This window comes from Thalia democratica, chromosome 4, assembly GCF_965202585.1.
Source record: "Thalia democratica chromosome 4, ktThaDemo2.hap1.1, whole genome shotgun sequence".
NCBI lineage: Eukaryota > Metazoa > Chordata > Thaliacea > Salpida > Salpidae > Thalia > Thalia democratica.
The window spans coordinates 8,015,881-8,087,969 of record NC_139168.1 but is presented as its reverse complement, the minus strand read 5'-3'; the positions used below and the strand labels follow the sequence as shown (position 1 = coordinate 8,087,969).

The 72,089-nt window shown below is 25.7% G+C and overlaps 1 protein-coding gene and 1 pseudogene across 1 annotated transcript; one reads left to right on the top strand and one right to left on the bottom strand.

The window, feature by feature from the left end:
* Positions 1-37,531: 37,531 nt before the first annotated feature.
* LOC145835163 (uncharacterized) lies at positions 37,532-42,704 on the top strand. Its single transcript, XM_082942716.1, has 5 exons — positions 37,532-37,583; positions 38,643-38,719; positions 41,290-41,435; positions 42,009-42,141; positions 42,596-42,704. Exons 1-5 carry the CDS (start codon positions 37,532-37,534, stop codon positions 42,677-42,679), a joined length of 492 nt encoding a protein of 163 aa, XP_082798842.1. The 3' UTR covers positions 42,680-42,704.
* A 27,978-nt stretch (positions 42,705-70,682) lies between these two features.
* Positions 70,683-71,975, bottom strand: LOC145833821 (vacuolar protein sorting-associated protein 4B pseudogene; annotated as a pseudogene).
* Between the last annotated feature and the right edge of the window lie 114 nt (positions 71,976-72,089).

The window sequence follows — 72,089 nt, the reverse complement described above, 5'->3', positions numbered from 1 at the left end:
TTCTGCTAACAGCTACATAACAACACACTGACTACTACATAAATCTAAGTTTTTAAACTTTGATCAGGTGTTACATCAGTGATTTTAACTGCATTGATTTACTGTTGCATCAGTTATTTTAAGCCTAATTACTCGTAATTACAGCAAGCTCTAAATATTCTCTTAAGTTTAGAGAGTTCAAAAATGATTAATTTAAGTAACTACTGCAGTTCATTACAGCTTCAATTAAACTTTTTTTTTTCTCTAGCTAACAGGCTTTCCGAAAAGTACACGAAAATAAGATAAATTAAAAAAATAGTTTAATAATTAATTATATCTAATTAAATAAACAAATATGTAAATTCCTCCAATCTTGGACATATATTACTCACTTTAAATTGATACACTATCTATAAATTCTAATTGCACGCTGAAAAATGTTTTTTTTTTTTACATTTCCGTAGTAAATAAGCCAGATTGTTATATTCTCCAAAATTAGTTCACTAGCGAAAATAAAAAACTGTTGTGATAAACTAAAAGTATGATAAAAAAGTCAGAGCGGTTATGCAAAAAGCTGAGATTGATTGACTACTTAAATTTAGTTACGGGGTAAAAAAAAAGTTTATATCAGTTTCTATATTGTGTACAAAACTCTGTTTTTGGAAAGCGTTTACAGACTTATAAATTTAGAATTATCAGCGTTGCCGAAAAGAACTAATAAAAACTTAGAACTAGTCTTTTACCGCAAAAACTTCCCGGGAATTTTGGAAATTAAAAAAAATGAATTTTGAGAATAAATTACGGAAAAATCTTAAGAAAAAATTTAATTTTAAACAACTTTTACGTATAAAATGCCGATTCGAAACCAAATTCTATTGTACAAATTAAGTCTTTTTTTTCCAAATTTTGTTTTGTTATAAACTTAGTTAAAGAAGCGATCAGATATCTTTTTAATATTGTTAAATGTTTTACTTCCGTTTTTTACCTTGAACTCTAATTTTAAACAAAATTAGACCCTAAAACGTGTAAATTGAGAAAAACCTGGAAGAAATTTTTAAAACATGGAAGAAATTTGCGAAAACCTTTTAGAAACCCTACAACAAGTTAAAGCGGGGTAAATAAATATGATTAATTAGTGTTTTTACGAGTATTTGGTTTATGAAGTCGATTATGACGTCAATATGTTCTAAATATTAATGAGGAGGTGTTTAAATTGTATGTACGAAATATTAAAAGGATATTTAAGGAGTAAACAGAGTAGTGAATGGGTCTTTCCGATAATTCGGTGTTTTTACGAGTATTTGGTTTTACAGTCGATTATGACGTCAATAATCGTCATTTTTTCTTGATATGTTCTACTTCTTAAAGATGAGATGTTCTAAATTGTATTTACAAAATATTAAAAGGATATTTAAAGAGTAAACGGAGTAATGGGAGGGTCTTTCCGATAATTCGTTGTTTTTACGAGTATTAGTTTATATATTCGATTATGACGTCAATAGTCGTCACTTTTTCTCGATATGTTCTACATCTTAAAGAGGAGATGTTCTTAATTGTATGTACAAAATATTAAAAGGATATTTAAAGATTTAAGTGAGTAATGGGAGGGTCATTCCGATAATTCGTTGTTTTTACGAGTATTAGTTTATACAGTCGATTATGACGTCAATAGTCGTCATTTTTTCTCGATATGTTCTACATCTTAAAGAGGAGATGTTTTAAATTGTATATACGAAATATAAAAAGGATATTTAAAGATTTAAGTGAGTAATGGGAGGGTCTTTCCGATAATTCGTTGTTTTTACGAGTATTAGTTTATACAGTCGATTATGACGTCAATAGTCGTCATTTTTTCTCGATATGTTCTACATCTTAAAGAGGAGATGTTTTAAATTGTATATACGAAATATTATAAGGATATTCAAAGTTTAAAGTGAGTAATGGAGGGGTAAGTCGAATATAGAACTTGTATTCGAATGTGTGTCCAACTTGAGTAACGTGACTTTTAAAAAAATTTAATTTCCAAAAATATTCTTTTAAACTTATAAAAATAATAAACAATACTATAACAAAAAATACTTATAAAATAATCTTTTAAACTAAAAAGAATAATTAATTACAATATAACAAAAAATAATAATAACACTGTATAAAATAAAATGGTCGTTTTAATGCTGGACAAAATCTGACCGGACAAAAATTTTCAGCTTGATATTCGACTAAAATTACAAACTTGCTAAAACTTGAACTGGACAATTTCTAACTTAGTAAAATCTGACTTTAAAAAAAATTTAATTTCCAAAAATATTCTTTTTAACTTATAAAAATAATTAATAATATTATAACAAAAAATACTTATAAAATAGTCTTTTAAACTAAAAAAAATAATTAACAACATTATAACAAAAAATAATAATAACACTGTATAAAATAAATAATAACTAATACTATAAAAAAAAATTGTTAACACTATATAAATATACAAATTAATATTTGTACACAATTAAAAGTTATAAAATATAATGAGTAAAAAATAAATTTCTCGAAAAAAAACATAAAATCAATTGTGAAAAAAATATCAAAAACTAGAAAAAATAAAACAAAATATAAAAAAAAATAACAAAAATAAATTATTAGATACAGAGTGATATAAAAGTTTGTCACCATTCTCTTTTGAGTTTAGGTTATAGACCTCTTATTATTAAACTATAATTTATTTACTATTTCTTCGAAATAAAAACTTAAATCAAAAACTTTAGATATTAAGAACTTGTTTTAGTTATGTTTAAATTAAACAAAGTTTAAATAATTAAAACGCCTGTTTTTACTTTTAAAACTAACAATTTTAGTTGTTGTATCAAAATTTTTACGATCTTCTAAACTTACCTTAAAAAAAACGTACATTCGCCTTTACAAACTATATGACATTACAAAAAACATTTTAACACAAAATGTTGTTGACAAAATTTGTTGAAAACTTGTAAAATTGTTGTTAAATGCATAGTCTAGTACAGTGGTCGGCACGCTATTTCGAATCCGTGAACCCTAAATCACAAAATTAAAATTCTGTGCACCCCAGTTTGCATTCTTTAGCGCCGCTAGTGTTTAAGAAAATGTAAACACTTTTAATCGTTTGTTTTTACTAATAATTCGGTAACACCCTGTTTATTTTTACACGCTAACTTTAAATTTACCAGTTTAGCCTATCCATTTCAATAAACTTTTAATATAGTAGTCTAATATTTACAACAACCAGAGTTTTGGTATTTAAAATTTAACAAGTAAGTTTGACACTGTTACATGTTAACCACTTTTTGATTCAGAAAACAAGCCTGAGTGACTAAAGACTAGACTTAGTACACAAGCTAATCTTAAAGAGTGGTTATATAAGCAAAAAAATAATTCAAATTACAATGAAAATTAGACATTTATAGATCTTGAATTATTTAAATATTAATAATTAATTACAAATTAAAGAATTTTAAGTAAAGCAACAGTTGAAGGTTTTTCAAAAATATCAGAGATATCAAAATAAACCCAAGATTTTTAATAAATTTATAACTACTCCTAGTTAAGCTGAGTTTTTGTAAATATATTAAAACTAGCCTCAGTTGGTTTTTCGTGATTTAAAAAAGACTCAATTATTCTTAGAGAGCTAAGTATGTGACAGCCCTGATATTATTGACCCTTCATATACTTTAATTTCATTGTAAATAAAACATAATTAATTTTTTTTGGCCTTAATAATTTTTTGTCAAATATCAGTTGATTAAGCTGATTAATATAATGATTTTTAAATGTATCAAAACGCTTTTAAACAATAAGAGTTAATAAAATTAAACATTTATAGAATACTAACCGTTTTATTTGTTTTAAGAATCTATAAGATTTGCTCACTTCGGTTTATCTTTGGGCGGCTAAGGGTGGAAGAATTTTTAAATAAGGTAACAGAATAGAACTAGGAGAGTACAAAAATGGTCGTTTTATTAACAAAAAAAAGGTCAATTAGATATCAAAGTTGAATATTTCTTAAATGTAAGATTAAAAGAAAGATTAAAAAATAAAAAACTTTAATTTAGTTTCTGCACAAAAAAAAAATTCATGTATCCCAAAATTAGTTTCATGCACCCCAAAAGTCTCGTGCACCCTAAAAGAAATTTCATGTACACTAGTGTGCACCAGTGTACACCGTGCCGACCACTGGTCTAGTAATTAATTTTTTTTTTATGTTTTAACTACTGTATTAAAAGTTTTACGATCTTCTTAACTTCACCTCTAAAAAACACCTACTTTAGGTTTTTTCGAATATAAGCCATCACTAAAAGCATATTTAACCAGAAAAATCTTTACAAAAATCGTTCAAATTTTGCACAAATTAATTTAAAGATATATTCTAGTATATAAATGTTTTTTTTTTATCAATGTAGTGATAATTTTACCATCGTCTAAACTTAATCTTCAAGAAAACACCTTTACTACTTTATAAACACCTACATTTGCTTTTTTAAACTATATGCCTTAACTAAAAACATTTTAACACAAAAAGTTGTTTACAAAATTGGTTGAAAATTTGTAAAATTGTTTTTAAATGCATAGTCTAGTAGTTAATTTTTTTTTTAGTGTTTTAACTTACGTATTAAAAGTTTTACGATCTTCTGAACTTCACCTCTAAAGAACACCTACTTTTGTTTTTTTCGAATATAAGCCACCACTAAAAGCATTTTTAACCACTAAAATCTTTACAAAAATAGTTCAACTATCAAACAAATTAATTTAAAGGAATATTCTAGTATATAAGTTATTTTTGTTGTTTTTATCAATGTAGTAAAAATTTTACCATCATTTAAACTTAATCTTCAAAAAAACACCATAACTTTTTTGTAAACACCGTCATTTGCTTTTTTAAACTATATGCCTTTACAAAAAAACATTTTAACACAAAAGTTTGTTTACAAAATTCGTTGAAACTTTGTACACTTGTTGTTAAATGCATAGTCTAGTATATAATGTGTTTAAAGATGCTGTTAGTTTCACCGTTAGTACGGCTACTCGACCAGTACTCCACGTTGAGGCCAGTATCTTGTACTGGGTTAATTTTTTTATAGTGGTTTATCACTTATAATTATATAAGTCCTATATTCCACATGGATTTTCTTTAACTGCATAATTTACATTCATAATCCCTACTTGGTTCAAGGGAGATATGAATATTGTTTAAGCAAGGAAGATAAAAGTATCGACCGCATTTTTCACAACCACACCATTCGATATTTGCAGTAGTATTTACTGACTTAATAATATCATATTGGTCTGAGCCACACTAGAAACAAAATTTTGACAACTTGTTCTCTATATCATATGGTCCTCCATGTCTTAATATATCTTCAGCCAACAATAACTTGAACTTATTGTAATCTTAAACTGTAGTGAACTCTTCGTTTTTTTTTGTGAAGTAGTCTAAAGCATATTTAATTACGTTCAATGATGACTCTTCATCGTCTCCAAGGCTTAAATACTTGTATTGTTTTTCTCTTATGTGATGTCTTTTTGATTTACAAATTCTATTTATTTTTTTTTTCAAATTTTATTTTCTGCGTCATTTCGTCCTCTTCATTGTCCTTTTAATGTCCATTCATTTTTAAGTTTGTTCACAATAAAAACAAAATAAAATACATAATGGAAATATCTGTTATAAAAACTAAGTATAAATTATTTGCAAAACAGTACACCTAAATTTCCAAAATATCTATTTTTAGTTCATCAATTTTAATTACTTTTATAAAATAAAAAGCACACTCATCTAGCTAATTTGTTAAAAATTAATTACACAAATAACATACTAAAACTTAAATTTACTTTACTTTACCAGTGATTCTAAATATAAAAAAATTATTGTCTAAAATGAAAAAAAAATTTTCACGAAATCCTATCTGTCTTTTCACATTTTAAAGCCTAAGAAGTAAATATTAAATATGTTTTTAAAAACGTTTTCTAATGAGTGGCGTAAGAGCAAAATAGTTTAATTACATCTCTAAGCAAAAAAAAATCGACTTAACAACGTGTTGTTCGGCAGACCAAGTTTACATTTCGGGGACCGCAGTTGGTCTGAAATAAGTTGCTCTGAGGCTACTAATGACCTGGGCTCCTACGAAGCTGACAAAGCAGAGGCATTTTCTAAAGTAACTGGTGACTGGCCATTTTTGAGTAACTTAGTATTTTTCTAATTTTCTTTATTTAAATATATATATTTATATAATTTAGATTTATTAAAAAATACAAAAAAATATACAATCACTCAATATTAGTTAGTATTTTTATGTAACATATATTGTTTGTCTATTACTATAGTTTGTTGTTTCAATTATAATTTCCCTGACGAAAATTAATAAAATATTTTGGAAAAAAAAAAAGAATTAAAGTCAAATTAATTATGCAGAATATGATTATGAATAAGCCTGATGTTTAAAAATAACGCTAAAAATGTTTTGTACTAGGACCTGGTGCACTAAAAAGTCTTTTAATTATTGAGACACTAATTACTTAATGTTAAATTGTGTTTTTTATGACACTTAAAATGTTTAACTTTTTAAATCAATTTTTACAAAAAAAGAGCAAATAAAAGAGGTAGCAAGCCCGTAACACATCATCAGATCTGTGTGATACTGGCTGACTACCTGTTAATTTATTACCCAAACCTTGCTTATATACGCGTCGGTTGAGGTGTATGGGAGAATTTGTGGGTAAATGGGTTTATAGTTGCTTTTTTTAATTCGAGAGAAGAGAAACAAAGCAAATAGAGAGAGTCATTCCTAGTGATAAATAAACTATAATTAATACATATTTTAGACTAATAGGAACATTGAAAAAATACGAGATTTAGTTTGAAATAAAAGTAGTGACTTACTTTTAATTTGGATGTGATATTTTTCCAAATTTACTTTAAAAATCCCCTAAATCTTGCTGACTGAGCAAATATGCAATATAGTTTTTTTCACTGAGGTAAAATCATTCAACTGTATAAATTGATGCTAACAGCTAAACAGTCTTTTATAACATAAAATTTTTTGAGTGTAACAATAAAATAATTCTCAAAATATTTGAATTTTTAAACAGTACTAATGGTGACACAGTAAAAATCAAATAAATAAATAAAATTGATGTTAGCCTAATCTAAGAATGTGATAATAATATGTAAATTATAGTAATTTAGTTCCATTTGTTTTTTAAAGTATTCACTATTTATATAAGATATTTAATTACTATATATCTTTTTTTTTAAATCTTAAAATATATACCATATGATTTTTTATTGGAAAAATTTTAACTATTTATAGTGATAAATTAAAATAGTTTTATTTGTACTCTAACCTGCCAAAGTTTCAATTTTGTTTTTATTCAAAAAAATTAAAATTGTGAACGGTCACAACTAAGGCATGAATTAGTGTGGAGAAACACTTTTTGGTCTTCGAGCTGCACACTATTTACTTGTAACTAATGCTTTGAGCTAACTTAAAAGTAACAATGAAAGAATAAAAACAAAAACTTAAAACGTATTTATATATACATTAAACTATTTCCTATGTTTTTTTATTTTTTAAGTTTAAAAACAGTAGGCACTCTTTTTTGATCTATTACTGCCAATATTGACCATGGAAACCATAGTCTACCATGGGCTTCACACTGTATCTTCCCCTAGATTTTGATTTTTATGATCATGTACATTCACATTTTTCTTGTTGCCCTCTGTACAATAGCAACCACAAAAATGCAACAAATAGTCTTAAAATTGTATGAGCATCATGTAAAACATGTAAACTGACTTATAATTAACACTTAAATTTTAATTTAACACCTAGTATTAAATTTTCTTCACAAAGTTGATTGACCCCTCCCTATAATAGCCTTAGTAACAGTTTGTTTTACTTTCTTTGCTCATACTATTTAAATTTTTACTTATAAAATCATTTGAAGTATATTGCTATAAAAAAGATGGAGGAGATTGAATTTTAGTGAATTTTAAAAATTCAGATTTTTTTTTACATACTCTCTCCCTTTAGTATTTTACAATAAATTATAAATAAATAAAATTAAAAAGAAAATTTAATAATCCACAATAAATATGTACTTTATCAAACCTTTCTAAAACCCAGTAGCCACATTGTTTTTGTTTTTAGTACAAAACTATATATTTTATTAGGATAAGTCAAACAAAAGTGGAAGAATTTAAACATTATAATTAGTATTATAAAAATTTCAGTTAGTAAATTTCAATTAGCCCTGCCTTATATCAGCAGAGCTAATGTGATTCCTCTACTGATTTATCTAAAAACAGTTTTTGAAGAAATAAAATCTTGGACTTAAAACTTTTTGAGTCCATGGGGAGTACTATTTTTTTTTTGAATCTGGAACCACTCATATGCTTTTTAAACCCTTTATCAATTTTTTTTAATTAGATTCAAATATATTTATGAAAGCTAAAATAATATACCATAAGATAATTTTCAAAGAATAAAAGTTGCTAATTAACTTTTGTTTAAAAAGATTCATAGAAAATATGGAAGAACAATTTTTCATTTGTGATTTCCTCTAAAAGAAAAAAAAATGCTGAAATTCTATCTTCTTCTTAGTTTTCTAATAAATTGACATCGTATTTTCAGGAAGTGATTTATGCATTAGTAGAAAAGACCCTATTTTAACAGTTTGAAAAAAATATTAGCTTTTGACTAAACTATTTATTACTAACCAATATATTGATTTTTTGATGACCACACGGAATCTGATTTTTTTATAAAACATAACAGTGACTCTTCTTTGAAAGTTTTAAATATATACTATAAGATAATATTTATTAAAAACACTATAGTTATTAAATTTTAAATTTTATTTTCTCTATTAGAATTATACAAATCATAAAATTTTTAGGACCTAGTCAGATCTCAATTTACGAAAAACATCTGGATCCGGATCTGGCTGGGTCTTAATTTAGAAAATATCCGTATCAGATCTTAGATCACTAGGTAACTAAGGCTGCTGATAGTTTTAATAACTTTGTTTTATATCTAAAACAATGCTTGAACAACCAGTATTCTGTTTTATTACAGATATGTTTATTTATAAAGCTAAAAATAAAGATGAAGGTAATAGCAAAATGTTATATGTGTAAAATAGTTTTTTTTTTGTTAATATTTCAATTTAAATGTTTTCAAAATTCTTTTTTCAAGTTCAGAGTTTACATTATACAATCAAAAAATGTGGATCTGCCTAATTGGGAATAAACTTCTTGTAATTCTTATATATAAATGAGATCACTACATAACAAAGTAAATCTATTTACCCTTTATTCTCTTGTAGAGTCTAAAATCTTAAACATATTTTTTTTGAAAAACTTAAAATTTGTTTAAATTTTTTCGTTTTCTTTTTGAAATTACATACCAATTTAATTACTTAATAAAAATATTGATAAATTTTAAATTAAATACATTTCTGATATAAACTTCACCTTATAACCTAGACTTTAATATATATTTTATGTGTGTATATTGTTAGGTATATGCTTGTATAAAATTTATTTTATTTTTTTAAGTTATTTTTTTTAAATGTTTAATGTTTTAAATTTAATAGTCTAATTTTAATAGAGTTTTTACTAACTTTACTTAAAATGTTATCAACTTACAATGATGTTTAAGGGCATAAGGGAGTCTAACAGTTTTTTTTACAAAAAATAATTTTTCTCATTTTGAAATTTTTCAAGACCTATACTTTCGAATTTTAAAAAGTTTATTAAAAGTCTACCTTCTCCTCTATTTTTAAAGCAAAATAGTTTAAACTTTCAGAAAGCTTTTTTTTCATTATCATAAACAATTTGTAAGAAAAAGATTTAATTAAAAAAACATTTAAAAAAATATGACTATAATAAATTTTTTTTTAATATTTCGTTAATTTTTTATGAAATATTTAATTTTACAAAAATTTTAAAATCTATATTTATTACAGTTAAACTCAAGTTTTTGCGTTCAAAATACAACAAGTTGAATAACTTGAAACAAATTTTTGCATTACTCCTTATTCCCAGTAGTTAGTTTAATAAATATTTTATAATATAATTAATTGAGTACTTTGTTTGTTATTTATCTTTTTAATACAAAAAAAATTAAAACAAACAAGATAACTTATAGTTTATTTCGTTTATTAGAAAATAAACTTTGTCAATTTATATTCAAATATTTTTTAATAAACGGAAGATATTTTTGAAGTGTTTGCAAAAATTTTTTATGTAAAAGTTTATTTATTACCAGATTTTATATTATCCTGCCTAACTAACATTTAAAAATTTTTTTTTTTAATTTTTAAACATCTGTTTCAGACATTCTAACGTTTTTTTTTTTGTATTCTTGAACTAAAAAGTTTGTTTATTTAAAGGTATTTGATAAAAAACTGTTTAATCAAATTTTTATAACTTTCTTTTAACTTGCTTCTACTAAGAGTTAAAGATACTTTAAATAAATTCATAAAGAGTTTTTTTTTCAAAAAGTTTAATTTACTAAATAGAAACAATGTTTTTATTAAATACTCTTTATATGATAAAAATAATATTTATATAGATATTTAGATAAGGTTATAAAAAGACAATAAACAGACTATAAACATATAGATTTTAAGTAAAAATAAGTAAAGCCCAGGTTAAAAAGGTTTATAAACTTGGTAATATATATTTTTTTTTTTTTTTTTTAAATAGATATTTTAACTTTTTTTTTAAATTAAGTTTTCTGTTTTAATTATCGTAAATTTTAAATTTGACTTGATTGGCAAAATTATTTTTTTTTGAAATATATGTTTTTTTTTTTATAAGAAATTAAATTATCATGTTTCCTACTAATCTAATGAATTAATTTGCAATCTGCTATACAAAATATAATAAATACAACTTATTTAACATAACATATGTTATCGAAGTTTTTATATTTTTAAATCGTAATTTTTTATTATTTAATTTTGATACATTCTATTTTTATTCATTTTTAAAATACATTCGTGAGATTATTATCACTATTAAAGACTAGTATTTAATTTATTTTTATTTTATAACATACTAGAAAAGTATGTTTTTACTTCAAAACAATGCGTTCTAAAAATAGAGGTATAAATAACATTATGATTTATACTAAAAAAAAAAATAAGCATTGGTAGCTAATTAAAACATTTGCTGTAACTCATTAAATAACGATTTAATAAACAATTATACCATTAATTATTTAAAATTAACAAAATAATCTACAGAACTTATTAAATTAATTACAATAGTTTTATTATATATTGCGATATTTGTTTTTCTTAAGCTTATTTACTTCCTTTCATGTGGTTCACGATCTTATGGTTAACATTCTTTTCTATTGCATTCTTTATTTCATATTTAACCCCTGCTTTTAAATTTATTAAAAAAAAGTTTTTCAAATTAGGGTAAGTTTGGTAAAAACTGATCATATTCCTTTTATTCCGTTATTTTCTAAAGTTGAAACACATAATATAAAGTTGTAGCAATTAACGCAACCGCAGTAATATATCAGTTATGATTGATTATTTTAAAGGAAAAGTTATAACATTTTGTAATATACCATTAAGCAAAACATATCTTACTATGATATTAATTTAAGAATAAACAATTTTAAGCATTAATAACTAGTTTTAAAGTATAAATAAATGAATTATTAACACAAACATACAATAAATTTAAAAAGTAATAGTAAAATTTAATAAATTAAAAAACGAGAAAAAAAAAACAGTAATTTTATTCTTTATAAATATAATCAACAAATTAATAAGTTAACAATGAGTACAATGTTAACCTCACTAAAAAACTGTCTTAAGATCTATAAGCTTAAAAATTTTAGTAATAGTAGTTTCTTGTTGCTTAAAAAATATATAAATACGAATGAGTGATTATAATATCAAGTACAATTTAATAGTTTATAAGTTTTTGTAGAAAACTATTTTGCCAGATTTTTCAATTATATTTTTTAGAAATATTACCTTAAACTGTTTACTTTTATAAGTTAGCTCGTTTTTATTTTATGTATTAAACAACTAAATAAAGTTGTAATTTTTTTATTTAGTTATTAAAGTCCTCTGTTACAAATAAAGGGTCTCTGAATTCTGTTTAAAAATATTTATTTAAATAAAGGAAAATGAAAATTATGTATTAATCAAATTTTTAATAGTTTGTAGAAAACATATTTTCAATTTTTTTCGAGTAGTATTTAACTTAAAAAAAATGTTTATTTTAATAAATACCATAGGCTTTAAAAAGGTTATTATTAAAATTTTTAGTTCTTAAATCTGATTATTTTAAAAATTTTAAATAAGTTGAAAAAAAAAGGAAAAACTAGATTTTTTGTCGTTTCAAGAAGCTCTGAAAAATTTGACTTTTATTTATCTGTTTTATATACTTTTGTGTTGTATCAGAAACTTTTATAAAGCTGGTTCTATCTCAGGGTTGCCGTACACTTAAGATTCTCAGGAAGCTCAAATTATAATGAAATTTCGTTTTTAACCCATGCTGACTCATGGTATTTTTTTTTGCTTAGAAAACTCAGGATCGTTTTAGAATATTTGAAAACTTCTAGGCAGCTTTTTAGTAGAGTTTGAATGGGATTTAGTCGAGTCAGTTGAAATTGTTTTTATTCTATGCCCAATTTTGTTTGAAGTTTAAAAATAATTTAATTTTCAAATTTTTAATAACTAAAATGTTTTTCAAAGCTTTGTAAAACTTCATAATGCTTAGGACTGTTTAAGGTCACTTAGGACCGTTTTTAATTACCTTAGGATACTTTTTTGTCTTAAAGAGTGGCAACCTAGATATTTTCAAGTTAAATTGATTTTTTTGTTTTATAAAAATTTATAGAAGTTTAGAAATTTTTTTTTTTTTAATTATCATTTAGATTTTTGGTTAAAAAAATCTAAAACGTAATACAAGCGATACTGTAGAGATCGTAGCGAATTAAAAAAAAAGATAATTGTCAAAGAATATATGTAAAGTTAAAAAATTCCACATCAACATAAGATGTTTCTATTACTAAAGAATGCAGTTTGAACTTTGAATGGTAAAAAATGTGTTTTACAATATATTATTATTGTTTGTTCGTTTAGAGAAACAACTTAATTATAACTATCCTTCTATATATCTATAGATTAAAAAAGCTAAAAAAATTGCGTATTCATATAATTAAGGTCTCTAAAAAGTTAAAAGTAAGTATTTTAATATCTTTTTATAAAATTTCATACTTTTTACTATTGAACGTTTTTTTTTGGTCTAAAAACTATTTTAGGTGTTTCTTTTTACAATTATTTCTTTTATTTTATAGGTTGTTTGAAAAATATTAGTTTTGCATGTCTACTAACAGTGAATTATCATATATATATATATTTATTTAAAGGTTTATTCTGTTTATTGAAAGCTATATCTTATTAAATCTTACTTTTTTTTGTTCGTTTTAAAAGTTTATTTATGTTTTAAATTAATATTATTATAAGAAATAAAAATTTCAACTTATATTTTGTTAGTTTGCATTTAGTGAAATATCAAATTGATTTTGCTATTTTTGTAATTTTGTCTATTCAAAGGAAAGTCTGACTAAACTGTGATTTTATTTTTTATTTGTATTGAGAACTGTTTTGATTTTTGAAATATTAAACTACATTTTTTACCTGTTTTTTTACCATTTTTGTCATTAGGTCTTATTACCTGTAATTTGTTTTACAGTTTTCTTGCTCAGTCTGACTAAACTATTTTGCTATTTATCTTATAAAATGTTTACATGTTTTATGAAAATAAAATCATACAAGATTTTAATATTTTTGGTAATGTTTTACTAGTTACTAGCAAAAGATTTCAGTATTTCAGTATAAGAACTGTAGTTAATCAAAATTTAACAAGTTTCAATTTTATGTTAGTTTGTTTATGTTTGTGCAAATACAGATAACTAAAATCGTATATTGATTTAAAAATATCAGCTTTAGTTGTTTAAAAATGCTAAATTTTGAAACATATATATACTTTTTTAAACAGTAACTTAAACTTTTTTATATAGTAAAAGTATCTTAACTTTAGTACTTAAAGTTTTTATTTAGGGGATATTTTTAAATCAGTAAATTCTGTGCAACCCATAACAAAAAATACCACGTTTCGCCACTAGCGCTACAATAAAACTTTGTTTTTGTCGTCGTAGATAGAACACAAGTGTTTATATGGTTATTGTCACATGCAAAAACAAACCCGACTAAAAAATCTAAAGACGCATTATCGGGGTCCAATAAATGTTGCATTGAGGTGATTTTTTTAAATGAAATTCCGCTAAAGATGAAAGTTTCTTTAGATCATCTAATTTTTCACACAGAATGTTTGTATTGTGCTTACCTCTAAAAAATTCACTTTAAAACTCAAAATTAACATACTTATAAGTACTTTGTTGTGCTTAAGAATTGAATAAAAATACACAGAATACTTATGCAAAAAATATGAAAACTACAAACAATCAAAAACAATAATTTTTTTTACCTATAATTATGATGTTTAAAATGTGTATATGTACATTTAAATGTAATATATAATGGAATCATCTTTTATAAAAAACTGAGTATAAAATACATGCTAAACAATACACATAAATTTCCAAGATATACAGTTTTAGTTCATTAATTTTAACTACATTTTATAAAATAAAAAACACTCTCATTTAGCTAATAAATTTAAAAAAAGGTTCACAAACAACATACTGAATCTAAGTATTCTAAAAACTTATATTTACTTCACCAGTGATTGTAAAAAAAATTATTAATTAAACTGAAAAAAAAAACACTACAAAAAAGCTAACCTGTTTTTTTTCACATTTTTAATTTTAACTAGTAAAACTTTAAATGGATTTTAAAAACAGTTTCTAGTGAGTGACTTAAAAGAGAAATAATCAACTACATCTTTAAGAAAAGTAAAATCAACTTAAAAAGTGTTGTTCGCCAGACCAAACTTATATGGTTGCGGGCCGCAGTTTATCTGAAATAAGTTGCTCCGAGGCTACCATCGATCTGTGCTCAAACGAAGCTGACAAAGCAGAGCCATTTTCTAAGGAAACTGGTGACATAACTGGCTGATTTTGAGTAACTCAGTACTTTCTTAATAGTTTTTGTGATCAATAAAAGAACTATAAAGACACGATAAAAGTTCAAAAAACTTTATCATTATTGTTCTAAATGTTTTTCTTTTTCTATCTTTTACTACTACAGAATTTTGATTTTGTAAAATTCAAATTAAAAATATTTTTTTAGTTTACTTTGGTTCTCATGTACTTTAAAAATAAACTTGTTGCATATATTTTTTTGTCATCGGTTGTTCTTTGTAAAACAAAAAAAAAAATAATTTCTGAAAGATGCTAGTTTCTGATTGAATCAACACTAACAATTTAATACTATAAATAACTCTAATACTTAGTATTTTTTAATTCTCTCACATTTTAAAAATACCCACAAATATTAGCATACACTACAACAGACGCGTATATAAGCATAGTTTATGTGAATATTTAACAAGGTAATGAGCTAACGTTCCATGCACATGATGATGTAACGCCAGCTGACAATACCTTGTTTTATTTGCTTTTTTTTTACAAAAAGTAGATAAGAAAGTTGAAAACAGTCATCAAAAACTTGATTATACTTAAAGTAGTGTGCGACTTGATAACCGAAGGTTTGTTTTCGTTCACCAGGTCCTAGGATCAAATACTTTGGGGTTTTTTTGTCGTTCAATAAAAAATATATTTTTATCTACAAATTTTAACTCCAATTCTAATTTTGTTTTAAGTAACAGGTAGTTTTTATGTATATAGTATTTATTATTCATCAAAGTATTTATATTGTTTTAGACTCAAAAAAATTATTTCAGCTCTAAATCAATGTAGATTATACTGATTTTCAGAATTATAAGCTTGAAAATATATTTAATATATAAAAAACTTTTTTATAAGTATATAGCAGTGGTCAGCAGGCAATTGGTGTTCGCGGGTAAAGTTTAAGTATCTAAATCTTCGCGGGCCGTAGTTTCAGTTTTAGTCATAATATGAACCCTATGATTTAATAACCCTATAACAAAATACTATTACTTTGTTATTTTGAAAATTTAAAAGTCATGAACTTTACTCCTAAAAACTATTCAGGTAAAATATGATTTAATTGCATCTAAGTAAAAAAAATAAAACAGCGAAAATCTTTTAAAGTAACTTCGAACTAAAAAAAACTAGCCTTATTTTCAGAAAGTTTAACAAAAGTTACAGATAGTCCATATAAAAACACTAAAAACTAGGATTTTAATCGTATACTAAATCTATCAAATATTTAAAATATACAAAAATAATTTTTAAATAATTATACTTATTAATTAATTATACTTATAATATTTAAACTTTAATTAGTTAAACTCAGTTTTTTTTCATTTTTAATGTACAATTTAGGTTTATTTTTGTCTTTTTGTTGTATGTCTTTCTGTATAAGTGGCCTAGGTTTCGATGCCTTGGTCCTTCGTATGACAATAAACTTACAATAATAATACAGAAAAAAAAAATATAAATGTTATATTAGTTTAAAAAACTAGCCTATTTTTATATATTATTTGCTTTATTAAATGATTTATTTTGTAAATGTTCGTTTTTCCTTTGTGGTAACCATGGCATATGTAAAACAAAAAAATTTTTTTTTTTGGTACTGTTTTTAACCCTTATAAGGAATGTAAGCACGGCAAAAAAAATGCAATTAATACTGTTATACTACATACATTATTAATAGTGAAATTAGTCTCGTATACTTTTATTATAAAGCAAGGCATTGTTAAGTACAGCGTTTTTCTAGAAAACAAGGTTTAAATGTAGAATGGTATGTTTAAATTGCTTTTTAAGTTTAAGTAGATCAGGGCTTACACTAATTTAAAGAAAAGGATTATAAGTCTTAGTAACTAGACATTAGCTTAAATCAGCCTGGTTTATTTAAATACTTCAAAAAAAAGTTTTTAGGTTGAAATGCACTTAGCTTTGAAGCCAATGTGTGTGTTTTTAAACTTATATGTTTACAATAAACATTAATACCATTTAAATTCATAGCGACTTTAAAACTTAAAGTGTTACATATAATTAGATTCAAAACTGTAAATTGAAAAAGACATACATCATTAGTTTTTCTAACCACTCTTATAAGCAAAAAAGCCTGATGACCAAAACCTCTTCATAGACATTAGAGTTAAAATATTTTAAGTAAAATATTATATTTTATAAAAAACAAGAATTGCAACAAAAGAACTTTCTTTAAGTCGTCGTAGATTGGACACAAGTGTTAATGTGATAATTTACATGTAAAAAGAAACCAACTGATAAATCTAAAGGCGAGTTTTTCGGTATACTATCATAACACATCTGTGTTCAAGATCGACCCGATTTTTTTACATTATTTTTATTTACTTAATTATTTATATAATTTTTGAAGTTTTTTAATTTATTCTTTTATTTAGTTTTCACTATCACTGTTACCCCTAGCCTTATCCTTGTTCGGTAAGCGGTTATCGAATTTGACTGGGTGGATTTTGATCGGGTGGATTTCGAATGCAGGGGGATTATGATCGCGGGTGAATGATGAACATGTCCTAATTTTTGGTTCCAATAAAATAGCATTTGGGTGGTTTTTAGGGAAATTTAATTTCGCTAATATGAAAATTTTTTCAAATAATCTAATTTTTTACACAATGTGTTTTTGCTGCATTTACCTCTAAAAAATTTGCTAAACACTTAAAGGTAACCGTACGTTAAGCGCCTTAGTGAGGATAAAAATTTATTTAAAAACACAGAAAAATGTAATAATACTAAATTACTTAAAATCTTAAAATGACTTTGAAAATTTTATCTATTTTCTCTAAATTAAAATGTTTTTGTGTATATTAAAATATAATGCATAATAGAAATATCGTTTTAAAAAACTTAGGTATAAACTAATTACTTAAAAAAACACTAATTTTTTTTAAGTAATCAAATGTTGGTTCACTTTTCGCATTATTTTTGTATAAAATAGAAATCATTCTCAACTAGTTAACCTATTTAACAAACGTTTCATAAAAAACTTACTGAATCTAAGTACTACTAAAGTAATTTTTAGTTCAACAGTTGCTGTTGAAAGAGGAAATTTGTTATCTCAACTGAGAAAAAACACTGCAAGAAAGCTAACCTGTCTTTTTGACATTTTCAATCCTAAGCAGTAAAATTTTAAATGGGGTTTAAAAAAGTTTTCTAGTGAGTAACTTAAAAAAAATTGATTGCATCAATTAGCAAAAAACAAAATCGATTACATAAAGTGTTGACTAACTATCTGTGCTCCAACGAAGCTGCATAATAAGAGGCATTTTCTAAAGAAATTTGTAAAATAAATGGCCATTTTTATGTAACTTAGTATTTTTATAATTTTCTTTATTAAAATAAAGATTTATAAAACAAAGTTTTTTTTTCTAACTTGAAAAATTTATATTTTTACTGTTTGGATTTTTTTTTTCGATTGTCATTCACAGAATTTCTATCTTGCAAGATTTAAGTTAGAGAGTTATTTTGTATAAATCAAAAACTGATGCTTTTTTTAACCTTATTACTTATTTAATTTGAACTTAAAATACTTTAAAAGTCAAGATTTAAAATAAATCTTGCATATAGTTATTTTGTTAATGTCTGATCTTTGATCTTTGTGACACTAAAAAGATGTTATTTTCTGTAAAATACTAATTTATTACTGAATCAACACGAACAATTCAATACACTGAATTTTCTATTCTCTCAAATTTAAAGAAACCCAAAGATTCTAACATACACCAAAGAAGACGCGAATAAAGACAAAAGTTTTAGAATAATTAACAAGGTGTTCAGCTACTTTCACCTGTATATGATGAAAAACCTATAATTGAAACTACCATACGTCGGTTGTTAGTCAAAATAATTCAAGAAAATAGATAGTTGACGTGACAAACAGAGCCTATTTTCAGTAAATCCTAGAACTCTCTTCACTTCTGAACCAGTACTCCAATGAACAAGGAAACTCAATGTTACCAATTGAAACAATTGTAAATGCTACTGTGAAAGTAGTTACATTGGACAAAATTTTCGTCACCTAAAAACAAAAAAAAAGATCATGTTTCAAAATATATTAACTCACACATCAGTGAAAAAAAAGATAAATAGAGCTTGTAGTCAAGAATTCGATAAGTAAAAAAGGTAAAGCTGAACATTTAGTAAAGTACACTTGTATTAGGAAAAATTTTTATTTTCTCAAAATTTGATATTGAGATACAATTTTTAAATACCTAGGAATTAATAAGAATGGTAAACATTCTAATACATTTAAATAAACATAGTTTATATTTATAGAAGGAATTTGTATACACTTTAACTTTACTTAGTTAAAAGACATTTTGTTTTTTTTTCCGAACTTACTTATGTCTATAACACTTAAATTTACTTAATTGATTAGTTAGTGCATTTATGTAATATTTATTTTTTTTTTTATCATAGTTTATTGTTTTAATTGTATTTTCGCTGACAAAAATTGATGAAATATTTTGGAAAAGAAAAAATTTGAGTCATTTGTTTTTTCAATTAACATTAAAAATAAGTATGATGTTCAAATTATTAAATTAAAATGTTTTTTTTTATATAAAAAGTTATTCACTTAAAACCTACCTGTTGTTTTGAGAATAATAAATTACAGTTTATGAATAGGATTCTATAGCTTATTGAACAAAAGAACATGAACGTTCTAGATGTTTTGTCCTAGGATCTGGTGTACTAAAAAGCCTTTCGATTATAGAGACGCACATTACTTAATGTTAAATTGTGTTTTTGATGACACTCAAAATATTTAATATTCTAAATCACTTTTTTCAGACAAAGAGCAAATAAAAGAAGGTAGCAAGCCCGTGTTACATCATTGGGTATGTGTAACATTGGCCAACTACCTTATAATTTATTACCCAAACTTTGCTTATATACGCGTCGGTTGTTGTGTATGGGACAGTTTATTGGTATATGGGTTTTTTGTAGCTTTTTCTTTAAATTTGAGAGAAAAAAAGCAAAAAGAGAGAGTCATATCTAGTGATAAATTTTTTGTCATGATATAATCAGAAATAATATTTTCAGAATTTAATATTTTTTTGTGACAAAGAAAACACGAAGATAAAAGAAATATATGTACAAATTTATATTTAAATTATATGAGGTTTAAAGAAATATAACAAATTGCTACAATTTTTGATTTCTATTTGAGTAAGACAGATTTTTACTTTATATTGAAAAAGGTTATTATATCTTTATGTTTAAGAAAACAAATAGAAATATTGAATATGTTATTATAAAAAATAAAGTAAATGTCTTCGGAAGCTGAGATCATAGCCTTGATTGAAAGTTACAATGAAAACTGTTGAAAGAAAAATTAAAGCATTTAGATGTAAAAAAGACAATGAATTCGATTCACTCCAGGCTGATATTTGTAGATAAAAAATTGAGTATAATGAGAAAATTAAGAGCGTTTAGAAGATTATAGTTAAAATTCAGAACGATGACAAAATGTGATGTTTAGTAACAGAGTCATTTCCTTAGAAGAAAAACTCACAGAGTTAGAAAGAAATTTTTGGAATTTAAAACAGATTTTTCTTTTAAATTTGGAAATTTGAATCAAAGTTTTCTACATATGCTGATGAAATGGAAACAATCAAGCCAAGAGACCTTTTTTTTTAAATCATTACTAAATTCAACAGTTTTGATGCAAAATTTAAAACTCATGCTGATATTGTCAAAAACAAGCCAGTTGAAGTTCTTACCGACATAAGCAGTAAACTTGATGTTGTTTAAGATAAAACAGATGCTGATACCGAATAGAAACAGATAGAAAAGAAAAGATTAAATATCATCGTATTTAACATTCATGAAAATAAAAATGTTCCTATACAAAGTCATTTAGATAGCTGTTAAAAAGATTTCATAGTCCCACAAGAAATATTAGGTGAAAATAAAATCGAAAAACATGAACTAGAATCTTCATACCGTATAGGTAAATTTGAAGTTGGAAAAGTCTGACCTATAATTTTAAAACTCAATGACACAAAAGCTAAAGTAAGACTGATTAAACCGAGAAATTTCAAACATGTGACACATGAATTTGAAGTTAAAATATACATAAATCTGGATCGAACCATTGAACAACTGATACTTTTAAGAAGCTACGAGAGAAATTTAAAAGAAAACAAGCTATGGCTGAACAAAATAGTATCAATATAAAATACGTGATAATGAACAATAAAATAATGGAAGCTACAAATCATCATTTTGGACATGATGCCCAGAAACTCTGAGATTAATAGGACAGATGTAAGTCAGACTTTTTAAATTAAAATAAAACTCAATCTATCTGCTAGTGTTGATAAGATTAATCAGTCTTCTTTCTAAAGTTTATTTAAATCAGTTTAAAGATTGTTTGCTAATTAATTACCAAATCAACACAAAAATTCAATACTACGATATTTTATTCTCTCAAATTAAAAGAAACCTACAGATTCTAGCATACACCACAACATACGCGTATATGAACAAAGTTAGTAGAATATTTTACAGGGTGTTCAGTCACTTTCACCTGTACATGATGAAAAATCTGTAATTGAAACTACCATGCGTCGGTTCTTGGTCAAAATTAGTTAAAAAAAAGATAGTTGAGGTGACAAAAAGAACCTATTTTCAGTAAATCTTAGAACCCCCTTTACGTCTAAACCAATAGTCAAACGTTCAAGGAGACTCAATGTAATTAATTGAAAAACTGCTTGTAGTCTACACTCTACAGCTTAAATGCTATTGTGAAAGTAGTTTACTATCGAAATCAACCCGCATTAAAAATCCACCCGTTTTTTATTTTATTATCTTTATTTATTTTTTTTTTTTTTTTTAATTCGTATTTTTTATATTTTTTCTTTTTACTATTTCACTATAACTGTTGACCCCTAACTCTTGCCCTCGATCGGTAAGCAGTTCTTGAAATTGACTTGATGGATTTTGAACGCGGGGGTATTGTGAAAGTAGTTACGTCGGACAAAACTTTTCGTCACTTAAAAATAAGAATAAAGATCATTTTATAAAATGCATTAACTAACGTATCAGTGACAAAAAAGATAAAATAAGCGTAGCAGTCAAAAGTGCAATAAAAAAAAAACTACAGCTGAACGTTTAGTAAACAATACTATATGTAAAAACAATTTGCATTTTCTCAAAATTTAATATTGTGAGACAATTTTAAAACATTATGGAATTAATTAGACTAGAAACCACTTTAGTACATTAAAATAAACATAATTAATGCAAATAGAAGGAATTTTATTGCACTTTAGCCTTATTCAGTGATATATTTATGACAAAACATAAATTGTTAAAAAGTTTATTACTTAACAATTGTTTCAAGCTAAAACGATGATCACAAGTAAAAAAGTAAACCTACTAGCAAGTTGCTACGGACAAATATTTTATATAGTTTTAAATAAGTAATTAGTTGTTTAGGTAATTGGTTAATTAGTTAGATTTTAGTAGTTTTCAGTAAGATAAGTTAATATTAACGTAAATACAATTTTAACAAAAATCTAACGACAAAACAAAAGTACATAATGAAAACAAAGGTAGATTAAACTTAAATTTTGTAAATTAAGACTTTAAATAAAACTTTTTAAAATGTCTACATTTTCCAATCAATTCTGATTTCAAGTTTAAAATTTGTTGTTATCTGCTAATGCAATTTCGAGTGTCTCCAAATTACATAGGGTGCAAATTTTACTAGGCTTATTTTGTTACTGCGATGAATTATTTTCCATTTTATCATTTTTCTCCAATCAGGGTTGCAATTTTTGATTTTGTGAATAAATCTACTTAATCTGTACTTTCTTTCTTTTTTACATTTTTAAAGGATTGTGTATGTTCGTAAAGTCTACTTTTTAATTGTCTTCTAGTTGAACCAATGTAAATATGTTCCTTTTGGTTATGCATAACTGTTGCTTTATAAATGACTTTATTTAGCATTTTCTTTTCTAAATGAAAGGTACTTTTATTTCTCCAGGTCCATATTTATGTCCAAAAAATCCATCCTTTGTGTGCTGAGTTCGATTGTCACTTTTAAATTATCTTGCTGAAATACTTACGTTAGAGATTTTCTCCGTTGCTAAATAAATCTTTGTGATCGTTTTTTCACTATAAGCAAACCGTCATCTCGATAAAGGCCGCAATTGGATTTTTTGATCATCTTACCATTAATCATCTCATTTAGGATAAATAATCCAACCAATTTAGAAACCTCTGCCTCATGGAAGCTTACCATTAGGATATCAAAAAGATCATGAGCAGAGTTCTTTTTTATCCAACATTCATTATTGAAAAGTTAAATGGTTTTACAAGAGTGATAAATAATTTCAACTTGATCATTACTAACATCTATATATCTTCTTGCAAATTAAATAGTATTAATAAGAGTTTTTTAGAAATGCATGGATAAAAATCCACAACATCAAATTTCATGAAAGCATATAGCTTCTTATTTTTGATATTGTTAAACCATTCAAGAACTTGTTCAGTTATAGCCGTTTTGTTTATTTTTCAAATTTACTTATGTTGATTAGGCATGAATTTTCTTAATTGATTAATTAGTATTTTTATATAATGTATATTGTTTGTGTTTTGTCATAGTTTATTGTTTCAATTGTATTTTCCCGACGGGAATTGATGAAATATATTGGAAAAGAAAGATTTTAAGTCAATTTATTTATTCAGTACAGATTATGATTAAGCCTGATGTTTAAATTATTAAGTTAAAAAGTTTACTTTGTTTAAATATGAAAAACTATTTGCTTGAAAACTATCCGTTATTTCAAGTATTATAAGTTACAGTTTATAAATAGGATACTATAGCTTAGTGAACAAAAGAAAATAAACGTTCAAAATATTTGGTCCTAGGATCTAGTGTACTAAAAAGCCTTTTGATTATAGGATGCACATTACTTAATTTTTAGTTGTATTTTTGATGACACTCAAAATATTTAACATTCTAAATCACTTTTTGCAGACAAAGAGCAAATAAAAGAAGATAGCAAACCCGTGTAACATCATCGGATATGTGTAACATTGACCAACTATCTGTTGGTTAACTACCCAAACTTTGCTTATATACGGGTCAATTGTGTTGTATGGGACAGTTTGTGGGTAAATGGGTTTTTTGTAGCTTTTTCTTTAAATTTGAGAGAAAAAAAGCAAAAAGAGAGCGTCAAATCTAAAGATAAATTTTTGTCTAGATATAATCAGAAATTAATATATTCAGAAATTAATTTTTTTTTGTGACAAAGAAAACACGAAGATAAAAGAAAAAGATGTAACAAATTTATATTTAAACTATATGAGGTTTAAAGATATCTAACAAAAAGCATCAATTTTTGATTTCTATTTAAGTAAGACAGATTTTTAATTTATATTGCAAAAGGTTACTATATGTTTGTTTGAAAAAAACAAATAAAAATATTGAAAAAGGTTATTGTAAAAAAATAAAGTAAATGTCTTTGGAAGCTGAGATCAAAGCCTTGATTGAAAGTTCAAAAGTTTGAAAACTGTTGAAAGAAAAATTGAATGCATTTGTATATAAAAAGACAATGAATTTAATTCACTCCGGGCTGATATTTGTAGATTAAAAACTGAGTATAATTAGAAAAATAAGAGCATTGAGAAGATTATTGTTGAATTTCAGAATGATGACAAAATGTGATGTTTAATAACAGAGTCATTTCCTTAGAAGAAAAACTCACAGAGTTACAAAGAAGTTTTTTGGAATTTAAAACAGAGTTTTCTTTTAAATTTAAAAATTTTTAATCAAAAATTTCTACATATGCTGATGCAATGGAAACAATCAAGCCAAAAGAAAGTTTTTTTAAAATCATTACTAAATTCAACAGTTTTAAAGCAAAATAAAAAATATATGCTAATGTTGTCAAAAACAAGCCAGTTGAAGTTCTTACCGACATAAGCAGTAAACTTGATGTTGCTAAAGATAAAATAGATGCTGATAACGAACAGAAACAGATTGAAAACAAAAGATTAAATATCATCGTATTTAACAATCCTGAAATTAAAACCGTTCCTTTACAAATTCAATTAGATATCTGTTAGAGAGATTTCAAAGTCCCACAAGAAATATTAGGTGAAAATAAAATCGAAAAACATGAACTAAAATATTTATACCGTATAGGCAAATTTGAAGTTGTAAAAGTCAGACCTATAATTGTAAAACTCAATGACACAAATGGTAAAGTACGAATGATTAAACCGAAAAATCTAAAATACGTGACACATGAGCTTGAAGTTAAATATACATAAATCCGGATTGAACTATTGAACAACTGAAAATGTTTAAGAAGCTACGAGATGAATTAAAAAGAAAATAAGCTATGGAAGAACAAAATAGTATTAGTATAAGTTACGTGATAAAGAACAATGAAATAATGGAAGCTACAAATCATCATTTTTGGTATGATGCCCAGAAACTCTGTGATTAATAGGAAAGACTGTAAGCCAGACTTTTTAAATTAAAAAAAAAACTTAATGTATCTGCTAGTGTTGATAAGATTAATCAGTATTCTTTCTAAAGTTATTTTAAAGGAGTTTAAAGCTTGTTTGCTAATTTGATACCAAACTAACACAAACAATTCAATACTACGATTTTTTTTCAAATTAAAAGAAACCCATAGATTCTAACATACACCACAACATACGCATATATGAACAAAGTTAGTGGAATGTTTTACAGGGTGTTCAGACACTTTCAACTGTATAAGATGAAAAACCTATGATTGAAACTACCATACGTCGGTTCTTAGTCAAAATTAATTAAAGAAAAAGATAGTTGACGTGACAAACAGAACCTATTTTCAGTAAATCATAGAACCCCCTTTACGTCTAAACCAATAGTCCAACGATCAGAAAGACTTAATGTAACTAATTGAAGAAATTCTAGTAGTCTACAAGCTTAATCGCTATTGTGAAAGTGGTTTACTATCAAAATCTACCTGCATTCAAAATCAACCCGATTTTTTTTTATATATTTAATTCGAATTTTTTATATTTATTCTTATTAGTATTTCACTATCACTGTTACCCCTAACTCTTGTTCTCGATCGGTAAGCAGTTCTTAAATTTGACTGGATGGATTTTGAACGCAGGGGGGTTGTTAAAGTAGTTACGTCGGACAAAACTTTTTGTTACCTAAAAACAAGAATAAAATATCATGTTCTAAAATGCATCAACTCATGTATCAGTGACAAAAAAGATAAAAAAAAGCGTAGCAGTCAAAAGTGCAACAAAAAAAAACTACAGCTGAATATTTAGTAAACAATACTTGTTGGAGAAACAATTTTCATTTTATCAAAATGAAATAATGTGAGACAATTTTCGAACATTATCGAACTAATTAGACTAGAAACCACTTTAGTACCTTTAAAAAAACATAGTTTATGTAAATTGAAGGAATTTGTCTACACTGTAGCCTTATTAGTTAAGAAATTTTTTTTTCAAGTTTACTTATGTTGATAAGGCTTGAATTTACTCAATTGATTAGTTAGTGTTTTCATGTAATATATATTGTTTGTATTTTATCATAGTTTATTGTTTAAATTATTTTTTCTGACGAGAATTGATGAAATATGTTGAAAAAGAAAGAATTAAAGCCAATTTATTTATTCAGTATAGATTATAAACAAGACAGATGTTTAAATTGTTAAATTGAACCGTTTACTTTGTTTAAATATGAAAAACTATTTGTTTAAAAACTACCTGTTATTTTAAGTATCATAAGCTACAGTTTATAAACAGGACATTATTGTTTATTGAACAACGAAAAATAACGCTCAAAATGTTTTGTTCTAGGACCTGTTGTACAAAAAAACCTATCGATTATCATGACGCTCATTAGTAATGTTTAGTTGTGATTTTGATGACAATAAAAAGTTTTAACTTTTTTATTAACTTTTTTCAGATAAAAAGCGAATAAAAGAAGGTAGCCGGTCAATGTTACATCATCTGGTATGTGTAACATTGGCCAACTACCTTATAATTTATTACCCAAACCTTGCTTATATACGCGTCGGTTGTTGTGTATTGGACAGTTTGTGGGTAAATGGGTTTTTTGTAGCTTTTTCTTTAAATTTGAGAGAAAAAAAAACATAAAAGAGAGAATTATTCCTAATGATAAATTTTTTGTCGTAATATAATCGGAAATTAACATTTTCAGAAAAAATATTTTTTGTGACAAAGAAAACACAAAGTAAAAAAAAATATATGTAACAAATTTATATTTAAATTGTATGGGTTTAAAGAAATTTAACAAAAAGCCTCAATTTTTGATTTCTATTTGAATAAAACAGATTTTTAGTTTATATTGCAAAAGGTTATTATATGTTTTTGTTTTAAAAAAACAAATAAAAATATTGAAATAGGTCATTGTAAAAAATAAAGTAAATGTCGTTAGAAGCTGAAATCAAAGCCGTGATTGAAAAATACAAAATCTGAAAACTGTTGAAAGAGAAATTGTACATATGGATGTAAAAAAGACAATGAATTTATTTTACTCCAGGCTGATTTTAGTAGATTAAAAACTGATTATAATGAGAAAAGTAAGAGCATTGAGAAGATTATTGTTGAATTTCTGAATGATTACAAAAATGTGATGTTTAGTAACAGAGTCATTTCCTTAGTAAAAAACTCACAGAGTTACAAAGAATTTTTTTGGAATTTAAAACAGAGTTTTTATTTAAATTTGAAAAGTTTGAATCAAAGTTTTTTACATATGCTGATGCAATGGAAACAATCGAATCAAAAGCCTTTTTTTCTAAATCCTTACTAAATTCATTAGTTTTGAAGCAAAAATTAAAACTTCTGCTGATATTGTCAATAACAAGCCAGTTGAAGTTATTACCGACATAAGCAGTAAACTTGATGTTGTTAAAGATAAAACAGATGCTGATACCGAACAGAAACAGATTGAAAAGAAAAGATTAAATATCATAGTATTTAACATTCCTGAAAATAAAAGTGTTCCTTTACAATGTCAATTAGATAGCTGTAACAAAGATTTCAAAGTTCCACAAGAAATAATAGGTGAAAATAAAATCGAAAAACATGAACTAAAATATTTATACCGTATAGGTAAATTTGAGTTGGAAAAGTCAGACCTATAATTGTAAAACTCAATGACAAAAAGCTAAAGTAAGACTGATTAAACCGAGAAATCTCAAACATGTGACACATGAATTTGAAGTTAAATTATACATAAATCAGGATCAAATCATTGAACAACTGAATACTTTTAAGAAGCTACGATAAGAAATAAAAAAAAAACAAGCTATGGCAGAACAAAATAGTCTCAATATAAAATACGTGATAAAGAACAATAAAATAATGGAAGCTACGAATCATCATTTTCGGTATGATGCCCAAAAACTCTGGAATTAATAGGACAAACTGTAAGTCAGACTTTTTAAATTAAAAAAAACTTAATCTATCTGCTAGTGTTAATAAGTTTAATCGCTATTCTTTCTAAAGTTATTTTAAATCAGTTTAAAGATTGTTTGCTAATTCATTACCAAATCAACACAAACAGTTCAATACTACAATTTTTTTATTCTCTCAAATTAAAAGAAACCCACATATTCTAACATACACCACAAAATACGCGTATGTGAACAAAGTTAGTGGAACATTTAACAAGGTGTTCAGCCACTTTCAACTGTACATGATGAAAAACCTATAATTGAAACTACCATACGTTGGTTCTTAGTCAAAATTAATTAAGAAAAAGGTAGTTGACGTGACAAACGGAACCTTTACAACAAACCTTTACGTCTAAACCAGTAGTCCAACGATATGGAAGACTTAATGAAGCTAATTGAAGAATTTCTTGTTGTCTTCAAACTTAGTGCTATTGTAAAAGTCGTTTACTATCAAAATCTACCCGCATTCAAAATCCACCCAATTTTTTATTAATTATCTTTATTCATTTTTTTAATGTATTTAATTTGCATTTTTTATATTTCGTCTTGTTAGTATTTCACTATCACTGTTACCCCTAACTCTTGCCCTTGATCGGTAAGCAGTTCTTGAATTTGACTGGATGATTTTTGAAACGCGGGGGATTGTGAAAGTAGTTACGTCGGACAAAACTTTCCGTCACCTAAAAACAAGAATAAAAATCATGTTCTAAAATGCATCAATTCACATATCAGTGACATAAAATGTAAAAAGAGCGTAGCAGTCAAAAATGCAGTAAAAAAAAAACTACAGCTGAACGTTTACTAAACAATACTTGTTGTAGAAAATAATTTCATTTTATTAAAATTTAATACTGTGAGACAACTTTGAAACATTACGGAACTAATTAGACTAGAAATCATTTTAGTACATTATAATAAACAGAAATTATGTAAATAGAAGGAATTTTATTACACTTTAGCCTTATTTAGTTATAGCCATTTTTTTATTTTACAAGTTTATTTATGTTGATTAGGCTTGAATTTACTCAATTGATTAGTTAGTATTTTCATGTAATATATATTGTTTGTATTTTATCTTAGTTTATTGTTTAAATTACTTTTCCTGACAAGAATTGATGAAATATGTTGGAAAAGAAAGATTTTAAGCCAATTCATTTATTCAGTAAAGATTATAAATAAAACTGATGTTTAAATTATTAAATTAAAACGTTTACTTTGTTTAGATATAAAAAACTTATTTGCTTAAAAACTACCTGTTATTTTAAGTATCATAAGTTACAGTTTATAAACAGGACATTATTGTTTATTGAACAACGAAAAATAACGCTCAAAATGTTTTGTCATAGGACCTGATGTATTAAAAAACATATCGATTATCGTGGCGCTCATTATTAATGTTTAGTTGTGATTTTGATAACAATAAAAAGTTTTAACTTTCTTATTAATTTTTTTCAGATAAAAAGCGAATAAAAGAAGGTAGCCGGTCAATGTTACATCATCAGGTATGCGTAACATTGGCCAACTACCTGCTAATTTATTATCCAAACTTTGCTTATATACGCGTCGGTTGTGGTGTAAGGGACAGTTTGTGGATAAATGGGTTTTTTGTATCTTTTTCTTCAAATTTGAGAGAATGAAAAAAAAAACAAAAAGAGAGAAATTCTAGTGATCAACTAATTATTTCGATATAATCAAAAATTAATATTTTCGGAAATTAACACTTTTTTGTGACAAAGAAAAAACAAATGAAAAAGAAATTTTTGCAACAAATTTATATTTAAAGTAGATGAGGTTTAAATAAATCTAACAAAAAAGCATAACTTTTTGATTTATATCGAATAAACTGTTGAATTTTGCGAGATTAAAGCCCTGTGGTTAAAAAAAAGAAAAACATTGAAAACAGTAATGATATCATTTTCTGAAGTCTTATAAAGAATACTTATTTTTATGAATCTTTATTTTTTTTAATCAGAAAAAATATTCAATAAGACAAATAGCTTGCAACATAAAAAAAAAATTAGCTAGCTTACTAAAATGAACAAGTTTTAGTACTAATGTAAATAACAAGAATTCCACAATTTCTTACAAAAGTCCGTAAGATAGGCATAGAAAATTAGAAATAAAAACATAGAAAATAACATATACAAACAAGCAAAGTATATTAAATAGTCTCAAACTTGAAAAGAAAATAATTAACCACTTTACAAACAAACAATGCTGTTTAGTCATTATTAGATAATTATTAAACCACAAATTAATCAATAATCCAAAAACCAGACTAATAAATCGATGTTACTTTGACATAGGACAGATAAAAAAAATTAATAAACGAAATCAACAAGAGACTAAGAAAAACAAACCAATATAACCAATGAAAAAGTAAACAAGAAGTAATCAAATGGTACAAAAACTTAGAAAGGCATAAATACAAACTAATGAAATTTGACAAAGAAGACTTTTATCCACCAATAACAGAAAGATTACTAAAAGATGCTTGAAATCTTAAAACTACACAAATAACAACATAAGAAAAAAAGATAATCCCTAACTAGAAGCATGTTAGTTAATTGAACTATTCATTTTACAGCGACAAAATAATATCTATAGACTAAATACTAATCAATGTAGAAATAGAAAAAAACTAAGAAAAGACGCAAAATTACTTAATACATAGGCATGAATATAATTATAGAAATCTTTTGTGGAAGATTTATTTCTTAGATGTTAATTCCAACCTACTGAAAAATTAACTAGGAAAATACTAAAAAGGAAAAAACACCTAAACTAGAAACAATAATATACAGGTTGTGCTCTAAAGATGCTATATTGGGGTAGCTGTTAAAATTGCACGATGGGACAAAATTGCACGAGAGCACAAAATTGCACGTATATACTTTTGCACGAGGGGATACAAATTCACGAAGACACTTTTGCCAGGAGACACTTTTGCACGAACTATTTTTTTTATTTTTTTTTGTTAATTTTGTTTATTTTCTTATTTTTATTTTTTATTTTTCTTTATTTTTGTTACCCCTAACCATTACCCTCAGTTAATAAGTTTTTTTATTTAACATTTTTTCTTAAACTTTTTAAATTTTTCTTTTACAGTTTTTTATTTTATTTTTATTTACCTTTTCTTTTTAAAATCAAAGTTACCCCTAACCCTTATCCTCGGTCGGTAGCTTTTTTTTAATATTTTGATTTTTTTTAATTAATTTTTTTTTTATTAGTAATTTTTTTATTTTCACTATCACTGTTACCCCTAACCTATACCGTTGGTCAGTATCTTTTTTTTTATTTATTAAATTATCTTTTAAATTTTTGTCTGTTTTTTTTTGTGTTTTTTTACTCCCGTTGAAAAATGTAATTCGTGCAAACTTGGCTTTGTGCAAATTTGGCTCCGTTGAATTTTGTGCATTCGTGCAATTTTGTTCTCGTGCAATTTAGTAACCTTTTGCAATTTTTTCATCGTAAAATTTAGACCCGTTCCCGCTTTATTAATACTTGAATCTGATATAACTTGCATCAACAAAAGAACTGAATTAATGAGCTTATGCAGATACAGAAACAAATTTTAATTAATAAACTGAAAAGCAGATAAAACTTTAATAAGAATATAATAAAAGTACAAAATAGTTTTTTGAGTTTTGCATTGAGCTTTGTTAACGCTTTATTTGAATTAATTTTTTTAGAAAGTTCTTAACTCAATTTATATAAAATTTTAGAAACATTTTTAGACAACCCATTGATCCCTTTAAGTCTTGACTGTTTCATTTACTTAATACAAACTTGATTTTTAGATTTACAGTGACTTTTAGTTTTTTTAGTATTTTGTTGATACTTAGCTTAAATTTCAATTTTAGAGAGTTTTTAATTTAACTTAGATAAGTTACTAGGTAAAATTTAATTCAAGCTTTTTTTTTAAGTTCTTAAATCAAACTATTTGTTTTTGTTTTTTGATTTATTACGACATTTAAATTCAATTCGTTTTTAAATTAATACTAATTTCACCGTATATTAACTGACAAACTTGAAAATTCGAATAATTAATGTTTTAATTTTTTTTAAGATTTTCATGTATGAACAAGTTTTTTAATAACATTATAGATAATTAACATTGTTAGCTTCAGTTTACTATTTTTGTTTTACTTGATAAAGTCGCATTTTTTTGCCATTGATATCTGGTAGAAAATAATGTATTTAATTTTTGTTTTATTTAGAAGTAATACAAACAAACTCTAGTTTCCTTTATTTGGTATTTGAGAGCTTTTTTATTTAGTTAAATTTATTTTTAAGATTTTATAATTGTTTTTATAAACACAGTTTATAGCTTTATAGGAAGATTTATAATGTACATAATTGCCAAACACTCAAAGTACTTTGGATATCTCTAGAATATTTTGAATATTATTTTTAAACTCAGGCTAACTCAGGATAGCTTTTTTCTATAACCTCAGTCTAATTTTTTATTTGGTTAGTGTTTTTGTATTTATTAGGCAAAAATTAGGAAAACAAACTTTTTAAGAATAAAAAAAAAACATTTTCTTAGAACTATTCTTTTTATTGTTATTCTTATCTGGTAAGAAGTAGCTTTTATGTTGATGAAAATTCAAGTGAAATACCCAGAATTGGTTTTAGCCAGAGGGTAGAGTTGTTGTTCAAAGTTGATTAATTTTTAATTTTAGATAATTTGTTGACAATAAATTTGTTTTCTATTTGTTTCAGTCAAAACTTGTCTTGTACTAAGAAAGTCTGATCGTTGGACAACAACTTAATCAGGAATGACTGCTAGCTGCTTAATCATGCCGAGAAGCTCTCGCTCACTTAAAATTACTACGTATTTATGTCCCTTTAAAATAGAATCGCCTAGATCTTCATCACAGCACTAGTACAATTGATACAGTACAATTATGCTTCAATAAGTTGAAAATTTGTAGATCAATTAAAGCATCTTGTTTGGTATTTATAACTTGTTTCTGGAGAAAACTTTTTCAAAAATATATTATTAGGAAGACGATATAATGTTGTTTATAACTGACTAAGCTTTATTTATGTTTTAACTATGTACTGAACTTTAAACATATTTCATGGAAAGAGTTCTCTATGATTACGTTTTGGATACTTGAGCACTAATATATCAAATAAAGTATTCTAAAATTAAATGATCTAGTTTATTTAACAAAAACATATTTATAAAATCAAGGCGATCACTCAACTTTTTCAGATCGAACTCTTTCTGTATACTGAACATTTACGAAATTTTAATTAAAAACTATTTAATGTCAGGTCTTTCTTAGTAATAAGACTAATATATGAAAACAAATAACTATTTAATAAGCTTAACTTATCAAAAAGTTTAAACATTAAATCACCTTTTGATCACCATGATTTGCAGTTTCTTTTTTATAATTTTTAATTTGTGATAGTATTAGTATCGACAAAAAAAAACAAATTTTTATAGATAAGTGTTCGTTGCTATTAGCACTGATGTTTTTACATTAATGTTAGTTGATATTGTTTAAATAAAAGCAATGACTAATTGACTTTAAAATATTCAATTCTTTTAATAAAACACTGAATGTAGTTTAACAAATGATAATATATAAATCAATAAACTGTTTTAAGAAGTCATAAACTGCAAAATTTTTACAGATTAAATATATTTAAACATACCATACAAAAAATTTTTATCAACCGAGTAATAAATACAAATGATTCACTTCAAACAAATAGATTTATTTATATATTTATAAAATAACAACCAGCGTTCAAGCTACTGTAAAAAAATTGTGAAATTGAAAGCGTGTTAAACGATGAAAAAATGTAATACTTATTAAAGTAAATTGTAAAAGACAAAATGTTGTGTATTTTAGTGTGTTTAACTTTGTTATTTAATTACCAGATAAAATATTTCAAGTCGGTAACTCTGTCGACTTGTTAAAACCAAAGTAAAGTTATGAAAAAATTTAAAACAAAATTTACGAAGCTTTTAAAAGCTAATTAAAATATATTTTGATGCGTAACTAACTGAAAAAAAGAAAACCTTATAAAATATGTTATTTAATAATGTTTTCAAATATAAAACGATATATTATAAACTAAAAGTTTTATAAATCGTGTATTAGATAATTAAGCTTTTGTATTAAGCATCCATAAGTGATAATATTTGTCGTTAAAAAGTTTTAAAACAGTTAGTATTTTTGAAGAAATATTTATTAATTTTTTCTTAACAAAGGTACATATATATCAGAACAAATTAAAAGTTTACAAACATTATTTAGCTTTTTATAATTATTAAACTAAATATTTATATTTTGTTAAGACTACGTCTAATTATTTTGTTACTAAATAACTATTTTTTAAACGTTGCTAAACGCTCAAAGTTTAGAACCTAATATTTATTTTAATAAACTATACCATAGATTTCTACTAAACTTAATAAATTACGGAAGCATGCCGATTCGCTTACTAAGATTCGTTTTCTACAGCTTGTTAAATAAAATTTATGCTGTTCTTTTAGTCTTAATAAATAAATTTTCTACAACAACTGTTAAAATGAATTAACTTTTTCGGTTTAACCCACTTTTTTTTTACTTTTATCCTCACAACTTCGAATAACTTAGAAGAAAAACCAGCTCATTTTCTTGTACGACTATAAAAAATTAAAAAACTCAATTTCGAGTGAGCCCTAACGTTTGTTAAAATTTAAAGATTGATCAAAAGCTAAAACTTTTAACAATTACATTTTTCAACTCTAAAACATTAATTTTATTTGTTGATATTTGTATTTGTTGATATCATCAATAATGTTGCTTCATTTTAACTATAAAGCTTTTTGTTTGTTTTTGCTTTTATAAATTGTTGAACAAGATATTATTACTTACAAACTAATAAATTCAAACTTTAAAGATTTTTGCAATAATACTATAAAACTGTTTTAACGTTTTAATAGGGGCACTTATATGAGAAGTTACTGTGGAAAAATCTAAAAAATAAAAGCTAAAAAATTTAAAGAACCTGATTAATTTTAAACTATAGTTTGTTACGCTCATATATTTTTAAGAATATTTTTATATCATTAAAAAAAAACTTTGGCTCACAAAAGCAAACTGTTAAATACAGTATTAGCTTTAAGTTTGTAAAATTATTTACAAAAAGTAAAATAAGTAACTTGTACATTTTTATAAGATGTTTCAAACCTACAACAAAATAAAGTATGTTACTTAAATAAATCAAGCCATACGGTTTCACCATTTGTAATTAGAAAATTGTGCTTTAAAACAAACACTACACGAACCATCATGAACGAAATGAGTATACATTTGTGTGTTTAAAAATTTGTATTTAGACAACAATAAACTTGGTGAAAATTTGTATGTAAAGTTTTTAAATAAACTTTTTGTTAAAAGCTTTGCAACCAAAAATAGATCGTAAAATTAATTTAAGTTTTTGTAATTTATTGAAGTACTTTCCTCTTGTTAACCAAATATGTCATGTTACGTAGTAGTTGTGATTTTAGGTTAACTTTGTTATAAAAAAAAATGTGAAATTTAACGTCTAAATCTTAAAATCAAATTAACCGATGAATTAAAACTTAAGTTTTCTTAACCAAAACATTTATTTTTTATAATAGTTTTTGTACAAACTTAAGCTACTGGTTTTAAATAAAATGCAAATTTCGATTAGCAAAGTAAAAAACACTTTTAATCGAATCTACTACATTTGTAATAACAACTTGTAAATTTTTAATTACTTGCACGATGAACAAATGTTTATTGCTTAATAATTATTTAAATTTTAGTTTAAACAGTTTATAGTTAAATAATGAAACTATAAGATGTTTTCTTTTTCAACTAGCTTTTATTATTGGCTACTACTTGCAATAGTGATTAATCATGTTAGAAAAAAGTGAGTTTTATATGTATTTATTTAAATTCACATATACTTGAACTCTATATTATTTTGAAAACTGGATTCAATTGCTTTAAACTCAAAATATGATTGCTACCATGATGAAAGTTAAACAATATAAGAAACGCTATACAACAATGAATGATAATTGAAGTTTAATACTTTAAAATAAATTTGATTTAAAAAACTTTCTACATGACGTTAGTAAGGATATTTAAAAAGCTTTGTTTTTATATTTTACGCTACATCCAATACTTTTCGATACATATGTAGTTTATATTTTTTGTGTTAATTTTTTTATGTTCGTAAATAGTAAATACTGGTAGGCAGTTTGCACACAAAACTCAACTTTTACTTTAAGCATCATTACGTCAAGCAACTTGCAACACTTCACTGCAATGCAGTTACAGTAAGCATTTAGTTGTTATTGGTCAATTAGTGTTTATCATTAAGTATTTGCTTAGTGTGACTGATCAAACCGTTGTGCAATTGTTACATTTTTTTGCCTCCTGAGTTTGTATTTGTCGCGCGAGACTTGAACAAGTACGATGCAAAATTATTGCGCTACAAGTCTGAAAAAAAAAACATGTGACTGTTGCAATCAATGTTTGTTTGCTGCAATGCTGTTAGGTACATATAAGGGAGCTCTACAAAGTTTTAATTCAGTAATTAAAAAACCAGCTGTTAGTAGTGCTATGTTTTTTTAAGATATGACTGTGATGTTTTTTATGACATTGATAGCTAAGTAGAATTTACATTTGCTTACAAAAAAAAAGTTAAGACAAGTGGTGAAATTTAATGCTACAAATTTAAAGTAGTTAACACAAACATTTCCAAACACAATTTATATACAATATTAAAAACTATCTGTAGCAAATACTTTACGTTGTTTTTTAAAAACAGATAAAACCTTAACCAGCTTTTTAGTTTATTTGAAAATAAAATTTTTTAACAAACTTAATAAGTTTTCTGTTATGTTTTTCGATATAATTATGTTTTTATTTTATTTTAGGAAAGTTATTGATAAAAATGTTGAAACTTGGAATTTTCTTGGTTATTGCCTTTGGTTTGGCAAAAATCGGTTAGTTTTTCCAGTAATTTAAGTTTTTCATATGAAGTAAAATTTTGCATTTAGTTTTTTGACTAATGTGTTTTTTATTTTTTATTCGTACGACTTTATTTTGACAAACTAAATTTAGCAAAAAAGTAAACGTATTTTAATTCAACAACAAAATATAAGAAATTTTTGTTGACATTTTTATAACTTCATGACTGTGAACTTTATCAAAACTTCTTTATAAAATAGTTTAGCACTAATTTATTTACACATTCTAACATTTTTTTTGGATTAATCATAAAAACTAAACAATGCTCTTTAAACTTTTAAAATCGATTTCAAAGTTTTTGATTCAATTTTCATGTAGCTAAATAGCACAGATAATTCTTTTAACTACTTTAAATCTTGCACAACTTTTATACTACTACTACAATAAATCAACGTTTTGTAATTTTTACACAAACAAAGCTAAAGTCCAAAACACGTGTTTACATACTAAAATGTTGCACATAAATGAGTTAACTTTTTGTAAATTATAATTTAATACGAGTGTTTTAATATAGGAAGTATGTGCCCGAACAGAAATATTTTATTTTCTTTCTGAGATGTATTTAGTTTTTATAATATGTAATTTATTGACTATCTTTATTAAGTCTTCTTTAAAAAATTACTACACATCATTTTAAGCATTAACAAATCATTAGATAGTAACACTGTTTACCTGGTGAAAGTTTATAAAGAACAGATAAAATCAAATTGTGCGGCCTTAAAGTTTTTAAAGTGTACACTGCATTTTAACAAAATGAGTTAATATTGTTAAGTAGATAAGTTCGATACTATTTATTCTACTACTGTATACAAACAAAACTGTTTTTAGATAAACATTAAGTTTGATTGATTAAACCAAACTTGCTATTTTATAGATAGATGCATGGTAATGTGATATTGATTGATTAAAACTTGAAATAATTTATGAACCATAGTTATACAAATTTTTAAACAAAGTATACTACAGCGTTATTGTGGAAATAAACAGTTAAACACTTTTTAAAGAAGTATTTTTTTTACCACATACATTTTTAGGCGAATCTGCCAGATATGCTCACTGTAGTTTCCATGGAGATAAGGATGCTAAGGGACACATGTGTTTGAAAGAAGATGTTAGTTTAGTCAATAGTTAATTAAATGTCTGTGAAAGAAGTTAATAGATTCTATATAAAAAATAACTAGCTGTTTTTCATAAAAATATTAGTTTTAACAAGGTTTAAAAACCTTGTAAATTTAAATCTTGTGAATTTTAGTGTAGTTTATGTTTATTAATTGAATAGTTAAACAAAAATTTTAGCATAAAATTAGACATACTTAAGTACACATGGCAACATTGAAAAACATGAGTGTTTCTTTTTGAAAACAACTACTATTTAACTATATATATATATATATATATAAAAAGGTTTATTCAAAGATGCAAAACTCGAAGAACTCAAGTTTCGTGATTACTCACTCATCAGTTTCAAAACAAGTTTAAAATAAAGCACAAAACAAAATCACTGATGAAGGTAAAAAATTTTTTGCATAAATAGATTATGACGTAATTTTGAAACTATCAAAAATCGTGCAAAACGGCTTGTGGAAAAACTAATCTACCAACAGACAATAAACTAGCGAAAATTCATATAACTTCAGTGAGTAACTTTTGATAGTTTCAAAATTACGTCATAATCTATTTATGCGAAAAATTTTTTACCTTCATTAGTGATTTTGTTTTGTGCTTTGTTTTAAACTTGTTTTGAAGCTGATGAGTGAGTAATCACGAAACTTGAGTTCTTCGAGTTTTGCATCTTTGAATAAACCTTTTTATTAACAAAGCCCTTAAGGTGGGCTCAGTGTGAAACATTTAATTTATTAAGTTAAATAACTTAATTCTATATATATATATATATATATATATATATATAATTTATTCAAATGGCGATTTTAAAAATTCTGGAACATATGTTTCACAAAGCTTTAATTTTTCATAAAGCTTTGATCATCAGCCAGTTAAATTCAAAATACAAAGCACTGTACTAAACAAAGATACAAAAGTTATGCAAAAAAACAAAAAACAGTATGACGTAATATTGTACATTACAAATATTCAGTACAAAAATCGATCTACCTTCTAACTAATTAAACAACTAAAATTAACGAAAACAACAGTTAATTGACTATAAAATGCTTCAAAATTTGTTGTGTTTTAAAAAAAGCTTTTTTATATGTCTACAAGACGATATAAATTCGCTTCGCTTATTTAAACAACCTTCCTTTTTTAACGCATACATAACGGCTGTTGATTCTTTTAAGCACAGCCTACAAACAGGGTTGTTACCATCTGCTATTGGCTGTGCTCTTTTTATCACCTCCCAAGTTAATTTAAAATCAATGTTTTTGCGCTTAAGGCCGCAAACATACTTCGAAAGCTCAGTTTCATTTTCGTATACACCACCTTTAAAGGATTTTTTATGGTTGGCATACCGAAATCTGAATTGAGTGGAGCATAGGCCGATATAGAACTTCTTTTCAAGGTCAGAGTTAACTGTTGCCTTGTAAATAATGTTCTCTGACCGGCAATTGCCCCCCTTCAAATTGTATTTACAGCCACCGGCGCAATTACACTGATTTTTGATTGAATTACTTTTGTTTAAAATCCTTTGATTATGTGACTTGATTAATCTCTCCAAATTCGCTATACATGAATAACTGATTCGCATATGCGAATCAGTTATTCATGTATGGCGAATTTGGTTATGTATTCGAATTTGGTTATGTAACGAATTCGCATATGCGAATCAGTTATTCATGTATGGCGAATTTGGAGAGATTAATCAAGTCACATAATCAAAGGATTTTAAACAAAAGTAATTCAATCAAAAATCAGTGTAATTGCGCCGGTGGCTGTAAATACAATTTGAAGGGGGGCAATTGCCGGTCAGAGAACATTATTTACAAGGCAACAGTTAACTCTGACCTTGAAAAGAAGTTCTACATCGGCCTATGCTCCACTCAATTCAGATTTCGGTATGCCAACCATAAAAAATCCTTTAAAGGTGGTGTATACGAAAATGAAACTGAGCTTTCGAAGTATGTTTGCGGCCTTAAGCGCAAAAACATTGATTTTAAATTAACTTGGGAGGTGATAAAAAGAGCACAGCCAATAGCAGATGGTAACAACCCTGTTTGTAGGCTGTGCTTAAAAGAATCAACAGCCGTTATGTATGCGTTAAAAAAGGAAGGTTGTTTAAATAAGCGAAGCGAATTTATATCGTCTTGTATACATATAAAAAAGCTTTTTTTAAAACACAACAAATTTTGAAGCATTTTATAGTCAATTAACTGTTGTTTTCGTTAATTTTAGTTGTTTAATTAGTTAGAAGGTAGATCGATTTTTGTACTGAATATTTGTAATGTACAATATTACGTCATACTGTTTTTTGTTTTTTTGCATAACTTTTGTATCTTTGTTTAGTACAGTGCTTTGTATTTTGAATTTAACTGGCTGATGATTAAAGCTTTATAAAAAATTAAAGCTTTGTGAAACATATGTTCCAGAATTTTTAAAATCGCCATTTGAATAAATTATTTAAAAGCCCTTCAAGTGGGCTCAGTTGAAAGTGTTTACGTTTAAACATTAACCTTATTTTATATATATATATATATATGTATATATTTTTTTATTTTTTTTTCACAGGACGACGGTCAGATTTACGGTAGAATGCACGTTCAAGTCACAGGGGGTCTGACCGGACCTTTTGGGGTGCACGTACACAGCAATGCCCCCAGAGGTTTACGTTGCCGCAATATGGGACCCCATCACAACGTTGGCGACAAAACAGTGTGAGTTGTGACGTCATAATGTAAAAGACTTGATAATACAAGCTAACAAACTTATGTTTGTAGACTGTGCTTAAAATAATCAACGGACGTTGTGTATGCGTTAAAAAAGGAAGGTTGTTTAAATAAGAGGAGTGAATTCATATTGTCTTATCGACATATGAAAAAGCTCCTCTTAAAATACAATAAACTTGAAGTATTTTATTGTCACTTAACTGTGGTATTTGTGAATTATTAGTTGTTTGATTAGTTAGATGGAAAGACCAATTTTAATACCGAACTTTTGTACAGCACAATATCACATCATACTGTTTTTTGTTTTTATGTATAACTTTTGTATCTCTGTTTAGTAAAGTGCTTGTTATTTTAAATTTAACTACTTGATGATTAAAGCGTTTAGCTTTATAAAACATATGTACTAGTATTTTAAAGTCGTAATTTTCTAATAAACTATTTAAAAACCCTTCAAGTGGGCTCTGTAGAAGGTGTTTAAGTTTGAATAATAACTTTACTATATATACATATATATATATATATATATATATGTATATTAGAACTTATTTATTTTATTTACAGTGACGAAGGAAACATTGGAAAGTTCGTATTGAAAGGGGACGCCATCCACGAAGTCGACTTCAAACTGAACTCGCACCTCAACCTCAATCTGAAGAGAGATGACGAAAACGGAATCGTTTGGAGGGGAGTGAAGGTGAGATAAAATATATTCCTTGTTTTCTATTTTGACCTGAAAACCGTATGTTTTCAAGAGGGAGAGAAATCAGGGTGAAAAGAATTTAAATTTGATCTAAATTTATCAACTTTTTTTGTCTGAAATTTTATAACCTTTGGTATAAATTTTGCAACTTTTCTGTTTACAAGTTATGAATTTAATTACAACGTGAATACTTCTGTGAATGTTTCTGTTGTAACTTGTGTTACTATATCATAAACAATGTTTTGCTCATTGGTCTAAACAGATAAGTTAACATAACAAAACATGGTTTTTTAAAAGTTTTACTTAGTCTAAAAGCAGCGTATTAAATTTTATAAACAATTGAAACACTTATGTTTGTTATTATTTAACTAAACAAATATTAAACCTTCGTCACGTCAATTAATACTTTAAAAAAATATAATTAAGTAAACATCAATTTTCTTTAAAGATTCACCTCAACCACGGTAGATCTGCGTGCTGCAAACTGAATAGTGGCAACTTCGAAAAGATGTTCGAATCTATGACGTCATAAAAGAAAGAATTGTGACGTAAAATTTAGTTTTATGATTCGCTGTTTTTATTGTTGTTTGATTTTTTTTTATGTACAAAAACAAAAAAAAATAAATTATGTTTAAATGTTAAAATGTAAATAAGAGATCTACATATTTTGCTATCGATAAATAAATTATGAATATTTCTTGACTACTTTTACATATTTTACATGGTAAAAAAATTTATTTAAAATGTCATGTTCAGTGACAAAGTTTAAGTAATGTATTTTAAATGTTTAATAAAGAAAATATCTTTTTCAAAACAGTTTGTTATATATTTTAATTTAAAAATTAAGGTAACTTAGAGTAATAAAGAATATTATTTTAGTAGTTTTATAAATTAAAAAAATTTTAGATATATTAATTACCTTTTGATTTATAAATATTTAATCAAAAGGTTTACTCCAAAACTTGTAATTTTGAATAAACGACTTTAAATGACGTTAAGTATCATGATTTTATTTTAAAAGTTTTAACCTAATTGACTATTTTACAACAAAATAATCAGATTATTTTAAGAATTCAAAAGGAGTACTTTTAGCACGCAAAAAGTTATCAAAAACTCAAGTTTACCCTACTTAAAAACATACTTGGTTTACTATATTTTAGAGAAATAATGAATCTAAACACGGTTTCAAAAATGTATTTTAGGAATTTAATTACATAATAAATTCGTGTTAGGCTTTGAGTCAGCAAATAATTTTATGTCTAAACTTAGTTGTTTCCTTTTCATCAGAATTGATAGACCTTAAAGCTTTAAATAAATAGCACCTGCTTTTAAAATAGATTCATAAGAAATTAAATTACTTCATTAAAATTTATGTTTTATAGTTCTATTTTTAAATGCAAAAGTTAGCAAAAATGTGTTAGAGTGAAAAAACATTAATGCTTTACTTTACTTTCAAGTACTTACTATTTTTTATTGAACAAAAAAAAAGCTAAAATACTTGTTTCAAGAATCTGGTACACGAAAAAAAGCTTTAAGTCATCAAAATCACTTTTAGCGTCTTGTCCAAGACAAAGGACTTCAACCTTGTTATTAGCATCTCAAGATTTTTGTTTCATTTTCAATTGTTGTGAAAGCTTATACAAAATAAAATTATTGAATATTTATTTTAAAAAAATACTTGCTGTTCCAAACATTCACTCATTAAATAACCTCAAACTTACAGTAATACCAAATTTTTTTATAATATTATTTTATATAGTAAAAAAAAGTTGTAGTTACAACAACTTCCAATAATTCCTTATTACTCATTGTTAAGGTAAACTTACGACGCTAAAAAATACAACTTTTACGCTTTGGATTAAAAACTGTTTTATCTTTTGTAAAGTATTCTTTACAGTTATTTGTTGGTTTAAAATTTAATAAGTACCGTAAAAGATTGCAAACAACTCGGTCATAAGTTTTTTATTTATTAACTGACTTATTAATTAATAACTATTGGTAAGAATAACATTAAAATTATTTAAGATACATGTTTATCTCCGCTACAATTTTAATATTAAATAAAATACGATGAGACAATACTTAAGGCATCTTTTTGACTAATACGAAGGATGAAAAACATGAGATAAAATTTAATGCAATGATGTTAAATATTACTAAACTTTTATTCCCATATTTTCTAAAATTGAAAACAAGTATTGTAAAGTTGTTGCAAACATTATAAACATTTTTGAAAACTAATTGTTTAAATCACGTTATCATTGCATAATGACTAAATATTTGTTTTGTAATAATTGCTTGTTTTTTGCGATAATATTTGTAAACAAATACTTTACATGTAGTAAACTAATTGCTTGGTAAGTTTTATTTGATTTGCAATTATTAAACACATTTTGTTTTAAATACATCGACTAATATTTTATTGGTTTAAAGTAATATATTTCATAGCTTAGAATATTTTGATGCTGACCTTTAATATTTATTAAGCATACAATTTATTTGTTTATTTTGTTTAAACGTGAAAAACATAATTATAATTTCACAAAACTATGCAACTAGTTATACAACATATTTTTATTTTTTTTCAATTTATACTCATTATATAACAAATAAATAAAATTAAACAGAAAAATGTTTAACTTTTTATGTTTCAAAGTATTTAAAAGAGTTTAAAATATAAATTTTAAGTAAACTTCTAATGTATTTATCTCTATTTTATTAATTTAAAGTCTGTTCAATAAATTTTATAAGTGATTGTTTTTAAATGTGAGATCAAGTAACGAAAACAACTTATGTCACGCCTTTTTTTTATTTAATTTTTTTCGGTCTCAATAGCTTTGATCTGTTTACCTCAAACTTTGAATATTTTTACTTACAACTTTTTTACTTCTACCTTATTTTTTACATTCGTAGATCATTAAATCTCTTATGTATTCAAATACCATGCACTTTACCCTCAGTGATCGCAGGCTTCGCTGACTCGGTCATGTTCTGAGGATGGGTGCTGAGCGAATCCCAAAGTCTCTGCTGAATGGTGGGGTTGGTCGTTGGCAAACTTTTACTTTTTAATGACGTATGCAAGCGCGACCTAGAAAGCTTGAACAAAAGATTCGATGAAGTTACGATAGCTTGCAAACAACCGCGCCAAATAGAGGTCTACTGTATACAAAAGACTGAACGAAAGGGAAAAGAATAATTTAAGAAACCGAAGATGATCAGTAATGAGTATAAATTTAATTCATTTTTGTTTTTATTTATACATATTTTTTATTTATTATCTGTTTGTTTTGTTTATTGAATCATTGTTTTTTTTAAATTGTATTGATCATTTAATTTTATTCATTATGCACAATTACGCGTAGCCAGTCCCGGCTTTATTAGATTACTTTACGTTTGACTAATATTTTATCAGATCATTAATTATTTAATTTACAAATAATTATACTAAACAACTAAAAAGAGTCTGTTAGCAGTGTATTCAGTTTTAAAATAAAAAAAAGTTCTATTTTTACTTTCTACAAAAAGCTACAACTAGGTCTACATATGTTTAAATTCTTTAGAAATATCGTTTTTGAATTGTTTGTCACACCTCTGTAAAATAATGTAAGCTGGTATGTTGTGACGCAGTTGAAAAAGATTCTAATTTCGTAAATGTATGCCTTTTCTTATCTCAAAACACTTTGCAAACCGCAACTCACAATAAAGTAATTAAAGGCGTTTTGGTATTTTTTTCTGCTGTAATACAAAATTTAAAAATTCAGCGTAATTTATCAGTAAATTACTTCGAAAAATTGTCTGCGTGACTAGAAAACGGCTTTTAAAAAATAATTCATCAAATGCGTTGTAAAAGTTTATAAAATGCTTTTTTTTTAGTTTTAAACTAGAAAATAAACTTTGAAACAATTGCATGAAATGTCGAAAAATTTTCGAATTGAATTTCATTTATTTGCTGAAATTGCATGTTGTTGTTTCAAACAAATCGGTCATATGTTGTTACTAAGTAAGTTTGTCAAACAAATGTTTGATAAACATCAACTCAGTATTTACATTGTTTTTATAAATTGTTTTCGTGATTAACATTTATTAAATAATTTTTATCCGATTTTTTACTTTCGTATTTTTAACAATCACTGTAATTTAAAGTTAAATGTTTGATTACTTAGTATATTAATATTGAAAATGTTTATAAACTTATACTGTTTAACTGCAATTAATAACAATCATTTAATTCTGTTTTGTACTATATAAGACTTAAAAATAAATTACGTTGTGTTAAATGCGTAATTATAGTTATACTTTATAAATTTATTTTAAGATAAAAGTATTTAGTTTAAAAGAGAAGTTTTGAAATACTTAACTATTTAAACAAATTTTTAATTACATGTTACCTGAATTTACAGCAAAAAAGCTCCTTGAAACTGTGTTGTTAGTTTAACACATAGAAACGTGTGTTAGTTTTTAATGATTTAAGTCTTTTGTAAATTGTTATTTGATAAATTTATAAATATTTTACGTACAATTGCACCATACATTTCTTTTAATTTCTGTATAAAACAGAAAATAAGAGTTTTTTTTGTACTAAGTATCTCTTAGCATTACTAAACAATAGGTACTGCTTTTTTATACCAAATTGCAATAAAAAAGTAACATAGAATTTTTTAGCTTATATTTCTTAAGAGTGATATTTTTTTTTGTTTTATCCTTGATATATATTTTAACAAATCACTTAAAATTGTAAAATATTTTTTTAAGTTTGACTTTTAATCTAGTAACTAAGTTTATAACTTTTATTTTACTGTATTATTTAAAGTTATTATAATGTTTTGTTTAAACCATAAGTTATTAATTTTAGTTAAGTTATATTTTGTATTTTTTCTTATTAAAAACGATTTTATTTCTCAGTTCACATTGTTAGAAATTAAAATCAAACAGTTACAAATTATTTTTTTTTCTATTTATGTTTTTTATTTGAACGTTATTTTCAGCATACTACTTTTGACGAATTTTTTTGTTTTCACAAGCATAAAAACTGTTTAATATTTGTTTGCTCAAAATGTATGAAGCATATATGTAGAGTTAATATTTTAAGAAAATATATCTAAACGAGTATACTAGTGTTATAAAAAAAAATCTATTAAAATATAACAAAGTTATTAATATTTAAAATTCTTTTTAAAGTTTAAAAGCGTTGAAAGTTGTTTTTTGTTAGATAACACGATTTAAGTTCTTTAAATGTTATTTCAAATACAAAATACCTAACAGGGTAGATTTGACAAAACTATAAAAGAAAATTAATTGTTATTTTGATGAAAACATTTGCAAGTTATTTGGACAAGGTAAATAAAATACGAAAGAAAGCTTAAACTTATTCATAAAAACAAAGTGTTTTTAGTTCCAAATAAAATTAAAAATAAAAAAAAAGCGCGTTAAGTGCCATGAAAGCGGAAACCGAACTTCGCTTCTATTGGCTATTATTACGTCACTAAGTCCAAAAAAGTCAGGTGTTTCCAATTGACTTTTGGCTCTCGGTTATATTTAGCACTAAAAAAAAATAATAAATCTCTGGTCACTTTAAGAGCAATAGATTTATGAAACGAATTATTTACTCTGAACTTTAGTAAAACAGTAAAATCTAAAAGAAGTTTGTGTGTATAATATACACAACAATTTAAGTTGTAACCATTCAAACTAAGACAATTTAGATTCTGTAAAATTTGGCTTTTTTTTCAAAATGTTTATTTTATTGAATCTTTCACAATTTTCTTAACACTATATTTTTGTTTGGTGAAACTGTAGTATATTTTTTTATAACTAAATAAAATAAGTTTTTGAGTAAAGACTACAACTAGTTTGAAAACTTGCTAAAATAATGCTCATTTTAATTTTCATATTTGATGTTTTTTACCGTTTTTATCTTATAAATTAGACCTTGCAGTAACTAATTTTCTAAAATATCTTTTTCTATAATTTGTTTATATTAGTTATTGTAAAAGTTTTAGTGGTTGCAATTTCAATTGACGTAAAGTTGATATATATATAACTGAAATACAAACATAAATATGATAAGTCTAAGTTTATTAGTTTGCGTAGAAAAGTTTTTAAAAGAAAAAGAAAAGACATACTATTACTGAGAATTTTCAAAAAAAAAAGAAAAACGGCATTTCATTTAGAAACACTTTTTGTATATCAAAAACAGCAACTAAATTAAAAAAAAATCTTTATATAGTTTTATAGTTTTCTACAAGATGATTGAAAGTAAGAAAAACGCATAAAAAGACTGTTTAAACATTGGCAGTTCAACTAAAGACACATAAAATATTAAAAACGTAAAACTATAATATTTAGTTCGAAAATAAAAGTGTATCACAAAAGAAAGAAGTTTTACATTAGTTTTAGCGTTAATACTAACTATAATCATGTGGTAACTATTAAATAATAGTACTTACTAATAAATAATTCTTTCAAATGGTAAAGAAGAAGATAAGATTAATTTATAATACTTATAACCTATAAGTAGTTTAATACACTTTACATAAAGGCAAGTCTAAAAAAAGTTTATAGAAGAACTTTAAATTACAACATTAAATTTAAAAAACAATCAATTTATAATCAAAACTTTACGACTTTTTTTTTATAAACTACTTTTAAATATCCAAGACGACTAACTTAATTTCTAAAATTTGAATTTTAGAAATAACTTTACACATATAATAAAAAAAAAGTATAAAAAAGAATAAAACTTTGTAAAATATATTTAAATTCGATTAAACTATAAATGAAGTAGCAAGTCAAAGTTATCATTTAACAATAAACTTAAAATACTGTTATTGTTAATATACTTTTTAAAATTCAATGTGACAAACTTATTTTTTAAATTTTTTAACCTAAAAGTAGTATTACACATTTTAATTAGATAGTATTTTGGAAAAATCTGTAAAATTTAACTTTATATTCAAATATTACTACATATAATTATTAAGTTTTAGTTTTTTGCAAAAAACAAAACATGTAGGTTATTTTATTTGTTGAAATTTCACTTACATTTAAATATCAATGTGTTTTTTAAATACTAAGAACCTAGAGGAAACTTTACGCATTTGATTTATTTTAAAGCACTCATACAAACGTTCCAAGGACCAAACGGGCTATTCACACAATCGTAGATGCGTTCTATTGCTTCTTTATTGCCCTCACTTTTGTTGCCCTCACTTTCTAGTGTTTCTTGCGTTTCCTGTGCTTTCTCACTCTTTTCGAACGCTGAGACCTGTTTGAATAAAAGCTATTTAGTTTAAGTTAAATAATACTTTGTTAACACATTCTGCACTTACAAACTTTTGTATTAGTACTAACTCGTTTTAATAACATACTAAAAAATACTTTTGGGTTTGACCGAATACTAAATTCAAATTTAATTAATAAATTAGAATATTAAATATTTATAATTTTCCACTAATAGTTCATTAGAAGTGTTTGTAAGTATAAAAAAAATTAAACATAAATAAATAGATTTTAAAAAAGTAACAGCTCTACAAAAAGAAGAACGATCAAAAAATGTTTATCTTTGTTAACTTTTATAGTTAGTTTATTATATAAAAAAATTCGGTTTTACTGCGCTTAAAACTTAACTCACTACATTAATGATTACGAATTAAGTTTCTTCATGCTTTATATAAAGTCTTAAAAAAATTCCTTCTGGTATTTTATATTACAACAAAAAGAGTCTTAATCTATTCTTTTAAGTACTTTATGCTATACACTTACTTTATTAAAGCCCACGATTTACAACACTTTTTAAATTGATATGTAAGTAGCAAATTGCTATATAACTTAATTGTAAGTTATCTGGAAATGAAAATAGAGCGACTAATTTTCGCTACACCTCTGAAATTTGTTTGAATAGGAAGATAAATTATTAGCGGTTTGTTTTATAACCTAGAACTTACATACTGTCCCCACAAACAAAACCAAAACTCTATTTAATCGCACCTTAAGAGCCGCACACTTTCTTAGTTCAAAGGACTTCGAAAAACTACTTCAGTCGCATAACAAGCACTTTTTTATTTTCAAAACCACTTAACTTTTAATTCTGACACCTCAATCATCAGCTGTACAAACATGAACTTGACTTTTATTTCTACTTGTGGTCAACAAGCCCCTAAGTAGTATAAGTGTTGTACAAACAACATAAACCTCTTAGTGCATAATTTACATGCCTACCGTATACAAACCTCTAAGTGTTTACTTGACATTGCTCTTATGCATTTATATATATATAAGCTTGTTTAATCTAACTTCATGTAAAAAAGTTATTTTTAAATTTGTTAAAACTATACATTTGTTTAAATTATAAACTAGCATATGTTTTTTATATAAGCTTAAAACAAGTTTTGTAAATATAATAAACATTAATTTTGCTGAGGACATCTATTAAAAACTTGAAAAAAAAAATTCAGTTATTTATTATCTTTTTTTCTTTATATATAAAAACAATATACCTCTTGGTGTACATTTTGTTTACTTTGGCTAGAGTATGGGATGGAAAGTAGTGTTGGAACAACATCACTTCTTTCTTGCACTTGACTACACGCTGGCAGAATGTACACGCTCCTAGAAGTAAATTAGATATAAATAAATAAATATATATAAACAATTAAATCAGGCTTTTAATAAAACAATTTTACGTTTAGACTGTAAAGTGTAAAAATAGTTGCAGGTAGCAAAGCAGTATATTTTTAGAATTAATAAATAATATACGACTATTAAAAGTTGTTTAACTTCAAACACTTAAAATGTTTGTGGCTTATTAAATTGTGATAAAGTACTAAAACATTGGTGTGGTTCAAAATATGGTTTGAAATATTGTTTTTGGTTTTAACCTACTTATGTTAAAAACCCACAATGAAAAAGTTAACATGTTTAAACGTATGGTAATCAACTTCTTATTAGTGTAGTAGCTAAATATCTTAAATAAGGTATTATGTTTACTTTATCTGTGTTTTTTTAAGGTTGTATCATATCTTTTACTGTAAAGTTTTTTACATTTTAAAAATATTCTAATTAAGTATGACTATTAAAAAGCAAAAACTAGACTTTAAAAATCATTTTTTTACTTTTAAATAGAACTCATCAATTTACATTTTGTATTAACTTTTCCGCTTTTAAAATTTACACTTATTGAGCTTTTATAAATGTAAGATCTTTATTATAACTCACTGTCAGTTGTTTTTAGCTTACCAATAATAAGAACTATCGATTGCTTATAGAAGTAATGTTAGTTAAAGTTTAATATAGTTTTTTTTTTAATTTTTACTTTACGTTTGTAAAGTAAATTTAATATTATAAACTAAGGGTTAGAAACGTTAATAGAAGTTTTTAGCTTGCAACGTTATTAAATTTTCAGCTTAAAAATCGTAATCAAACCAAATAAAATAAGCCTAATAATAAATAAGGCTATAAAACGAGCTCATAAACTGATATTTACAAACAAAAATGTTTACGAAATAAATATTCAAGCAATTTTTTGTACCACCATTTTTATTACCCACCTCAACAAAATCTTGTTTTAAAAATTTTTGGCTCGAGATAAATGTTTTTAGTAAATCAATTAAGCCAACTAAAAGAATAACATTCCCTATTTTTAGTACATAACTTTAATTTTTTTTTTCAGACGTACACTTGATTTAGTTGTTTTTAACCTCTTTGATTTTGTAAAACTTATAACATTAGAAAAATAACTTTGTCTCAAATATCTATAAGTATTTTTTTTGACACTTCTTAACTTCGTATTCATTTTACAAATCTAAACTTACACGACTCGAATTTGTTGTTATTAGGCAGCTCGGTTATTTACATTTATAAGTTAAAACAAATTTTTAAGGCTATTTTATGTATAAGTTAACTTGAAGTTAAATTAAAGCTAATTTACGTCGTAAAAAAATTTATTTCTACATTAGATATAAAACATTGCAACATCAAAACTCACCTCTCAACTTTTCTGTTCTACAAATTTTTCTATCTTTGACAAAGTTGTGTTTTTTGCACATTTTGTAACAGTATTTTCTCTGGAAATAATAACAAATTAGCAAAAAAAATTGTAAATAAAATAAAATTTTATAACTATTTTCGTATCAAAGCTTCTGTTTACTTTATAAAAGTAAACAAATAACTTCAAAAACTTTTGAAAATACTTTCTTATAACTATTCAAACATTTATAACAAACAATAACTAACTATTGCAAATAAGTTATTTAAATAACTTGATATACAAATTTTATGGTTTAATAAACAAAAAACTAAGCATGTTGTTTTGTATTATCAAAAGAAAATGATAACTTAGTTAATTTTTTTAGAAACAAATGTGTGTACTTTTTTAAATTAATGAGTAGTTGGAAAAATAGACTGATCAATTCTAGTTGCATACCAAACTAATTTTTTCATTGTACAGAAAACTCATATAAAATGTTGTTTAGTATTTTATACCTAATCACATTTTTTTTTCTAGTAATTTAACTATTCAAAAGTGTTTTGTTTATTTATACATGCCTTAAACTAGTTATCCGTATAAAGAGTAGCTAAACTTACGATTTTAGGTTTGAGCGGTTTTTTAATTCGCCTTTTGCCCCATCTTCTATCTATATTTGAATAAATTATAAATATTACTTTAAAACTAGTTGTTTAGTTTTTTTAGTGTCTTAAATTTACAAAATCAATCATATACAAAATCAGCAACATATCCAAACCAGACTACTGATTTTAGCTAACTAACGAGTATGTATGAGCTTTAAAAAATACACACTTAAAAATTTCTATGTTTAAGTTATTTTATTATATTTCTGTACAGAAGTCAACTAGATTAAGTTAATATATTTTAGCTACTAAAGATTAACTTTTTTTAAAAGTCATACTACATATGATTTGAGTTAAAACTAACAACATGAGTCCAATTTACATTATTAGAAAACGTAGTAGTTTACAAAAAGCATTTTAAAATATAAAATAAAGTTGAATAACGAAAACTCACGTCTTCCAAACACTTCTGACACAAATGCTAAGGCAAAAAAGATTAAAAGTAAAATCTTTGTTATCTTCATTTTAAAATATTATTCGAACTATACTACTTTCTGAAATTTTTATTAAGTTTAAACGCTTTTGCCTGCTTACGGCTTTTTATAATAATACTCGACTTTTCTTCAATTTTCTCTCAAAAACCTATTTGAGGCAATCGCTGCGACCCGCTATTACTCTCAATTATTACGTCATAAACACTTTCAATTTGTTTTCAACGGTAATGGTGTAGATGTGTGATAAAAGCTTCTAGACACAGAGGTGATTTGTTGGGTGGAACAAAGATTAATCGTGACCCTTGCTCAGATTTTGTCGTAAAAAAGAACAAAAGTAGTACTTTTTATTCAAATCTTTTAAAAGAGTAGACAGAGAGGTAATGCGAAAATTAAATCAATCAATAAACGAAAAAAATAAAAACAGCTTTTATTGGTATAAACACTAGGTTGAAAGCATTTTAAATTTAAAACTTAATTAAATTAATTCAGCTCATTCTAAGCAATGTAGTGTTAAATAAGCAAACTTTCTTCAAAATGATACTTAAGTGCAAAACTAATTAGATAATATTAATTAGGGAACTAAATGTTTTATTTTTAAAATAAAAACACAAAAAAATTGCTTAAATACAAAGAAATAAATTGCTTTCGGTATTTTCAAACAAAAGCTCTTGGTATTGCTAAGTTTCATTACTGAATTACAGCACTGATTTAAGAAATTTTTATTAAAACTAAGCTTAACAAGTTAATAAATTTACAAAATGTTTTTAACCTCTCGTAATTCGATCCATAGTTTGTAACTAAGTTTTCAAAGTTGAAGCGTTTAAAACATTTTCTTAAACATAGCAAAAAATTAAATATAAAAATTTAAAACATATTCCAAAGTTTTTATCAGTAAGTTTAATTTTGGAAAAATGTTTTCCAAAAAGTAATTTTAGCTTGTATAACAAGATTATTACCAAAAAAATCTACTGTAATTGGTCTTTAAATGTGAATATTTATGTGTATTAGGCTTACAACTTACATGGAAAACCATGAATAATTACAGTTTTTTAAAGCCAACTTAATCACAGTCACACATCCGAAGTGCTTTTGAGAATGTTAATGAGAAATTAACTTTTCTTATCCTTTCCAATCTACACTGTTTTGCGGTCGGAAAACATTCAGACGTTTGTTGGCGGTTACATAGTAAAGTTCTGCTTCTTTTTAATTTCAACTGTCAGATAACAGCTTTGATTTTTGAGGAGAAAAATTTAGTAAAACTAATCAAACAATTAAGAATAGTTTTTAAAAACTATTGCACAAATTCTATTTCCGCGTACAAAAATTTCAGTCTAAATTTGTTTCTTTTACGCCGTACAAAATGTACTTGTGAAATTTTTCACTTATTTTACTGACTTTATTAATTTTGGAATAAAAATCAAATTTGTTTTGTAAATGTTACCACGAACATACATAACAAAATTTTACTTAATTATTAAGATATATTCTAAACTTTGCCATAAAGTTTTAGGACAAAAAATTTAAATTTTATTGTAAGCTTTTGTACAAATTTGCATTTTATTTACTAGTACTAACCGTATTACAGAACAGTTGGTTTTTATATATGTTTTTGTACTTTGTTTCTTATTTTAATATCTTTAGCATAAACTTTTTATAAAAATTTACTTTGTTTTATAGTTTGTTTTTAGCCTTTTGTGAATAAAAAACACTTTAAACTTATTTTTACCTTGAACTATAAAGCGCTTCCTAATAACCTATATACCTGGGTTTAGCTTTTTGATCGCCATAGAACATTCAATAAAATCTATATTTAAACCTATTCAGTGGATAAAAGGCTTATACCTACAGTATCTGTTTGTTTTTTGCAAAAATAAAAAAATCTTTTTTGCCAAGCTCTTTTTTTATAAGTCACATAGTAAAAGTTACTTATAAAGTTTTATATTTTATTAGCTAAACACAATGAAAAAACTAAAGTCTAAATTTTAGAACTTACAATTAGTTTTTCTATTTAAAGAGTATTTGAAAAGATAACTAAAACTTAATTTCTCAAACTATTTTGAGGGTTTTAAAGTCTATAAAAATTTTGAAACTTTAATTTCAATTTCAATAGCAGAATTTCAATAGCAAAATTTTGTTTTATCTTACTTTACCAACTAAGAAAATTGAATTACTTGGTGCATAAAAAAACTGAACAAGCCTAAAAAATATTAGTGTTGCTATAAAAATATAAGTAAAGCTTTTTATAGATTTGGGTTATTAAAGTTGTATTATTTTTGAAATCCAAGTAATCTTAGAGGTTTATTTTATTGACAATATATCTTACTAATTTTCAATTACTATTTTTATCGTTTTTTGAGTAAATCTTTTTGAAAATGTTTGTCTTACTTTGTAAACTTTTATCAAAAAACGTTTCATATAACGTTAGTAAAGCTTTAACTACTTAAAAAAATAACATTAAAATTTTAATTTTGAAAAAATTATTTTGTAGTTTAAAACTTACTTCTAAAATTTACTTTTATTACATTAAAACATAAAGTTGCTTCAACGTTTAAGCTTACATTTGACCATAGTTTTATATAAGCAAGTAAGAAATACAATGTTTACATTAATAACAAACTATCGTGTCCAATAATATTCTAATTATAAAAAACACTAAACATCAGTCAATTTTGTTTCTTTTCATGTCTTTAGTTTTCGGATAAAATACAATAAACTTTCACATACATTTTTTAACATTTGAACTAAGTTATATTTGCAAAAATGAAATTATAATATTTTTGATTAAAAACAAAGCTTTAACTAAAGTCAACAAAAATAAGTTTTTGAAAGTATGCTTGTTTTATATTACTAAAAACTATCTATTTAAAAGTTCTAACACATTCTAACTATAAGTTTTACTTTAATAACAGTTTTACTTTACTATAAGTTACTTTATGATTTTAAGATGTTTAATTTAAAACTGCTCCGCTTATTTGTAAAAAAAAAGTTCTATTCAGAATTTTTTGTAAAAATTACTTCTGCTTTATTTGTGTAGAATTTCGTAAACAAGTTAGAGTTCCGTAAACACGTAAACATGTTTTTAAAAACAAGCTTTTCACAAGTATCTACGTGATTGTTATTGTGCAAAGTGTTTCTTAAAAGTTAGCACAAAAGGATATATTACGCAAGATATTAGTTTTATAAACAAAATAAATTTACGTAATTGTTCATGGTAAGCAATTCAAAAATAAGATACTTTTATGAAAAAGTTTTGAAATGCAAAAACATTGGTTGAAGACTAATTTCAAGTACATTTTCAACAAAGTTTTAAAAGATAATTTACTTAGAATATGAGTGTTGCATTTTAGTAAAATTATACACAATATTTAAATACGTCTTTGTTCATTAAACATTGTATAACAAATTTTAATTTTTTTAACTTTTATAAACTTATACTACTACGCAAATCATTAATCAGGTTGAGAACTCAAGAAAAATTTCAATTTTGAATTTTCTTAGTACATTAAATTAAAAATATATAAACTCCTAAGTTTATGTATGATAAAAACAAATACGTTTTATTTTTGAAAATTTAATAATTAGGTTTGCTCGCTTAAGAATAATAATATGCGACTCAAGCTGTAAAACAACTAATGCAGTAAAAGCAAGTTCAGTTTTCATAATACGAAAGTTTTGAATTTATTTCTGTTTTTGCTTGTGAGTAAACTGCACTCTTTTGTATGTACTTTTACTATTGTTCGATTTTTTTATAGAAAAAATATTCAAAAACACTGTTTCCAGTGATGTACTATTTCCTTTTTAGTGTATCCCGCGAAAGTTTATTTTTAACAAAGGTTCTTATAAAATACTGCCGATTCCTTTTAATAATTATATCCCGAGTTTTTACAAAAATAATAAAAAAGATTTACTTAACGATTTTATTGTAGCCGTCTACGTAATAATCAGCATAACCAAAATAACTCAACAATTATTTGTATTTTAAATTTGTCTTCGATTTAGGCAAATTTCATCACATAAAAAATCACTTTTTCGTTTTGTTTGTAAATTAAAGAAGAAATGCCTGGTAAAACAGAATTGATAAGCCTCGTCACAGACCTCAGCAAAAGCGGCAGTAAAACGAAAAGCAGCGTAAAAAGTAGCACCACCAAAAGCAGTATAACAGAAGAAATGGCAAAAAACAGGTTCGTTTACAACCTGAGGTTCAGGAGTCAAAACGAGAACATTTTAGAGAACTCCACTTACCAGGACGATTTCAGAACGCCCGTTGAACTCAACCAGAAATATTTAAGGACGAGATACTTGTTGGTACTGTTAGCAGCTTTGTGAAAAAATAAGTTAAAGAAGCATTTGAAAAACGAGCTTTAGATTTGTTTTATTAACGAACCGAATACAAAATTTGTGTAGATCATAAAAAGTATTGAAGTGTTGTAAAGTAAAGATTTTAGTACAAAAGCACCAATTTTGACAGCTTAATTTTACCTGCTTAACTTCAAGTTGTGAGCTGCAATGTTTTATTCAAAACCAAAAAATAAGTTAACAGCTTAAAAAAAATTAATTAAAAATAATGTTTAGTTAATAACAAATCAAGTATAAAAAGTGTTGATAATTAAAAAAAATATCAAAAAATTGCCGAAAAATAATTTAATTAACTTATAGATTTGTCTAACTATTATCATTTTTGTTTAATTTTGAAAAAAAAATGTTTCTTTTAGTTTAATTTTAGTTTTATAGTTTTACGATAGTTAAACTTGTTGTTTTATACTCTTTTCTATACACTTTATGTTATTTTCAAATCATCATTTAGTTTTATACTTATAGAAACTCTCCTTTAAAAAACATTTTAGAATTTTATTGCAAAGCGCAATTGTTATTATATTGTACTTTCTTGATAAAAAAAAAAATGAAAAAATTAGCATCAAATAGTTATTTTCTGATAAACTTTAAGTAAAAACATTCGCCTAAAAGCTTATACTTAATTTTTGATATTGTTGCCAAAAACACTATTGTTTAGTCTCAGTAAAAACGTGTAAGTTTAATTCAACTTCTGACATACAAAGTTTACATGTAGCCTTCTCATCAATAAAGTTGTTGTTTTTCAATTACTATTTCAAACTTAAATTCAAACGTTTGCAAATAAAGATCCTAGCGAAACAAGCTCACTGTAATATATAATAATGACAAATTTAAACAGCACTCTTTTTTATTAAGCTAACACTTGTTTCTGTGTGTTAAGAAAATTTTAACGGATTCTGAATGATAAAAACTTTTCTTCTTTTTAACACCAACTTTCCTTCACAGCGACATGAAGAACCACAACTTCAAGTCGGTGCAGCCGGGACCTGCCTTCCACATTCCCGATTTCGTTTTGGGGAATTCCTCGGGAAAGCGGCAGCACGTGGCCTTCAGAAACGGAAGAATTTTGGCGAGCGGGCAGAATTGCCCGAAATTGCCTCCGATAAAAGGAAAGGAATGGTTAGTTTGTAAGTTAATTAAGTATAATTATTATATTAATTATTTATTGTTTAACTACTATAAAAAATAATATTAAAAATTATTAACCGATTGGTTTATCTAGTAAAATAACCGTAAGGTCTTGCTGTTTTTTTAATTCAAAAACTAATGCTGCTGTATCAGCTTTTTTTAGCTTTTTTTTTGCTAAGACTAAAAATTTACCCATACGATTCAACTTTATAAAATAAAGCACAGTTTATTCTTTTTTGTTGGAAAAAGTACAAAGTTTTGTGGTTAAAAAACGAAACTTAATTCTAAAATAACTAACAACTATAAATGAAAACAGCTATAATCATGTACCACAAACTAAATACAGTTTGGATAAAAGTCATTTACTGTAGTTATGCTTTTTTTTACCTCAAATCGTATGGTCAAATCCCTAGTATCGAAACTTTTAAATATTTTTTTTTTTCAAATTGTAATATTGCAGCAGGGATAAGGAAATAGTTATATTACAACTAGAACACGACAAAATTATAGTTGAAAAATATATTCTACAAAACAACTTGTTCCATATGTGTTTAACCACAGTAAAAAACGCTAAACATTTTGTTCATATTTTCATTTAAATAGCAAAACATAACAAACCGGTTATTGACGACTGAAGTTTTTCGGTTGTGGCTGTCCGACAAGTCCCAATAAGGACAGAATTCGGGTTTCAGTCTACCGAAAGCTTGTGGTCTGTTTATCCAAGCGGTATGATCGAACCTTTATGTCAAAAACTAAAGAATTAAAAGCCTTTCCAACACCAATTAATCACAAAAAGTTCTTCATAGCAATTGATGTACGTAATTTTTCCAAAGCGCTGTAAATTATTACTATAATAGATAAGTTTCTGTCTTGTATGTTGGCTTAAAAGATCTACACTAACGAGAACTAGAACATTGGTACGTTAATTGAAATCTCTGCATACTAAACTATAACAAAACAGTTTTATGCATCCCAAGCTCAAAATCACCAGAAGTGCAAAAACTATTTACAAAGTTTACATGGAATACCTAGCATAAGTTTCAAAAGTTTATTACGATATCTATTGAAAGTTTTAAAATTATTTTGAAACTCATACATGAGTTTTGTTCACCGTAAAATTCTGGTGCAGCCCAAAATAATTTTTGTGCTTAGTAAATTGCATGGGTGCACCTGGAATTTTTATAAAAAAAAATATACCTGGTATCATAAACTAATTACATCTTCCATGACAATATTTATTTTTGTTTAGAAAACATGCTTCATGATTGTTTAAATATGTAATTGCATGTATAATGTTTAATTTTAGGGTGCACCTGGAATTTTACAATGTATAACAAAAGTTATGCAAGGTACCATAAACTAATTACATCTTCCATCAAAAAGTTCTGTTTTATTTACAAAACATGCTAAACAATTGTGTAAATATTTTATTGCATGTGCACAGTAAATTCTTGTGAACCCCATAATATTTTTTGTGCTTAGTAAAGCGCATGGGTGCACCTGGAACTTGACCACGTATAACAAAAATTATACCAGATATCACAAACTAATTACATCATCCATGACATTTTATTCTATTTTCAAAACATGCTGTATGATTGTGTAAACATTTTATTAGTTTGTAATGTTTAATTTTTGACAGCACACTACCGGACATGGTTAAAACCCACAGAAACAACCTCCGCTGGAGGGAGCACCAGTTCTTCCGCGTCTATGACGTCATACGCGAGCGCACTCGAGCGGAACGACCGGTGACGTACAAAATTCCCCACGTGACCGGCGACCCGGTGGACCTGCCGTTCAAGTACAGGAAGGCTTGCAACAGAGCTTTCAGAACCGGGAGTTTCCCTGAAATACACAGAGAAGAGTCCGATAAGGTTTGTGATGTTGAAATCGGTTGTAATTATTTCTTATTATGTATAGAAAAATATTAAAATTAATTTTGAAGCTTACAAAGTAGTTTGTCATTTATTTTAAAGCAAAATTTCGACATATACCAGGGAGCCGTATACTTTGTTCTTTTTTGTTTGTTTATGTTTATTTAATTAATGATAGTAAATTTGTATTTTGATTGCTGCTTTTGAATTTTAATGCACTGTTATTCAGTTTAAACTAATTTTTATTGGCAATATTTAGTTCGAAACCTTTTGAAGCATGAGAATTTTATTTGATTTAGTTTTTTTTCTTTTCGCTGAAGTATTAGCCATTTGCTACAGAGAATCTTCTTATTAAGCTAAAATGATAAAGTTTAATGCTGACAAAACTGTCGTGCAGCTAAATTTAATTTAATTATTTATAAATGTCTTGAAAGTGTTTTATTTTATTTCAAATCAGTTTAAAAAGCTATAGCTTAATGTGTTGTGCAATTCAAATATTAGTTAGCTCATATTTCTTTTAGAACTTATCATTATAACTTATTTCTTTTTTAGAAATTAAAGATCCTGAGCTTACGTGCAAAAGAAATGTGAAGAAATACGTTCCTACTTTTTTATTTTTTAATAAAATATTACGATTGCGACCAGTGAAAGTTTTTTATCATATTCTTTTTAATAAATGGTAAGGTGTTTCTATATTTTTCAATTAGTAATAATTAAAAAAGTTAAATCTAAGTTAAGTGGTTTAAAAATTACAAGCTAATTGAGATAGTTTTTTTAAAAATGTTTTATTAAAGTTTACCTTCAAATCAGCAAAGTGTCAGTTGTAAATACGGCTCACTCTTTAAAATAATTTTTCAACATAACAAAAAAAAAGTAAAACTAACTTTATTAAAAATTAAAATATAAATGTTACGATCTTTGTATAGAACTGAGCAAAAGTGGTTATATCACACTTTTAAATGGGGGTGCACGACTATTCAAATTCGGACAATTCAAATTCCGACAATTCAAATTCTTAAAAAAAAATTGAAACAGCCACAAGTAAAAAAGTAATGTATATTTATCAAATATAAAAATTGTATATGTAGGTTATATTAATATCAATAAGCCATTTTTTTCTTTTCGCAAAACATTACATATTTTTTGAAATATAGGTTAAATAAAGTAAAAAACATAGTTATTTTTAGTAATTTTAGAATATCTTGAAAAGTATTTTAGATTTTGAAAATATAAAAAAAAGTGGCTTGTAGATATTGATAAGATCTAAAAATTTATTTTTTGTTTTTGTCAAATTCGTATTAGTTATCGAGATATAGTCTTTTAAATATTTTTTTAAGAATTTGAATTGTCCGAATTTGAGTTGTCCGAATTTGAATTGTCATGTAACCTTCAAATGGGCATATAACAAATAAGTAGACATATAACTAATTATCTTGATATAACTTTAAATAATGCAACTTGATCAAAATGGTGTTTTACTTTTAACAAAAGCACTTTGAAAAACAATAAAAATTAAAACTTAATAAAGCTGTAGTTTGGAAACATAGTACTTAGATATTTGCTGTGTGTTTTTGTTTTATTCTAGTTTATATGTATATAAAATAACACTATTTAAATTATTTAATGTATTTAAAATTAAGGAAATAATTTAAATTAGTGCTATACTTCTGATAATAGGAAATTATCTTCTTGTGCATAGCATGACAAACTGCCAAATTTTGTATACAATTTTCAAACTATACATAATAAGAAATTGAAAATCTGTATTTCTAAAACTTAAAGATGTGATTATAAGAACAACAAAGCTAGTTAATAAGTCTACATAAACAAACTTCAACACCATTTGTTACTTAGTCACTATTTTATTTGTTTTATAATTCAGGTGTATAAAGCATGTAGTAGCTGTGTAAGGCTAAATTTAACTTTTCAAAAGGTTCAATTTATAATCTTCAGTCAACCGTAAAATCGTGACGTCACTAAATTTTTGTAACAAATTTTAGCATACATTGCAACGGACGCGTATATATGCAAGGTTTGTTTTAATGTCATACAGGTATCTAATCACTGTTTCACTGAAATGCAGATGACACAGTGGCTACATACCCTGTTTTTTATTATGAAGTTTTAGGATTATTAAAACGTTTACATAAAACTAAACTTTTTATGACTAGCTAACTAAAAATTTAAACTTGGTTTCACCGTAATTTAAATTTACTTTAAATTTTTCATGTAAAATTTCACCGTAACTAATGTTTTTTTGGTTGATCAAATCGTATACTTTAAACCAATTTATTATAATGTACCTAGATACAAATTCTTTCTATGTAGTTTTAAACCTATAAACTTTAAAAGTTCATGTTGTTTACAATCTTTAGAAAATTGATAAATAAGTTTTAAATTACAATCCTTCTGTTTTTAAAAAAAGTAATTTAAATATAAGCAATGTTGTCTACCGCTACGTTTTGAGATAAACACTTTAATTTAGTTTGTCACGAACACTTATAAACAGTTTAAACAAAAATGAAAACCAAAACTGTTTAAGAAGCTGTCATTGAATTACTAAGACAAAATGTTTTATTTTAATAAACTTAGATATTAAATATGAGAATGATTTTTTTAATATCTTAAAACTATTAGTCTATAAAACAGAATAGATTTATAAAATCTAGATTCGTTTGCATCAACAGGTGCAAATAGAAAATAATAATTCTAATAAATACTATCAACTTATAATTTGCATATTTAAACACTTTAAAGTAAGTTTTTACTTACGTCGGACAGTTAACTGCCTTTTTTTAATATCATTATTGTAGTAATTTTATTGGTTCATATATTTCGTAGCAAAAATTTTATTGTAATCTAAAATAAAACAAAAGTTTTATCTTTTTAGGTTATTTAAAAACTGTATCAAACTAAAAAAGTTGTTTGTATTTATTAGTAAACATTTTTATAAACTCATTGTCGCATTGGTAACTCTACAAAAACCACGAGTGGTCACTTTTGCAGTAGAACATTTTTACACAAATGGTAATTTTTGCACGAGAACACTTTTTCACGAGTAATCACTTTTGCAGTAGAACATTTTTACACAAAGGGTCATTTTTGCACGAGAAGACTTTTTCATGAGTGGTCATTTTTGCAGTAGAACAATTTTACACAAAGGGTCATTTTTGCAGTAAAACACTTTTACTCAAAGGGTCATTTTTGCACGAGAACACTTTTGCATGAGTGGTCACTTTTGCAGTAGAACATTTTTACACAAAGGGTCATTTTTGCACGACAACACTTTTTCACGAATGGTTACTTTTGCATTAAGACACGTTTAGACGAAGAGAGTTTTACACGAAGAGATATTTTTGAACGAAGACACTTTTGCATTGCGTCACCTTTGCACGAAGGTCACTCAAGTTCTTTTATTACAAACTTTGAATATTTTACGCGAAAAAATAACAAAGATTTGTAATTGTTTTATCATTGTCTTCAACTATAAAACACAACAATAAGCATATATATTAAGAATTGATCCAAAAATAATGTTTTCTTGATTTCTTCGTGCTGTCTCATATTTTATTTGTTAAGTCTTTAACTAAATTTTAGTTTATGAAATTGAAATAACTAACTTATAATAAGTGTCTCATTTTAGCTTATGCTAGATTTTAACTTTCTAAGTATTTTCATAGATATCTATTAAGCTATACCAAAGTAAAAATACTACAGTACAGTACTTTATTTCAATACAAATATTTTTAAAATATCGCATCACGAATTAAAATGAAGCTTATGCGATGAAATTTATTTTGATGCTTACTGTATTTTTATCACGCGTTTATTACTTGTGTTTTTACAACCTTTAAAAATGTAAAATTTAAAGTCTAAGCTCAGATACATAGGTTAAGCTTTAAATTAACATAAAATTAACTTATTTTAGCAGCTGTAATTAAAATAAAGTTAGTAGTATAAAAACAAAGCAATATTAAATATAATTACAAAAATTAAACTAATTTAAAACATCTAGTTTTCATAAGTTAAACAAACCTAAATAATAAAGAGATTTGTTTTAAACTAAAACTAAAAATTTAAAATAAATGTTCGTAAATTAATATAGTTATTTAAAAACTTTTTTTTTATGTTTAAAGAAAAACTAAATATATAGTTTAACTAAATAAGTAACTAGAACTGCATTGTGTCTGTTTAAATAAACGTATTCTATGTATACATTTATATATAAATATTTATAACTGTTCAAAATATAGGTTTAATTGTTTGCTAACAAAAGATCCTAGTGAAACAACTTCACTGGAATATAAATAAAACAAATTGTACAGTAATTTTCCTTTTTTGTACAATTTGTTTTATTTATATATAAGTATATATATTGTTTATAAAGATTATTGCAAATTATTGAACTCCAAGAAAAAAAAACAGTACTTATATTTCATACAAGCAATAAAACTGTTTATAGTCCTTAGCTGTTAAAGCTCGAATGAATTGCAATATGCTTAACACTAATTCATATAATCACAGCACTGTGCATATCAGTTCGAGCTCTAAGAGCTGAGGACTATAAACAACTTTATTGCTTAAATGAAACGTATGCATTTTATTTTAAACTTAAGCATTTGAAATAAATTATTTTAAACATCTTCAAGTTGGCTTTAAGGTAAGTGATTTAGATTTTCTAAACTTATAAATTTTGTAACTATATATACATATATGTTTTCAATATATTTATTCTTTTTTAATTCGAGCTTTAACAGCTGACGAATACAAACAATTTTATTGCTTGAATGAAACATATGTACTGTTATTTTTGAGTTTAAATATCTGAAATAAAGTATTTAAAAGTTGTTCAAGTGGGCTCTGTGGTAGGTGATTTAGTTTATCTAAAAAAAATATATATTATGTAATTATATATACATATATGTTTTCACTATATTTATTCTCTTTCAATTCAAACTTTGTAAAATACTCAGTAAACTTAAAATGGTTTTTATTGTAAGATACAGCTTATCAACTTCAAACAAGCACAATATAGCTACGTCATTAAATCTCTCATCGTGACGTCACTACATTTCTGCAGCAAATTCTTGCATGCGTTGCAACTGACGCGTATATAATCAAAGTTTGTACTTGCATCCAACAAGGTGTTTCCTCACTGTTACACTGATAAATAGATGTCACAGTGATGATGTACCTTCTGTTATTTTTTTTGTACTACACAATAAGTGACACGAGTAAAGACTTATAACTACTACTTTTTTTTAAACTTTTATACTTGTTTTTAATTCAAACAGCAGAGGTTTTGAAAGTTAAGAAAATGCCTTTTTTATCTTGATTATCTTTTATTCTTATTTTCTTAACATGATATACAGTTACATTTCAAAATTATTATCTATAACCAACATTCCTGCTGTTAAAAAATAGTGATTCTGTATTAGTTCTATAGTTCCACTTTATAAACTTTTGTTGGAGCTTATAATTTAGTAAACTTTAAAACCTTTTCAGCTCAATCAAGCTTTACATTACTACGTCACTAAGTTCATGTCATTACGTCATTAAATTTTTACAGTAAATGTCAGCATACACTACAACTGACGCGTATATAGTTCAAGTTTGTATCTTTAACAAACAAGGTACTACCTTAGTGTTACACTGTCAATATCTGTCACACTAAGGATGTTCCTTCTATTAGTTTTGTTTTTTTATGTTTTATTTTTGTATTTCTCAACAATTAACAGTTTACACTTAACATAATTATACCACTAAACTATTGTGTTTATGAGAAGAACAGTTTTATGAACGATTTCCTGATCAACCCCTGATCAAAAAATTAAAAAAAAGGTTTTGTTGTTTAATAAAAGCGTTGTTTATAGATTTGGATTTGCTCGTTAGCTAAAGTTTCAAATATTAAATGTTGTATTTGTTACATATAAAGGTTTGAAAGTTTCACTCATTTTTGCATCTCTGGAAGTTAACTCCAATTAAAAATTTAATTGTGATGTCATAACAACTTTATATATTAAAATTTCCTTTTATATAAAGAAACATTTTACTAAGTTGCTTAAAGGTTTCATGAGAAAAGGCTATTCAACGTAAATAAATAAATGCATTATTTAAAACTAGTAAGTACAATTGTACTTAAAAGCTGTAAAAGTTATGTAGCCAAAAAATGTTTGGGTCTTCACGGGCTCTTCAAAATATTTAGTTTTTTATTCAAGCTACAGTTAGTTAAATGAACATTTTCTTTACTATAAATAATTGTAGAGTAAACTGATGTTTGTGATTACGTCATCAGACAGCTAACTTAATAACTAAAAGTTGTGTCACTTTTAATAAATGCCGGTAGTTAATGTTTAATTTTGACAACTTTAGTAAACTTGTATTTTCGAAAGATATTTATCACAATTGTTTGAACAGTCTCTAACACTACCAGGCAAAATATGAACTGATTAAAAAAAGTTTCTAGTGCAGCTTATCGACCAAACTTACCCAACATATGGTGTCATTTTGCAAAAAAAAAACGCTTGTCTGATTTTGCCTTATAAAAAACACATTAGATAGCTTTTTTTTTCTTGAAAAAAACCTAATAACATTTACGGCAAAAGAGTAACTGCTAAAGAGTAAGTGCTAAACCTTACAAACTACCAAATTTTATATAAAAATTTCAAACTCTTTATTGCAAAAAATAAAAACCTATCTTTTTTAATTTAAAGAGGTGATTATAAAAACAACAAAGCTAGTTAATAAGTCATCATAAACAATCATGTATACCTTTTTACTTTGTCATCATTGTAGTTCTTAATTCAATTGTATAATGCATGTAGTAGCTATGCAAAGTTAAAATTTTTTTCTATAAGAATCAGTCAACTGTGAAATCGTGACGTCACAAAATTTTTGTAGCAACTGTCACCATGCATAATAACAGACGCGTATATATGCAAAATTTTTATATTTATTTTTCAGGTATTTAATCACTGTTTCACTGTCAAATAGATGACACAGTGGCCACATACCCTTTGTTCTGTTGTAAAAGTTTAGAACCAAAGTAATATTTTTATTTTTACAGTTTGCTAAAAATAATAAAACTTAAATTCATAGTGACGATAACAAAATTTTTAGTTGGTTGACAAAGTCTTATGTTTTAAAGCTTATTTTTAATTTTTATTACATTGTATTAAAAAAAAACAATTCTATGTAATATATCTAAAACCTGTACTATTTTTTTACAAAATTGAAAAATTTGTGTATCAACTTTAAATTACGTTCATTCTGATTTGAGAAAAGTCGTTTAAATATATACTTTGTTGCCACGCAATAAATTTTGACACGCATAAAAAATCAATAAATAATTAGAAATCTTAGGTTTAACAGATTGAGGTAAACCTTTTATTTTATATTTTTACACATACTTATAAACATTTTAAACAAAAATACAAAGATATATTTTTAAATTTGTTTCTGTTCTACTTAGACAAAAAGCTATACATGTGTCAAATTAAATACTAAATTTGAAAACTATTTTTTATACTTAAAAGCCCATACAAGTTTATTAACTGTACTTAAACTGTGAAAAAAAATTAGTCACAAAAGTTATAGCTTTTATGAAATTTTTTCAATTTAATAAAAGATAAACAGCTGTACAGTTACAGTAATAGCTGAGTATAAATAAATTGTTTTATATTTTCTTCATGATATAAAGTTTGTAAAATACTAAACTAAAAACAACTACTTTCAAACTCAAACAAGTAACTTTTTTAAAATGTTTAATGAAAACTAAAGTCGTTACATAAATATTTCAAAAGCTATGTTGAAACAAATATTTAGGAGTGCATAACTTTAGTTTTAAGTTTAAAGTTAAGAAAAATATCACACCGCCTATAAAAAGGTATCTAGTATGATATTATTTATTGTAATTAGACTGCACATTTGTCACGTGTTTATTTCTTAGCGTTTTAGAATATTTCTAACATATCTAAAGCTTTAAATAATGTAAAATTTACAAAGTTTGAGCTTTAAAAAAGCGTGACTAGCATGACTTAAACTTATTTTAAGGTGCTATAGTTAAATGATTTTTTTTCTAGATACAAAATTACCTTTAAGCGTAGTTACAATATTAATCTTACTTAAATATATAAAGTTTAGATTGTTAAACAATTTTGTTAAACAAGTGAACAGTTTTTTTCAATTTGAAATGTATAGAAAAAAAAAAACTTCAGAGTTTATCTTATCTAGATATAAAAATTTTTTATTTTTATTTTAAATGTATACTTTAATTATAATAATTATTAATCTATTATACCTAACTTAACTCACATAAAGAAATTACATAAACTTTTTAAACTATTTTATAGTTTTCAAAATATAAATTTAAACAAAACCAATAAACTTTAATAGCAATTCATTGAATATACAGCTAAATATCTTCATTGAAGCGTTACATTGCTACGTCACTAAAAATTACCAACAAACTCTAGCATGTAATGAAACTGACGCGTATATAATCTAACTTTGTACGAACATTCTGTAAGGTGTTCCTCTACTGTTAAACCGATATTATCAATAACTGTCACAGTGGTGGTATAACTTCTGTTATTTTATTTCTATAATAATTTATAATAGTTTGTATACCTTTTGTTATTTTTATTGTTATATACAACATTTGGCACACATAAAAATAAAACATTGTTTTTTTTTTACTCTAATTAGTTTACTTATTTTAGTGTACGATCATAAGTTTTAAATTAAATTAAATGCCTTCTTTTGTTTCGATTAATTTTTGTGTTTTGTGTACATTTTTAAACTTGTTACACAGTAAAATTTAAACTTTTTTTCTTCTTTTGAATAACTTATCTTCTTGCACTTGAATGCAGTATTCCATTTATTCTACTTTATAACCTTTCTATTGGAGTTGTAAAAGTATAACAAACGTTAAAAGCTTCTCATTAAAAAATAAAATCTCAAAGTTTTCCATTGTTACGTCACTAAATTCTTGTCATAACGTCACTAAGTTTTTTGCAGCAATTATCAGTATGCACTACAACTGACGCGTATATAGCTCAAGTTTGTGACAATAACAAAAAAGGTACACTCTTAGTGTTACACTGATAAATAAATGTCACACTAGGGATGTTCCTTATTTTAATCACGTTATTATCAGTATTATGCTTCTTTTTCCATCATGGTACTCACTAAAATCTCACAGTTAACATGTTTTGTTAATAATTGATTTGCTTGCAATTAAAAAAGTTATTGGTCTTGTATAATTATGTATTTTATTAGAACTATAGTTAAATAACACTCGTGAAAAGAAAATTTTGTGAAATATTTTGTTAAGATCACGAAAACATTGGTAAAGGTAATTTATATGTGTGCACAATTTACTTAACTTAATCTTTTTTGTATCTCGTAAACATATACTAATATCACTTATAGTATCACCATTACTGATTACTTAGCCCCAAAAAAATTAATTGGGCCTGGTGGACTATCTGAGACCGGATTGCCTGCTAAACTTTCTAATGCAGGTGAACTGACTGTCTTGGGGACATAGTTTCTATTTTGACCAGAGTATCTTGGTTTAACGATATTTTATAAACACCACCGTTATAAAATATATTTCCTTAAAACTAGTTGTACAAGCTCATATTCTTTTTTAAATTTATCTTAACAATATAAAAAGCATATATATTTTAGACTAGAAAACTATATCTTTACAACTTTGAAACTAACAAAAAGTCGAGCTATGAAAACCTAATCTAGGGGTTGACTGTTAAAGTTTTGTGGCCAATATTTTTTTTGGGTTTATCTATTTTGCGGGAACTATATGTTTTGTCATGCTAAAAATAATCAATTTAACAACGAACGACGTGAAAAATTGCTTTAAGTAAAAGGGAATCTAATATCTCACAAGTTTGGATTGTAATTTATTCTATTAAGTGAAAATCATTAGTAAACCCTAAAGTTAATTAAAAAATGTTTATTATTAAAATTATTTTTATAAAAACCAATAAAAAATACATAGTGAGTTGTTATACTAAAAAAAGAGCACCATACTTTATAAAAAGTACAAATCCACGCATTTGCTAGCTAACAATTTATTAAAGGTAAATAGTCTAAATTATCCTTTCATGCCAAAATCTTTAGTGAACTCTACAAACTTGTCCAGATCGTCCTGATTAACAGTGGGCCTCGTGCTCTCATTCGCCCTGAGCATATCCTGCATGCACAGCACCGGTTCAATCAGCTTGTCGCAATCCACGTCTTTCCAGTTCATCTCGACCGCTCCACAATCTCCCGGGGAGCATGGGGTGAGAAGATCAACAATCTCGTTAGAATCTTTCTTCGAATTGCCCCTGACTTTTTTGAAGTGGGTCGCTCTTTGCACCTTCCTCACAGGCTCCATAAGAGCGTCCCTGACGCAAACTCCGATGTCTGCACCGGAGTATCCCTCCGTAACCTTGCCCAGATGCTTGAAGTCTTGCACTGACAAGTTGTTTTTCGTGTCTCCCACATGGAGCTTGAACATTTGAACGCGGGCATGCTGACACGGTAGCGAGATGTAGATCCTCCTCTCGAAACGCCTCCTGATGGCAGGATCAAGCATCCAGGGAAGGTTTGTTGCTCCTAACACCAACACCCCCTCATTGTCGTTGTTTACTCCCTGCATCTGGACCAGAAACTCCGTCTTGATCCTCCTTGAAGACTCGCTCTCATTGTCACCTCTTGAGCTACACAAGGAATCTAACTCATCGATGAAGATAATGGAAGGTTTTTGCTCCCTGGCCGTTTGGAAGAGGGTCTTCACCAACTTTTCGCTTTCTCCGACCCATTTCGACACTAGATCAGACGAGGAGACGCTCAGAAAAGTCGAGTTGTTCGCCTCCGTGGCGACCGCTTTCGCCAAGAACGACTTGCCGGTTCCCGGTGGTCCGTACAGCAAGATCCCCTTCCACGGCTTCCTGTTTCCGGTGAAGAGCTGCGGGAACTTCACCGGGAGGATCACCGCTTCTTTCAGGGACTCCTTGGCGTCGTGCAGCCCCGCCACGTCCGACCACTTCACGTCGGGGTTCTCGACGACGATGGCGTCGGATATCCGGCTCCTCATCTGGTTCTTCTGCTGCTCCTCGTTGGAATCGGACGGACCCACCGCGAGCCTCTTCTTCTTGTTCGACTCCTCGTCTTTGAGGTGCTGTTTCAGTGTTTCGGCCCTGCTCATGTACGTTTTCACTTTTTCCCTGACGGTTTCTCTCAAGGGGCTTTTTTTTGGTATGTTGAACTTGAGAGCGTGTAGGAATCGTTGCAAGCCTTGCTCGTAGAGATCCAGGGCTCGTTTGTAATTTTTGAGGTTCTCTTCTTCAATAGCTTTGTTTATGAGGTCTATGGCCGTGTTTAAACATTTCGACATCGACATTTTTAATGTTGCTATTGGTTTCTTTAATTGAATCTAAATTTTATATATATTAGATAAACAAAATATAAAAGTTAACTGCTTTTGAACTTTAAAATTGAAAGAAGTAGAAATTTA

Bases quoted from the DNA above. Each gene is read 5' to 3' on its own strand.
- LOC145835163 (XM_082942716.1), top strand. From the start codon at position 37,532: ATGTTGAAACTTGGAATTTTCTTGGTTATTGCCTTTGGTTTGGCAAAA. The intron at 37,584-38,642 runs GTTAGTTTTTCC...ATACATTTTTAG, and splicing joins CTTTGGTTTGGCAAAAATCG to GCGAATCTGCCAGATATGCT. The intron at 42,142-42,595 runs GTGAGATAAAAT...TTTTCTTTAAAG, and splicing joins TCGTTTGGAGGGGAGTGAAG to ATTCACCTCAACCACGGTAG.